The sequence below is a fragment of the Poeciliopsis prolifica genome, unplaced genomic scaffold (genome assembly GCF_027474105.1).
Source record: "Poeciliopsis prolifica strain line A6 unplaced genomic scaffold, Auburn_PproV2 SCAFFOLD031, whole genome shotgun sequence".
In the NCBI taxonomy this organism is placed as follows: domain Eukaryota; kingdom Metazoa; phylum Chordata; class Actinopteri; order Cyprinodontiformes; family Poeciliidae; genus Poeciliopsis; species Poeciliopsis prolifica.
The window spans coordinates 382,606-453,611 of record NW_026562406.1 but is presented as its reverse complement, the minus strand read 5'-3'; the positions used below and the strand labels follow the sequence as shown (position 1 = coordinate 453,611).

General features: G+C 41.3%; 3 protein-coding genes across 6 annotated transcripts in view; 1 reads left to right on the top strand and 2 right to left on the bottom strand.

Moving 5' to 3' along the window:
* Positions 1-10,273, top strand: part of bicdl1 (BICD family like cargo adaptor 1) — a 22,392-nt gene extending 12,119 nt beyond the window's left edge. The window contains exons 3-12 of one of the 3 annotated variants that reach the window (XR_008607311.1): positions 1,729-1,845; positions 2,794-2,805; positions 3,813-3,959; positions 4,782-4,961; positions 5,043-5,261; positions 5,525-5,668; positions 6,485-6,615; positions 7,376-7,496; positions 8,059-8,178; positions 9,871-9,959. Coding sequence is in view for 2 of the 3 variants with exons in the window: in XM_055050764.1 (XP_054906739.1) it covers positions 1,729-1,845; positions 2,794-2,805; positions 3,813-3,959; positions 4,782-4,961; positions 5,043-5,261; positions 5,525-5,668; positions 6,485-6,615; positions 7,376-7,496; positions 9,871-10,038 (1,239 nt within the window). In the remaining variant the exon portion in view is untranslated. Of the gene's footprint in view, positions 1-1,728; positions 1,846-2,793; positions 2,806-3,812; positions 3,960-4,781; positions 4,962-5,042; positions 5,262-5,524; positions 5,669-6,484; positions 6,616-7,375; positions 7,497-8,058; positions 8,179-9,870 lie in introns of all 3 variants that reach the window. The other 2 variants (XM_055050764.1, XM_055050765.1) reach the window with 2 other exon arrangements.
* Positions 10,274-15,158: 4,885 nt separating this feature from the next.
* Positions 15,159-28,491, bottom strand: rab35b (RAB35, member RAS oncogene family b). Of its 2 annotated transcripts, XM_055050807.1 has the most exons (6): positions 28,189-28,491; positions 25,863-25,913; positions 24,226-24,349; positions 18,440-18,564; positions 18,232-18,356; positions 15,159-17,254 (listed from the first exon to the last, which is right to left on the bottom strand). In XM_055050807.1, the coding sequence occupies exons 1-6, from the start codon at positions 28,238-28,240 to the stop codon at positions 17,126-17,128; spliced, it is 606 nt and encodes a 201-aa protein (XP_054906782.1). In that variant the 5' UTR covers positions 28,241-28,491; the 3' UTR covers positions 15,159-17,125. The 2 variants fall into 2 exon arrangements, with proteins under 2 accessions (XP_054906782.1, XP_054906783.1); XM_055050808.1 differs by lacking the exon at positions 18,232-18,356 and having other exon boundaries at positions 17,148-17,254.
* Positions 28,492-29,677: 1,186 nt separating this feature from the next.
* On the bottom strand, positions 29,678-64,537 carry gcn1 (GCN1 activator of EIF2AK4). Its single transcript, XM_055050679.1, has 57 exons — positions 64,463-64,537; positions 62,692-62,794; positions 62,534-62,597; positions 62,286-62,417; positions 60,958-61,066; positions 60,775-60,873; positions 59,269-59,403; positions 59,006-59,183; positions 57,520-57,594; positions 57,282-57,410; positions 57,143-57,193; positions 56,088-56,186; positions 55,281-55,454; positions 55,052-55,204; positions 54,885-54,977; positions 54,728-54,803; positions 54,329-54,488; positions 54,028-54,217; positions 53,301-53,425; positions 52,631-52,809; positions 51,694-51,787; positions 51,494-51,607; positions 50,635-50,833; positions 50,405-50,557; positions 49,707-49,882; positions 48,979-49,059; positions 48,077-48,220; positions 47,755-47,879; positions 47,323-47,512; positions 47,170-47,240; positions 46,845-47,010; positions 46,572-46,766; positions 45,616-45,862; positions 44,731-44,852; positions 44,404-44,518; positions 43,646-43,825; positions 43,063-43,283; positions 41,980-42,048; positions 41,751-41,889; positions 41,464-41,660; positions 40,770-40,912; positions 39,886-40,003; positions 39,558-39,773; positions 39,302-39,466; positions 39,074-39,235; positions 38,899-38,991; positions 38,674-38,817; positions 37,717-37,986; positions 37,520-37,633; positions 36,041-36,271; positions 35,759-35,952; positions 34,407-34,521; positions 34,014-34,110; positions 33,153-33,301; positions 32,086-32,196; positions 31,362-31,583; positions 29,678-30,327 (listed from the first exon to the last, which is right to left on the bottom strand). Exons 1-57 carry the CDS (start codon positions 64,478-64,480, stop codon positions 30,202-30,204), a joined length of 8,010 nt encoding a protein of 2,669 aa, XP_054906654.1. The 5' UTR covers positions 64,481-64,537; the 3' UTR covers positions 29,678-30,201.
* Positions 64,538-71,006: the final 6,469 nt, after the last annotated feature.

Genomic DNA, 71,006 nt, shown 5'->3' with positions numbered 1-71,006 from the left:
AGAGGAGCCATGTTGTTGTGATGACGTCCTCAAGGTGAAGTTTCTGAAAGAGCAGGAGTTTTTAAAGAGAAAGAGCCCAATTTCAAGGCGATGAATTATGAAGTCAAATTTGTTTTCAGTCATATTTATTGGATGTTTTAATAACAACTGACGGTAACAGTTACTTGATTGTGCTACAAAATGACACACTGGGCTCTGTCATGTGAAACACTCACACGCAATATTTATGAAGACAAACAGGGAAAAATTAGAGAAAGTAATGAGCCAAAGTATTTGATTGGTGAGATTAGTTACTGAACCACACATCCAGTGAATTGACTGACGCTGTAGTAAACATGATGGGAAGACATCGGGAATGAAGCTAATCAAAAAGAGCAATGAAAACTCAAAGAACAAAAACTACAAACCATTAGTCAAAATAAATTTACTAATCATGTAAGTCAAGGAAAAAGCAGGCATAAAAGCAGAAAATGTTTTTCTTTGTTACATCTTTTATTGGTTCATTTGCGTCCATGTGGTGACAGGCAGACTGACTGTTCTTTCTGCAGTGACTTCTAAGGGATCAAAGATCACAGCTTGACCTTTTGGTCCTGCCCTTTACACTCGAAACCTATTCCAGGTTCCTTGAATAATTTAGGATTTATTTACACAACACAGTGAACTAACCCTTTTTAATTTAAAAATGCTAGTATTCATCAGTGCATTTTTTCCTGCTATCAATGTACATGACCAATGAAAACAAGGCTGGGTGGTGAAGTTTGAATTTGTGCTGCAGGATTTTACAAAATGGAAACCTTTAAAAAGCACACAATAAAAAGATGGCTAATTCTGCTATGTATGTTTGTGGATTGATGACATCACAAAAGGGAGAAAAATTTAGCCTACATTAGGTAACAATGACCCAGACATATTCAGCGCAGTCAGAAATTTAACTGGTTTGAATAGGTTTCTATTATAATTGAAATGTTCCATTTGATTTGTTTTAGTTCGCTTTGTGTGCAGTGTGCATAAAGTCTGAAGCTCCTGTAGTTTCAAAGCTTTTTGACCTTCAGAGCAGCCTTCCCCACTCAGCTCCTTCAGACTAGCCAGCAGAAATTAGCAATCCATCACTTAGCATTGGCTAAGCTCATTATGGGAGCTACTTCTCAGTGAGATGCTGGTAAAAACATTCTTAACAGGTTAATGGAGATGCCATGTTGTGATGACTTCCTGAAGGCAGACTGTCAGAAAGAATAAGAGTTTTTAAAGAGACAAATGCCCAATTTTAAAGTGCTAAATTAGATAGTAAAATTTCCTTTATGTCATATTTGATATGCAAAGCATTTTCATAACAACTGAAGGTATTATGGTTGCTAGATTTTGCTATAAAATACTACTATGTGCCTGGAAAATACATAATGTTTCCCCTTTAAATTGGTGTCTATTTAGGAAATACAGTTGCCATGGCAATTATAACAATGCTAGCAGTCACTTCCTTCTTTCCTAAGTGGCCTCGATCCCACCTGGTCAGTAAGCTGTGATGACACAGGGATTTAGCAGTGAACGCTTTTCTGTTAGATGCTTTAATAAAGACTGTGACACACGGTGCTGTTAGGTGGTCCAGCTATCAAACGCACCACCTTCTGGAACAAACTGTGAAAACCACAGGAACAAATCTACATAACATAAGCGTGTTATTTAGCAGTGAAGTGAGTATCTGCCATGTCTCGTCTTTCTGTCCTCATGCAGGCTGCAGACGTGGAGAGGCAGCTGTCCACTCAGGTCCATTCGTTACGGGACGACTTCAGGGAGAAGAGTCTGTCTACAAGACAGCACATGACACGCCTGGAGACGCTGCAGGCTGAGGTGAGCCGCACTCTGCAGCTTTTACTCGCACGTTTCACTCACAAATGTTAATGATCTAAAACTTGATTCTACAAGCATGTGATGCTTGAAGACGTTCTTGTGCATCAATGCAGAGATCGTAGAGATTTTCTGGATGATTTCCGGTCACAGATTTTTAACTGATTTCTCTTCAATAATAATATTTTTTGTGCTTTTTTCATTAAAATTGTAACTGCCTTATTTGTGGTGAAATGAAACAATGATTCCTGTAAAAGAGACCAATCTGACAACTGTCCAGAATTCTGCAATTTATGACATGCTGGGATTTATTTGCTCACGTTCACGTTTCTGTTTCTAATGACAGCAGTGTCTAACTTTATATTGGAATGAAGCCGACTCCAGGCGAGGCGGCGGGTGGATAGACTGATGGATAAATAGATGAAAAAAGCCAGCAGCTGGTGTCTGACTCCCAGTCGTGACAACCTGAATCAAAACAGACATGATTCTGTTGGATACATCATCTTGGGCTTCATCTGACTTCATTTTTAAACACCTCTGTGATTCACCTAGCAGCCTTCTTCACTCAGTACCAGCTTCAACATGAAGAGTGTTGTTTCACTATTGGCCAGTTAGAGATTAAGTTTCCTGCTCTTACTAATTGGAAAACTCAGAGTTTATGCTGCAAAACTTTGAGATTCTGCATTTCTGAAGAGAGCTGCTGATTTAAACTCCTTTGTAAAACATGATTCAAATAAGTCATTATTTCTAGCACACCGTTTTCTAAAGGAACAAAAAAGAGCAGAGAAGAAAGTTCGGACTGTCGCTGAGGTTTGCTTTAAAGTTTCCAGTCATGATTTAACTCAGAGGACGGAGGACCAGGATGGGATTATTACTGAAGTGTAATCTCTCCTTCTTTTATCTCAACATTTCTGCCTCTCTCCATCGCTACGTCCCTCTCGGCTGGAGCAGCAAGGGCTAGAAGTGAGTGGTTCCGTCAGACTGCATGCTGCATGTGACGTCTGCGTCCCTCTCTAACAAGTACCCTCTTTTCAGGGAACATCCTTGATGTTTTTGTCAGGCAGATGGTCGGATGTCACGATAACATACTCAATTCCATTCTCCCTGGTGACGTTTTTTTTTTTTTTTTTTTTTTGGTGGGGGGGGTTATCAATCATGGCAAATGTGTCAAAAAGAAGCCAGAGGTGTGGTCATGGTATGTGTTGATGAGGAGCTCTGCGAGTTCAGCTGTTCTGTTGCAGTGAGAAAACACCCGGACTGCGGAGCCTTGCGCTATAATTGGGCGAAGAGGCTACTGCTCTATATTTAGCCGAGATGCTGCAACGTCTGGGTGCTCCCGCTCTCCCTGCGAGTTGCCTTCGTATGACATGTGCCGATGACTAACGGCTTTCCAGTCTGTTTCGCTTGAAAACACATATTTTAAAAGAGGTAAAAACCCAGGACGTGACAGCGTAGAACCTCTGACGGCGGAGAAGCACAACAGATCCGCCTTCGAGCGGCCGCGTTGTGAAGTAGGTTACCAGATGTAGGTCAGGGGATGAAAAGGAACAAGATGTGATTTTTGTTTCAAAGGGAAGGGAGGCGGGGGAGCTGCTCAGGCAGATTCAGGGGGGGAAAAGGTTGTTATTGTGCAAGGCTTGGTTGAACTGGCAGGGTAATGAACAGGCTCATACCAAGCTTTGTGTAGATGCTTAAGGATACCAGAGCATTCCTGAGGACGAGGGTGGCAACCAACACCCACGCTCGTGCTAGGCAACACACATTCTTCAGACCAGTGGGAGTACTTTTTAATCTTGTGCAAGAGCCCAGCTTGCTCCAGAGGTAGAAAAAAACACACACACAAATAAAAACAGTCAAATGTAGCCTTTAATCAGCTCCGTGACTTGATTTTCTGAGAGCAACAGAGTTTCTCCTCTCAGCTCACGGTATTCGGCTGCGTAGCGTCTAACCACCTCCATATGACACGTTAGATTAAGATGCTGTCGGAGAGGAAGATGGAGCTGGAGCGCCGGGTGACCGCCACCATCGAGGAGAACGAGCTGCTGCAGAACACCGTGGACGACCTCCGGGAGCGGACGCTGGTGCTCGAGAAACAGTGCCACGAAAAGGACCTTCAGGTGAATCCAGGCCAAAGGGGTCTTTATAGCTACTTAGTTTCATTCAATAGTTGGGACCAAACATTTTGAATGCGACAAGATTTTGTTTGCTTTTTACACAAACTTTTCTGCTCCTGCCACATTGGATGTTTGTGCTGGCTGCGTTTCTGGTCTAGTGAAGTTTGATCGTAACCGTTTCAGTACTTTTTACCGGGAAATAGATCAAGTTCTTGCAAAGAGGAAGTCAGTTTTCAGTGTGATTGAGTTTTTTGAATCCACAATTTCAACATTTTAGCCTTGTTGATTTCTTTCTGACTTAAGGCATTGCCACACACCAAAGGTCTCAGAGTGCCACACTAATAACGTGAGACAGTCCGGTGGCCGACTGTTATCTGGAAAGTTTCTTTTCCAGATGTTAACCAAGCTGTGCAAAATAAGAAACTAACTTTAGTTATAGTTTTCGTGGAGGGAAAGGACCTTTGTGCTGTCTGTTCTAATACAAGGTGTGGAGTAAGGGGAAAAATGAGTTCAAGACTTATGGATAAAACAGGAAAAGTTGTATCACCACAGATATTTAAAACAAACCAAAAAAAAAAATCAATTATCAATTGACTGATATGAAAAGCTTATCTTGTGAAATGTTTTTGGCCGTATCACCTGATCTCTAGTCACCGTAATATAGACTCAGGCAGAAGGACACCATTAAGACTTGTAAAGTTTGGGAGACGCTTACATCAATGACATGGTTGTATAAATCCATTATCATGCATGTCACTGACAGTTTTCTTTTTCAGATGGATAAGAGCAAAGAATTCAAAGTCTTGCCTGTTCTATTATCCCTAGTTGCGACAAAGCCAGCTGGAGCTTCAGGAAGTCCAGGTGTCCCACAGACAGCTGACGGCTAAGTTGGCCGAGTTAACGGAGGAGCACAGTCTTCAAACTCTCAGCCCCCACCCGTCCAACCTGCTGTGTGAGATCGAGCAGAGCATGGAGCAGGAGGAGCAAGAGCAGGAGAGGGAACAGGTAGCTCTGACTCGTCCGCTCTCTGTGTAGCATTGCTCGCCGAAAGCGCCCAAATTAACATCTAAATGCTCCCCATTACAGCTGCGTCTACAACTTTGGGAGGCCTATTGTGAAGTTCGCTCGCTCTGTTCCCATCTCAGAGGAAACGATGTCACAGACTCAGCACTCTCCACCGACTCGTCCATGGACGAGTCCTCGGAGACGTCCTCGGTCAAGGACGTGCCTACAGGGAGCCTCCACACCAGCCTATTAGAGCTACGGAGGTTAACACAGAATCTGCTGGATGGGAATGAGTCTACGGTAAAGAAGCAGAGCTGACTTTCTGGCTCAAATTCTAAATTCGTTTAAAAACAATAATTACATTTTGAGTTGAGCGAGGTTCTTTTAAGAGGCAGGGGGGAGTAAATATTGACATATAGTGAATACTGACAGCAATTTGCAATATTTTTCTTGAACTCCTTTAAAAGAATAAGAAAGAAAAGGAGCACTATTGACATCTGAGCTGTGACTGTACACCTCCCCGGGGTGTGTGTTGTGAATGGGTTTTTGTTTCCGTCTGGAAGGGTTCACGGCGCAGTGATGAGGAGGCTCTAGAGGAGCAGGTGAGGAAGATGGGAGAAGAACTGCAGGAGGTCAGAGAGCTTTATGAAGCGGAGCAGCACAAAACACGCGGCAACGAAGAGGAGCTGCTGCAGATGCACAATCAGGTATTCTGATGCTCAACTTAAAGGGGCGGTGTCAGGCAAAATCTATGTTTTTGAGGTTTGCATCATGTTGTGTTACTCCCTCATCAAAAACATTCCTGTAGTGTCAGGTTGAGTCTTTTGTGCACGTTTGAGAAATCCTTTGATCTCTGTAGCAACCACTCAGCTTGGGTGGATCTAACTCCGCCTTCCAGACGCAGCTCCTCCTCCGAGCTGTGTGACTCCCCGACTCAGCTCCTTTAGACTAGCCAGCAGCAATTAGCAAACACCTGATAGAACTTTGCATATGACTGAGCTCATTATGAGCTAGTTCTCAGTTAAACTCAGGTTAAAAAAAAAAATCCTTATTTCATATTGAATTTTCACAACAACTGAAGTCAACATAGTTACTCGATTGTGCTATAAAATAGCACTATGTGGCTGGAAAATACACAGTACTCCCCCTTTAACACTTCCACTCACTCTGTTGGACTTTATTCAGAGTTTTGCATACGAGGTAGCTCATATGCAGACGTTTCTTCTAAAGTAATGCCCGTCTAAGGTCCAAGAATAGCAGAGTTGGTGGGGAAACTCATGAAGGGTTGTGATGTAGGACATGACTCCAACCTGCCTTCACTCCTCCAGAGCAACAGACATTCTTCTCTTTGCTCGAAAACAAGTCCTCCAAACATCCGTCTGACGTCAGCTGCACTTTAACTGGGTCAAATCATTATTTCACACATGAGCAGCACTCTGACTAAACCGTGCCAACGGAGCTGTTTGGAATGCACAAAGCATTTATCTCTCAACTCTCCTCCATTCCTCCTGCGCGACCTCCAGATGGCGCTGCTCTCCATCGAGATCTGCTCTCTGAGGGAAGAGAACGAGCGAATGAGGGCGATGGCGGACGTCCGAGAACCCAGTGAGCAGCTCCAGAGCGCCATCAGAGACCGAGACGACGCCATCGCCAAGTAGGGTCAATCACCAAACACACGGACACAAACCATACAGAAGCAACTAAATGGACTTTAAGAGCTTTATGTTGACACGTTATAAATGGGGCGACCATTGTAAAATTAGGCAGCAAAAAAAAAAAAGCAAACAATATTTAGGTTTATTTAACCTGTCAGAGAAAGAAATGTGGGTGTTAATTTTTCACAGTCTTATTTTCACCATGTTATTGATACATTATGACTATTATGTTTAATTATGACTTAATGTTTAATTCTATTAAATATTTAGTTTTATTTAGCTCTAAATTAACTAACATGTAGCTGCAAACTGATTATTTTTATTGCTGATGCTGAGCTGGAAGGTTCTCCTGTAGCAGTCTGCATTACAGCTGCTTTAAGAAGCCTCTGACTGAAAGCCCTCTGCTGTTGAGTTGCAGTCCCATGAAGATGCTCACGGTTATTCATAATGTTCTCTAGTTAAACTTCGCACTACTTTGTGTTGGTCGATCACATGTTGACTTGTGAAATTGTGAAATTAGATTTTTAATCTTTGCTCTCATATTTTATCGACATTTAGTAGATCTTGCCAGCAATTTCAAACAAAGCTTATGCTTTTGTTTCTGCAAATGTAAAAATTCTGAAGCCTGTCTTCATCCTCAACATGTTTGTATTTTGGTGTGTGTGTGTGTGTGTGTGTGTGTGTGTGTGTGTGTGTGTGTGTGTGTGTGTGTGTGTGTGTGTGTGTGTGTGTGTGTGTGTGTGTGTGTGCGCGTTGCAGGAAGAAAGCTGTGGAAATGGAGCTGGCTAAATGTAAAATAGACATCATGTCTCTGAACAGCCAGCTTCTGGACGCCATCCAGCAGAAACTCAACCTGTCACAGCAGCTGGAGGCTTGGCAGGTGGGTCAGAGAGGACAGGAAGGAAACAAAGGAGCAGCTTTTTTTCAAAATAAAAACTTTGTATGTGTAGTGCAACTCAACCTGTTCAGGCACTTATCCACCATTTGAGTGAGATTAACCTTCCTCATCACAATTACATTGCTCTAAGTATTTGTTGCTAAAAGCTGCAGTATGTAACTTTAATTTTTTTAAAAAAAAAGTTGTTTTTTCTCACATATTTGTTAAGATCATCATTATGTGAGGACAGTAAAGTATAAGTCAAATAATCCAAATGGGATGTCTTCCAAAATAAACAGCTTTGGAAATCCACTGCAGTAAAATCATTTGTCGCTTGATGCTTGATGTTTCGTCACACCCTTGTGGCGGTTTTAACAAATATGTGAGAAACCTCTCTTTGCAAAACAGTTACATAGTGCAGCTTTAAGTCCGCTAACAGAATCTCTGCCCTAATACTTGCCTGCTGTGAGCGACGGCGCCCAGCAGGGAGTCACGTTGCCGTCTCCCTCCCCGCCCTCTCTCCTCTGTAACCAGCAGCTCTTTCCTCTCTTCTCCTCGCCCACAGTTCGCCTCCTCAGGGCTCTTTACTGTTTGGCTCTTGTGGTTTCTGATCTAGTGGCCTTTCTCAACTTCAGTACCACCCTCTCTCTCCCCCTGTGGTACCTCCCCCCCTCCTGCCTTAGAGGTGAGCCCTGAGCCGCTGTCTCACCGCTCTAACCTGACCATGGCACGCCGAGTCATTTCACGCTGAAGATCTGCTCATTCAGGCTACCAGAACCATCCAAGTCTTCATCATTCCTGCTCCACCTCCTCTCTCTCTGTCTCTCTCTCTCCCTACTGCAACACTTTAAGTTTTGTTTGGAGACTGGGCTGGGGTCATCTTAACTAATCCATCGACAAGCACAATTTAGTGGCCGATGGTTTTATATCGGTGCCGCTTAACATACTCGCTGGCACCGAATGTTTCTGTTCTGTTGGGTTTTTATGTGCCCAGTGTTTCTTTTTAATGGTCTCCCAGCCGTCAGAGCCCTCTGGTGGCTGCAAGCCAAACACAGAGAGGAGACTGTAGTTCACAATGACTGGACTTATTTCTAAGCATGCACATGTAAAGCAAGAAAGTCTATAAATATAAGTAGTAGTGCTGCAACTGAAAATCTATCTATTAGTTATAGATTATTCTGATTAATCGGATAAAAAAAGCAAACAAAGAAGTTGCATCCTGCATTACGGTGATTTTATTCCGACATTACAGCGACATTAAGAGATGAAAATAAATCAATAATTGAAATAGAAAAATAAACATTTCATTAATATGCAGTAACATAACATTCCTTTTGTAAATGTTTGATCATCTGTAGCAAACGGTGCAAATACCGGAGGATCCAACGTCAACATGTGAAAAGCTCAGGCATTCATGCTCAACTTGTCCATGCAGTGAGGAGCTGATTTGTTGATTATTGTTTTAGATTAACCCACCAATAATTGGATAGCAAAAGATGCTGGACGGGAGATTTGTTTTCTGCAGGGTGAAGCTGAAACTGAACCACTTGAGGAGTTTTGGGTACTTAAAGTCTGTCTTTGATGCAAAATGTTCTTACTTTTTGTACAGTGTTGAATCAATCGCTCTGAATCTGTTGTGTCAGCACATCGCCTTTATTTGAGTCTGTACTCCAGTTAACGATTGATCACTAAATTAGTTGAAAATTATTTCAATAATCAAGTCTAATAAATAGTCAAATTTTGAAGTATATATTAAGAATTTGTGGAAAGTATGCTTGTGCACACTTCTCAGTGAGCAGCAGGTGAAAATGAACTCCTCTGACACTCAGATGTTGAAAAGGATCATGTTTTGTTACAAGACGTCTAAACAGGGATTCCCAGACGCCTCGTCTAAATTTGGTAGCTTTGTGGTCCAAAGTGACTTGTGTTTATTGCAACACACAAATCATAACCAGATATGATTGTCTTCTTTGTGCAAACCACAAAGAAGACAACAGGAAGTGGTGGGAGGGCGACGGGATTTTTAATGGACTTCTTGCGTGAACATGCGTATTCATGTGCATTTTTTTATACAGTGGAAAAACGGATAAATTCATAGAACAGAACAGCTTTCAGTAATTGCTGTTAAACGGTATTTGTTTTTGCTTTGATTATATTCTTTTTATCTTGACCTAGAAGTTACATCAGACCTCAACGCTGCATTTTGACGCAGTGTTTGAGAACTTCTTGATTACACCAGCAGTTAACTTGACAGAGTCCAGTCTTGTCTCCAACATTTCCCATCTCATCCCACCCCACCCTCAGGCTGGCACCATCTCTGTTTATGTTTCTCTGCGGCTCCCTTCTCTCTCGTTCACTTTGCCGTCTCTGGCCGTAGGACGACATGCACAGAGTGATTGACCAGCAGCTGATGGACAAGCACCAGGACGAGTGGCGCTCGGTCCACGCCGCGCTGTCCGGATCGTCGAGGAGTCAGTCCCCGAGGCGAGCTCGCCGCGTCTCTGAGCGGGACAAGAGACTTTTCTCTTTTTTCAAAAAGAACTGATCCCTGTTGGAACTGGCCCTTAAAGCACAGCGGAGACACGCAGGGACAGACGGAGGTGAGGGAGTGTCGGGGTAAACAGCTCAGCCAAAGACAGGCGCTGGTAGACAGGGGCTGATGTTGGGGGGGAGGTTCAGATCATTTTGCACTTTATCTGTCCCATTGCTCTGCTCCTTACTGAAAGGAAATGAAAATGAAGGTAAAAAATAATAATAAATAAAATCAACACTTCCCCAGAGGCTTTGGCTCAGCAATCCACCCTAAAGAGCAATTTGCTTTCTGGTCTTACAGAACAGGACAGGGTCACAAAGTTTACCTCCATAGAGGACGGTTTCCTTGTAGTGCCTACAAAACCCACTGCCAACTCTGTAGAGGTGGAAAACAATGTCAAAGCGTCGCAGCATGTACAGTATGCATCTCAGTTATCAGGCCGAGGAGGCTGGGGAAAGACAGAAGTTTGAAGTATCAAAGCAGAGCTCAGAGTATGAAGACAGTGACAGAGTTCACAACGATGCGGAGTCTCTCAGGTTTATTCATCTGTCAGGGGGGAAAAAACGGGAGAGTGATGTGTTCAACACAACTGGGAAAGATCAGCTCCCAAATGGAAGAATAGAAATAGAGGGGATGGTGACCTGTTCATGGTGACCCCGTCTCTGACCTATTGACCACAGGCACCAGCAACTCGCCTGACCCCATTAGGGACAAGGGTGTATGTGGACAGATGGATGGATGGATGGATGGATGGATGGACGGACGGACGGACGGACGGACGGACGGACGGACGGACGGACGGATGGATGGATGGATGATGGATGGATGGTGGAGCTATTGTAGCTCGTTGCTTTGATTGTTATAGATCTCAGACTGAGTTTCTAAGTGCAAAACAACATTTTTTATTATTGTTATTATTTTGAACAAACCAGCCGGCCTGATTAAAACCAGCTTCTTCTCCTACATTATTTGCTAAGTTCAGAGGGTCAATTGAGAAACGCTTCCTGGACTGTGTTGAGGTTTTATACTTTGCAATTATTGGTTTACAATTGGTTTTTACAATTATTGTTTTACTTCTAAGGTCACTTTCTTATGTCAGATAATCTAAATCAATGTTGGGGAATAATTAAAACGTAAGATTTACAACATCTTGATTGGCCTTCGTAGCCGGGGGCTAAACCCAGGCGTTACACCAACAACTAAAATTCTGGCATTTTGGTGGTGGACATACAGCGTAGTAGTAATATTCTATTCACAAAATATAAAGAATAATAAAAGTCAGCCTTTTGGAGAGACTGTCTGGCACCAACTTTGATAAAAGCTTCACAAATTGCAATACATTATTTTTAATTTGTGTTTTAACAGTTTTATCGTAAACACCAGGAAAAGTAAGTTAAAAAAAAAAGAAAAAAGAAGAACTATTCAGTTTGTGGGATGTTGTCATGACCTCCAGAAACTCTCCATCCTCGTCCCTGACAGATGATTAAACCTGGTAAAACTCCAGTCTGTCCTGCTGGCATCATTTTCCTACTGCTCACCTCACGGACATCATTTGAAGAAAAAGCACTGCTCTGTTTTGTCTCTTGTGATGTCAGCCATTTTCCCAGTTGACCAAATTTCTTGTTTACATCGGCGCAAGAGGCGGTTAGGATTCATCACATGATCAATAACTGAAAAGCATGTCAGGTGCACCACAGCTGTCACCACAGCTCAACGTGAGCGTTTGCATTCACTCCTCATGGAGATGGTCTACCTCCATTCTTCTCGCTTCGATACATCACAGGCACTTTGATTTCTCAGCTTGCGGGCTTCCAGATTTGGGGGACGTTTCCGACTCCGGCGGTGAAACGCAGCCGAAGCCAGCTCAGATCTTTTCTCTGCGTGGCACATTAACGTCTCGTGTCTGTGTGCGTTTGAGCTCGTGTTTGATGAAGCTGTGCAAACCTATGCAGGTGTCTCCACGTCATCTCAACTGGTTGTTGGGAAGGATCAACCCAAAGAGTGATTTAAAAAAAAAAAAAAAAATAACTAAAAATGACAAAAAGGTTTGGATGATATATTTATAAGAAAAAGCATACTTTTTTGACAGAATATCTTTTTGTAGAAAGACATAACTGTACGATGTTTTTGTCGACTGTTTCTATGTGACTTGCGAACAGAAGCTCCTTTGACAGAAACGGGCAACTTTTGGCTCATTTTTCCTTTCCTCTTTTGTCGTTTGGCGTCACACAACGAGAAAAAAGTCCATAAATGATTTATTCAAATTCTTTTATCTATATGACGCAATTTGCTGGACCTAAACGCGAAACTCTATCATGTCTTCACATTGAAATGATCTTTAAGAAACAGATTTATATATTGTTCTATTTTTTTTAGATGCTTCTGTGTGTAAACAGCTGTTTAGCGAGATTTATTTTAGCTTATTTTGTCTTATTTTAGCAAATACTGGAATTTAGAAGGTTTATCATTTAGCGCCACTGTGAATGTTGCCACCGACATGACAATGACTAACAGGCTCAACTGATCAAATTCGCATCAACCTCAATGGTGTTTTTGAAGTTGAATTACTTTTAAGATGTCAGAATTTCACTTTGACCTCGGCTCTTCTTGGCTCCCTCTAATAATCTGGATGTTTTAGTAAATGAAGACACAGAAAGACTTACGTACTGCACGTAAGAATTAAGGTAAGACATTAACAACTTAAAAACATAACAACTTCAACGATGGACAGGCCCTGGAAGAGCCATTTCAAAAGACAACAGTTTTGAAAATTAACCAGCAGATTATCTCCAGTCAGATCACTTTTAGTTCATGCATTTACTTATATATAAGGCAGACTTGATTAAGAGTTATATTTTTTATCAATATTGTCCTGATAGTTTATTCCATAAATTATATAGCGAAGTGAGACGCTTTAACTATTTAAGGTAAAGCAAAACGGCACACTTAGCCCAGACTTAGCCCAGATTATAAAAAAATAGTTATATATTTTACCTCAAACATCAATTTATAACATAATAATATTGTCCAGCAGAGATGATTACAATCATATTCACTGTCAGTGTTTTTATGTTACCAATAATTACATGAGCCAACATGTTGGAGTCAGAACTGGGACAAGAACTAAACGTCAGTTTCTTTGTTTTGTGTTTTTTATGTCACAATCTTGCAGGAAAAAAAAGAAGAAAAATGTTACGTTTGATTCTGTCGACTTCATTTTGTTGTAAAGGCTGTTTTGTTTTTTTTTCTGGTTGAATTTGTCTCTTACTCAGCAGACTGAATGAATTCTCCATGTCCAGTGTCTGTGTGACTGGCTGGGCATCCAGATGCCATAGACTGAAGTGTGTGTTGCAGTGGGAAACACAGAGATCCCATTGAGTGTGTGTGTGTGTGTGTGTGTGTGTTACTCGTCTCTCCCTCGGCCGTTTTCCAATCTAGTGCTTTCGGTGGGCTCATTGTACTCCATGCGAGTGCTTCCATTCACCACTGACTGACGGCACTGTTTTAGTTACAAAACACTTCAAACTATTCAAAATATTTATCATGCAATTTTCTTAGCATCCTTGTTTTTGTACGAATAAACTCTTTACAAATCCTCGTGTCTCGGTCTCATTGAGTTGTTTGTGGTTCCCACAGTTGGACGAATGGAGCCGCTGATCCGTTTAATCCTTCTGCTCAATTACCAAAACAGTGCATCAGATAAACCCGCAGCAGTTTGACTTTACTGTACAAATTGTTGCCGATTAAAAATGAGCAAAAAAGAAAAAAAACATGCTCGTCTCTGGAAGGACAAAAAACTATTTGTAGTTTTGAGTAAATATTTCATGTAAGGGTTCAGATTCAGTGGACATTTTCATCCAATGTTGTTAACTGCCATCATTTCCAAAACTTTACTAAATGTTGTCATATTACAAAAAGCACAAACTTTACTGTATTTTATTAGGATTTTATGCGATAGTGGGAAATAATCTGACTTAATTAGCGCGATGCACAGGAGGAACGCTGCATATGATGGCCGGACAGAGGGGAGGCGGAGGACTTGGGGTGTTGTCCAGTCAGAGTCAGTTCCAGAAGACTCCCCACAATCGGAAAAGTGCACGTGGAATCAGTGCAGCGCCATAAAAAATATAGGGTCCAAATGAACCCATCTCTTAAAATTGGGGGAGGGTTAAAAATATTTGCAAATCTAAAAATATAATATAGCAAAACATCGTCTTTATCAGATGCATCACAAAGTTCAAGTTTCAAGCCTTCATTTTGCGTCACTTTAAGGAATAGAACTTAGAGAAAATGAAATCCTTAAATCTAATGCTTCTGAAAATGTGAATATTACATGAGATCAACATAAAAATTATTGGAAAAAAAAATGCTAATTTTATTTTCATCTGAAAAGAGGACTGTGGACCACTGAGCAAGAGTGGAGGTTTTTCTCTGCTGAGCCCGGGTTCCACACCTCTGAGTGGCTTCACATAAAGAACATGACTCATGATGAACCTTCATTCGCCCCTTGAACGGACTTCACTTGACAAGGTTTCCATGATCCCTGGTGAACCTTTTCCTTTCACCCAGGTGAAACCAAAATATCACTTATTGCAAAAATGCCTTTGGTGTTTCAATATATGAAGAAAAAAAGACAGATGAAAAAGTGTCACACTCCAAAATGGATCTGAAAGAAAATTTAGTCGGGAACCAAATTTACAAAAACATTCAAAAAACAAATAAAGTCGCCTAAAAAAAAAACCTCTAGGTGAGTGAAGCACTTACTGACTGCTATAGTTCTTGATTTTTAAAATTGCTGTTTTTTTTCTTTTTACAGAAAAACGAGATATACTGTGACCTTCCTTAAAAAAATGTCCCAAGTTTTGTTTTGTGCCAAAAGTGATTAATATTTTGTCAATAGTCTTTTGGAGAAAAGAAAAAAAAAACCATGCCATTATTTTTGGAAGGTGACATGATCAAAGTTAGTCATATCAGTAATAAACTATTTATTAAGCTGTAATCATTTTTGCTTCCTTATTGCTTTTGCCAGGCTTCAAAATCAACCTAAAAATCAGTTCAAACTTTACACCATCTTCAGAAAAACAAACAAAAAAACAAGATTGCTAAAATGAACTCGGGACCAAAATCAATCATTATGTGTCAAATATTTATTTCTTTAAAACGTTTATTACTGATTTAATTCATGTAGGGAAAACTGAATAGTACATCTTTATTTCTCCAGTGTACAGCGAACCACAGCTGACGAGTGTGTTGTTGTTTCATGACCCCAGCACACCAGGCATGTGCAGCACATGCACGATTCGGTGCGCCAGTCATGTGTGCATCTTCTATATTGAATATAAACACACATTTGTATATATACACTATACACCGCGTGCGCACTACATACACACACGGTAGAGAGAAATCAAAGTGTGGGCTTTCTGATACCTGTTGGCGTGAGCCCACCAGAACCCACTCAGAGTATTTCCTCCTCCTCCTCCGTCTGCAGTAAAGCTCTCCCAATTTTTTCAAAAAACAACCAACAACAACAAAAAAAATAACAATAAATGTCAGTAATAGATGCTGATGGGAAAACGTGACTCCAGTGCTGCCGCTCGTTCTGCCACATTGTCGCCACGGACACCGAAAACTGACAGCTAACACTCCAACAGGTTGAGGAGGAGGGAGATGAAAACACGACATCAGTCACTGTTAATGGAGAGAACACAGTCAGTTCTCGTTAGCTTTTACAAAAAAAGAATCATAAAAAATCCTCAAAACGAAGAGTTGCATGCCAAAACAAACAAACAAACAAAAAACAGAAAATAAAATGAAAACAGAAGAAAAAGAAAGCAAGAAGAACCCCAGTGGAGGAGAGGTCACAGCGATGGCGGGTTTCTCCTTGCAGATGGCGAGTCGGTCGCTGTGAGGTGCTGATATGTGGGCGATGAGGGAACACAAGGCTGGCGGCAGCAACACAGAAGAAGAAGAGGAGGAGGATGAGGAGGAGGGGAGGGAGGGAGCATTTCCTGAGGACTCAACAGGGTCCAATCAGACGCTGATTCACCCTGTATCCTGACCAGCCGACGGCCGCTATGGCAACAGTCCAATGAGAGGCTCTGCCGAGTTCATATATTGATATAGATTTTCTTTGTTTTATAGTATTGGCAGTTATCTTTGTTTTTTGTTCTATTTTTTTTATTTTTTATTTTTAAAAAGGGGATTTAAAGGAAAACGGAAGAGGAAGTAAGACTGCAGTGAACAGTGCAATGGGAGCTCTGGGAGTGGTTCACCTGCTCTGCTGCATGGAGAAAACATGAGATCAGTTAACATTGGCTCAGCACTACTGGAAGTTAGGAGGTTAAGGAAGGGGAAGCTTGGCAAAATACAGAGGAAAAAAAACAACAACAACAAAACAAACACCAGTTCAGTCCTTTAGGTTAACTGCTAAACGTGCTAATCGACTTCATCATTGGGCCCGTTTCCCCCGACAACGAAACCGAGAAGTTCATGATCTGTTGGCCATGCGGGCGGATGAAATGTACGCACTTTTAAACACGAGAGGAGTTCTTGCTTTCTTTCGCGGCCATGCGCAAAGTCCTGGCTCCGCCCACCGGAAAAAACAAAAACAAAAGAAAAACTAATTAAATGGAAAAGTGTAGAGGAAACGAGTCCTCCCCCCCCTCAGGTGCGGAGCCGGGCGGGGCCCGCAGCGTCCTGTGTGCGGCGGAACGGGAAGGAGAGATGAGATACTGACAGGAAGGGAAGACGGGGGCGGAAATCTGAGCTGTGAGTCCATCAGACGGCGGCTTCAGATTCTTCACCGAAAAAGAGGAGCTCAGGTCAAACAGTGCTTATCTGATGCGTTCCAAATAAAACCTGATCTGACGTTTCATAAAAATCTGTACAAATTCTTTTTTTTTTTTAAAGTCTTCATGATTAGTTTGTCCAAAGGGGACAATATTTCCATTTATTTTTTTTATTTTTATTTCTTTTTTTTTCTCTGTATATTCATTAAATCTTTATCTGCTCTTTAATTTAGATGCTCTGAGTCCCATGGTGTGGTGTGTGAGTGTGTGGAGAGGAGATGCCTCCGGCCGTTCACCGCTCGCTTTCGCTAGCAGCACTTTTTCTTCCGTTTACTGTTCCGGGTGAGTTTGACCACGTCGTTCTGTTGCTGCTGCTGCTGCTTGGCTAGAACCTCCTTCTTGGCTTTTAGCACCAGCTCTGTGATGCAGTTGAACATCTGCAAAGCAACGACATGACAATTACACTGGGTTTGGAGGACTGTCTTTTAAAAAAAAAAGTTTTTATTCTTTTTATTTCCATTTTGGAAAGAGGCTGATAACAGATGCCTGGATTTTTTCCCCCTCTCGTGCATAGTTGTGAGTTTCTTGGAAATGTTTGGCAAAAAGGGTCAAAATTCCTTGCATATATTTCTAATTAAGCAGCATGGAAGTCAGTGAGTTTGATGATAAAAAAAAATGTAAATCACAACAACAATCATGGAAGCCTGGAAGGCCTGATTAATACAACACAAAAAGATGAAATAATGTTCAAACAGCAAGTCAACAGTCATCACCAATAACTGAAGAATGTGAGTTAATAAGAGTTACAACATTTAATTCCCCTCTGGGTTCAATAAAATATTTCTGCATTGAATTGTGAAAGTGAAAATCGTGCAGTTATACATATTTAACATATAAAGGGTGGCAGCAATTTGCATTCAATCCCTTTACTCTGATACCCCGAAATACAAGGCGATTCAAGCTTCAGTAATAATCTAAGTAGTGAACAGAGCAGAGCTGCTCATCATCAGAAAAACACTCAATGTGCTTGGTGAATATAAAACATACATAGGTGTACGGTGTTGATGCTGGTCTGCTTTGACAGATCACACATGGTGAGAAACATGGCCTTTATATTGTAAACTAAAATATTAAAGCTCGAGTCGAACTGTGCCGTTTTTAAAAAAAAAAGATTGATCACTGATATTTTAAAAGTCTGACAGTCAGAATATAAGAAGAATGGAGAAAAATGTAAAAAGCTGGTAGAAACTCTAAGGTGAAACTGAATGATGCCACACCTCTTGGATTTTCACTTGTAAAAGATGTTGGAAATCAAAACACAGTTGTGAAGCCCAGTAAAATGCAGCGTTTCTGTAATAAGTGGGAGTACTCTGCACATCCAGAGTACGAGAGGAGTATAGAGAAGCTGCCTCACCTCTTCAACGTTGATATTTTCTTTTGCGCTCGTCTCGAACAGGCTGATTCCCATCTGCTCCGCAAACTTCTGCGCGTCGGTCGTCTCGACCACCTTCGAGCTGGGGTCGTCGTTCTTGTTTCCCACTGAAACACATCGCAGGTTCTGCATTCAGACCGGCACCGACCAACAGCTGGGCCTCCGTCGGCGGCGCGAGAACGAAACCCACCTAATATTCGGCAGACGTCGTCACAGTTCTGGTTGATTTCATGCAACCATCGTTTGACATTGACGAAGGACTCGGCGCTCGTGACGTCGTAGACCACTATGACCCCGTGCGTTCCTCTGTAATATCTGGAGATGGGAAAAAGCAAGACTTGTGTTGGACACATCAACATGAGAGACAATTGGTGATTCAGCAAATATAATCAATACATAAAGACAAAACACAAATTAGAAAGCCAGTTATTGGTTCCCTGATTGCAGTTTTCTAGCTGATCTGTAGGAAGCTTGACGTGCCGGTTCTGATTTTAGCCAATACCAATTTTTTTTGTCTAAAAAGTAGCTAAGTATAGCGACAACGGAGCTAAGTTGTCAATAAAGGAGTACATTATAGAACATTTCATCATGAAGGCAGTTTAATGTGCTTTACACAATCAAAAACATAATAAAATGATAATTGAAACAAGCAAAAAAGACATGACATCAGAAGACCCACGAGGTCTGAAAGGTTGATACAGCAACAAAAACAGATCTCTAAAGTATTGTGATGCTGGGCGGTTCAACGATTTATAAACTAAAGGAAGTATTCTAGTCTAATAGGGAGCCACTGGGAGGAAGAAAAAAAATAAACCTTTCAGCAACCAGACCTAAATATTACAGAAAAATTTAATTGAGCAGATTTTATACGGTTTTCCGGTGGTGCCGGAAGACAAAGCTGGCATAGTCTTTTTTTAAATTTTTATTCCTTCAAGAAGAGTTGACTTCCTGTTCGTCCTCGCTGCAGTGGTCCATCTACGTCTTCCTAGCTGCTTTAAGCTAACTGCAGCGTACTAAACTCACAAAGGGACAAGAAATCAGCTTTGGTTCAAGCTTGCAGTATAAATCTGGTGGCTCTGTTGGATCACATTCACATCATAAGTGATCGGCTCTAGAGTTGGAACTGTACCAAGACTAGCGCTGGCCGATGTATTGAGTATACTCCATGTGTCGCGATATTTTCAATTTACAATTGTTAAAATAGCCGCATCGAAGCTATGGATGTGATAAACACCTTATTCCACAGCACATCTATTCAAGTTTGTCAAAATCAAGCTTAATTGACCTACTTCTCTCTCCCTCGCTATTTTTTTCTTAGTTAAAACTTATTTCTCACCTTGTTAGTTCATAGCAAAACACTGCATCCCGTTTTATATGAGCTTACATTTAAGTCTAGCAGGGAATTGGGGGTGGGAAGTGCGTGGGTGACATCATGCTGTAAAGGGTCTATAACATTGGAGCTCATTGAAGAATATCGTAATATATATTGTGTATTGTAGAAGAGCAAAAATATATCAGGATGTTAGATTTTTTTCCCCCAGCCCTAACTCAGACCACCTCCTTCTTGGTACAGTTATTTTGGTCTGTGTGATTCAATCACACAGCACAAGCATGATTGACAGCACCAACACCCGCTTCTGTAGCTTTAAGGGTGAAAACGCCTTCGGAATTGAGATTTCAGGTTAAATTACTCCACTTTAAAATGACTAGAAAACAACAAGAAATCTCATATCAGTGCAAATCTTTGCTTTAGCAAAAATATATTATGCCACTATAAAAACTCGTACAAATTCAGCAATAGCAGCAAGAGGTGTGGAGAGTGAAACAGAGGAAGCTGAAACCAAGAAAAACACGGCGAGACATTCTCTAACCATGCCAACATGAACGTGACAGGGCAGAAGTATAAAAGTTGTGATCCATGAAGATAAAATCTGACACAGCCTGTTTTGCCTTCTGTGCAGTAAATGGACTGAACCTGCACTCTGCTTCACTAAATATATGCACATAGACTCGTCTGCAGTCCTGATGTGCATACATTAATACCCTGACACAGATTTTAGGCAACTTGAAGCACTTCAACACGCATCGCTGGAAACCTACAAGAATACGAAAATGACCCGCTGAGTCACAGTGTGCATATGCCCATTTGGTAGCGAGTCTTCAGCTGAAAGGTTTGCAGCCCGCTGAGACCTGATGAGTCCTGTATACTAATGGGCTGAATTCAAACCAAAATAGCCCCCATAAAATGCACTTCCTAGCATTACTTCCTCTGCAGCCAGGTCTTGTGTAGAGGTCTTGATTCTGTATCCTTACAGCAACATGAAGAACTTCAGATTTTAAACACTCATCTTTTTACAGGTCACTTAACAAGGAGGTGTTCCACAACATCTTAACGCGCATTATTATGTAAAAATTAACGCTTTTCAGCATTATATTGTGTTATGTCATCACTAGACAAAAACATATCTAGAATGTTGCCTGCATTCTTTCATGCATGTTTGAGAAATCTTTTAATCTCTCATGGCAGCCATTCGGCTGTGCAGTCTAGCTCCGCCTTTAAGGCGCCGCTCCTTCTTAGAGCTGCAGCTTTCAAGCTACTGAGCTTCCGCCTCCAAGAGCATCCCTCTAATGTAACTCACCCACTCAGCTCCTTCAGACTAGCCAGCAGCAATTAGCAAACATCTGGTGGAACTGCACATCAGCTGAGCTCATTATAGGAGCTAGTTCTCAGTGCAACGCTGGTAAAAAAGTTGCTAAAAAGTTAATAGAGGATCAATGTGATGGCTTCCTGGGGGCAGAGTTTCAGAAAGAGCAGAAGCTTCTTAAAGAGACAGACCCAATTTTAAGGCGTTAAATTATAAAGTCAAATATGATGGACAGTATTTTTATAACCGAAGTTAACAGTTACTTGACTGTGCTATAAAATGCTACTACATGCATGAGGTGCCCCTTTAATATAATACAAATCCATTATAATCTTTATGGTCTTAAATTGACATGTAATATGTAGTGAATCAACATTACAAGCCTTTGTAGATGTATATAATAATACCATTAATTAAATATTTTCATGCAAGTCTGAACAGTGTTACATAAATATTGCCCAACCCTAATGTCCATCCATCCATCCATCACATCCATCCATCTTCTTCTGCTTATCAAGGGTCAGGTTGCTGGGGTAGCAGCCTAAGAACAGAGGCTCAGACTTCCCTCTCTCCAGCCACTTGTTACAACTCCTCTTGGGGAATCCCAAGGCGGTCCCAGGCCAGCTGAGAAACATCGTCCCTCCAGCGTGTCCTGGGTCTTCCCCGGGGCCTCCTCCCGGTGGAACGTGTCCAGAACACCTCACCAGGGAGGCGTCCAACAAGCATCCTGACCAGATGCCTGAGCCACCTCAACTAGCCCTTCTCGATGTAAAGGATCAGCAGCTCTACTCCGAGTCCCTACTCTGAGCTCTAGTCTGACCGAGCTTCTCACCCTATCACTAAGGGAGAGCCCAGCCACCCTACGGAGAAAACCCATTTCAGCCGCTTGTATCCGTGATCTCGTTCTTTCGGTCACGACTCAAAGCTCATGACCACAGATGATGATCAACCGGTTGATATCAAAGGCTTCGCTTTTTGACTCAGCTCCCTCTTCACCATGACAGACCGGTACAGCGCCCGCTTCACGGCAGACGCTGTGCCAATCCGCCTGTCGATCTCCCGCTCCCTTCTTCCCTCATCGGTGAACAAGATCCCGAGATACTTCCACTCCTCTACTTGGGGCAGGACATCCCTCCCCGACCCGGAGAAGGCACTACCGCTTTCCGGCTCAAGACCAAGGCCTCGGATTTGGAGACACTGATCCTCATTCCAGCTGCTTCACACTTGTCTGTGAACCACTCCAGCGAGAGCTGCAGATCATGATCTGATGAAGCCAATAGGACCACTTCATCCACAAAAAGAGATGCGATCCTAAGGCCACCAAAACGGGTTCCCTCAACACCTTGGCTGTACCCAGGTGCCCTCAGTGTTGAGGGCGTGTTCATGTTGTCACTGATGAACAGAATCGGTGACAAAGGGAAGCCCTGGCGGAGTCCAACTCTCACCAGAAACAAGTCCGATGTCAACTTGTTTAAATTACAAAGTTCATAGTTTCAGTTTTATAGGAGACTCTGGCAATAAATGTTGAGCACAGTCTCTCTGACAAGAGATATTTGGGTAGGCAACAGAACACTAAGCACATTGTACAACGAGGAAAAGACGTCTACCACTGACATCATTACCAAGGGAATGTTAATCACTTGAAATGTTTTGGATGCTTTGCCTTCCTGAGCTCATTCTGCCGATCGAACTGATGCAGCCCTGGAACAGTGTAGTCACTAGGGTTCAGTTTGCTGCTGGATTAGACAAATTAATGGGGAATTAAATCGCTCCCACTTAACAGTGCAGCTCAATGACGTGCTGATGATTCATCTGGGGTGGATATTAGGGTTCTGGACTATTGAGCACATTTGAATACAAGTCACACTCACCAAATATAAAAATGAAATGGACTTAAACAGGGTGTCTATACACCATAGTTGCCTGCGCTGCGTGTGTCTTAAGGTTTTAAAAGAAGAGAATACATGAGTCAGGCTTCCTGTGGGCCACAACAGTCATGGATCAGTGCTGTTGTGGAAACCTTCACACACCAGATAGAATAGAATAGAAAAACTTTATTAATCCCATAGGGAAATTGAGGTAGATATTGTTGCTAGACCTGTCACAATAACAAATTTTGCTGGATAATAAATTGTCCCAGAATTTACTGCAATAAAAGTTAATAACATTGTTGTTTCGAGACCATTTTCAAATAACTTAATGATAATGGCATGATAATGGACAAACATATTCTCCAATATCAATAAACTTTACATTCTAGTGACCATTTAAACACAGGAACTGGAAGACATTTTAAATATCTAACATAAATCAAAACAGAAGCAATACATAAAATTAATTATAAAGTCTCCATAAAGAAAATTGTTCTTCAAAAAAACCCACAAAGAACAAGAGAGAAGAGAGAAATGCTAAATCATGCAAAGGGAAATTATTGAGCTAGTTTTAATATATTGATGAATTGATTTACTGCATATTGGACAGGCCTAATTGACACTCAATTCTGATGTTTTGAATTGAGTATTGCCGTAATGATTTCAAAAAATCCATGTTATTTTTCTGTGTGGTAATTCATATTACAAATTAAATGTGAGTGCAATGAGACTTGTGCGTGAAGTCACGATCCCAAAGTGACTCACATGCGTCACACAGCAGCGCTCCATTAGACGGAGCCGTTTCTGAAACAACTTTCCATTAATAGGAACAGACAATATTGTCACAAAAATCATAACACGGAGGAAGATAATAAAACGAAAGCACAGCTAACGGCAGCAGAATTTTGTGGAGCACTGACTGCAACTTCTGTAGAGAAGTCTGCCCAGATAACCAAATAAATAAAAAGAATACCCCGGTGTTTTATCGAATCTTACATCTGATTCTCATTTACAACATGTTGCAACATGTTTTAGTTGGGACAAATGATGCAACATAGATTAAAGGTAAATATCCATGAATAAACTCTTGTTCTATATAACGTAGTTGCTGCTCACTGATCTAAACGCTGTTAGGTGAGCAGTGTTGTTTCACAGCGGCTAAATGGAAAATAAAACAAAACCAGTCGAGTTTTAAAGTGTCCGAGCGTTTAGAAATCAGAGCGAGCCCCGAGGCGTACGGACGAAAAAGTGTAAGTGCAGCTGTTGCCGTTGCACAGCTAGGAGCCTCCCTCTTCTGTCTGTAATTAGGATCTGTGGGGGAATCCCACCCAGTTTCACGGCGAAGCATAAACTCAGTGTCGTTGCCTCCTTGCTGTTCCCCTCATATAATATCTCATTTGATGACCACAGAGCGCTTCCCGAGGCTTCGATCGGCAGTGTGGAGCGGCGGCTCTACTCACGTGGAGGTGATGGTGCGAAAGCGTTCCTGGCCCGCCGTGTCCCAGATCTGCAGCTTCACCTTCTCGCCGTTGATCTCCACCGTCCGGATCTTGAAGTCCACGCCTATCGTGGTGATGTAGCTACCTGTGAGCAGCGGACGGAGACGGATGTAGAGAGCGGCGCATGCAGACGTGGAGGAATGTTGCTGAAGTACTCAAGACGTCTGACGTTTAACATTTTGTCACATTGCAGCCGCAAGCGTCACTGTTTTTATGGTGACGGACCAACAGTAAAAAGGAGGATTCAGGGTTTGAAGTTTTTTCACAAGTAGATATGATATGTAAAACTGTGATGTGCATTTCTACTAAACCTTCCTAGATCAGTTATCTATGACAATGTACCCCATCCATAAGGGCAGATCTATCCAGTCTAATTCTATGTTTTATGCTCTGAGTGACGGCATGTTTTATTATTTATTTTATATTACATTTAGAATTCCTAATTGTACTTTCAAGTTATTTGAAATAACATTTGTTGAGGTTTTTTTTTTTTTTTTACACTTTTGACCACAGTAGTCATCCTGTTTTTGTCAGTTTCTTTTATTTATTTTACTTTGGCTGCTGTTCTCCTAATTCCACTGACTGAACAAATGAAAGTTGTTTTTACACATTTGACCAAGCTTGTGATGCTATTGGTATAGTTAAATGTTTTGTATTGGTGCAAAGTTAACAAATATATTTATAAATCAGTACATTTATGTCTGTATAAAACAACAAAAAAAAGAAATAAGTTCAGCATTGTTAGTCTCCAGGGGATGGTTACTGGCCATCAGATGTCAGAATCGGTATTGGACATGAAAAAGTTAATCTGTGTATCCTCAGTATTTACTATGACTTTTGTACATCAGGAGATGTACAATTTTTCTCCCTTCGTCTTCATGAAGCAGCTCAATCTTAGCCAGATTAGACGGAAAGCATTTTTAGGTTCTGGCCTGAACTTTAACTGGGCCGTTCTAACGCATGAATACGGTTTGATCTAAACCATTCAACTGCAGCGCTGGCTGTATGTTTAAGATCCACGTGCAACAGAAAGACAAACATCTGCCTCCATCATCCCATCAAATCTACCCAGCTTCCCCAAAGCATGACTCTGCCTCCACCGTGTTTGTGGGGAAGGCATGTTCAAGGTCAGCTGTGTTCAACTCATTTTCAAGGTTGAGAATGAGTTGTGGCGAAATGTATTGATAAAACTACTCAAACTGCTAAAATATGAACAAATAGCTGATTCTATATTATACACTGAACAGCTTTTCACCTTCATACTATGTCAGAATATAGATAAAACTGCTGTGATTTGATTGATTAAAAATAATATTCCTTTGAAAGGTTTTTTTTCTACTCTCGAGAGGGCCGCATAAACTGTGAGGTTTTTTTATTTTTACATATGACAAATTCATTTAAAATCACTCATCAACGATCACGTCCTTTTCTCAAATATTTATAGCTATAAACGAGTGTCACTTAACTGGACAGAGGACCAGTTGTGGTCTACCGTACAAAATACCCCTAAAGATCCTCTGCAGTCTGTGGCTGTGATGTGACAATTTCTTAAGGCGAGGTGTGAGTACTTTTGTGTCGGCAGAGCTGAAGCCACAAACCTGAAAATGTGTTGTCTGCGAAGCGCAAAAGGAGACTGCTCTTTCCCACTCCTGAAAAGGAAACAAAACACAGGAAAAGGTTTAGAGTGCAGCGGGTTCCTAAAACCTTCCGTCCTCGTCTCGTACGGTTTTGAACAGTTTTGTCCTTCTTGTTAACTCAGAGTTTAACGTGAGCTTGTACCGCAGACGCCATGTGATGACGACAGCAGCGGTTGGCGTGACCTTTGTATACCGACTTTACAGTCACCTTATACAAACACCTTATGAGCTCCATTAGATTAGCTTAGGTGTAACAAACTAAAGCATCTAAGAGGAGCATAGAAACTATGTTTGTCACAAGTTAAAGAAAACAAAAAGGAGGACTGCGATGTTTAGAGTGAGATCGCTGCTTTGTCCTCAACAGATCACCTTTCTGCTTCAGGCTCTCCTGTCCTGCCCGTTCCTTTGTGTCACTGCTGGCGTCTAATATTTGATTGGTCACAGGCTCTTGTGATCTCTACAGTGCACAGTTTTGTTCAGGCTAACAATAGATAAAGCTTCAAAGGAGAGTTTTCATAAAACATCATGGCTTTCAGCTGCCTGACAAAAAAAAAAAAACAAAAGAAAAAAAACGAGGAATAAATCACTTTCTCTGACTGGAATAAGCTCCATCGTCAGGAGTTTAATGAGCCTTTATTTACAATAAATAATGCAGGTAAATGAATAAATATATAACACGATTTACAACATTTAGCTACCCTTTGGGAAAATAAAGCATTTTTGGATTGCACTGAGTTCGGTAACCTAGATTTCACTACCACGGCAATTATGAACTGTAGGTTCCAAACTGTGTGACTTTAATGACAGTGTCAAGTGGTAAACATTTTGTTTTCACACCACGAATGTTACTTTATTTTTGTGATCAGAAAGATTTTCAAACAGGCTTTTCTCTTCTGCAAGTATGAGGGAAATATAGGAAACGTCATTAATCCAGCTGACCGGTCACGTCGAGGAATGGCACCGCTGGGTTACTCTGGTCACTATAACCTTAAGTTTAATTAAAATTACTGTATTAAGCCATAGAAAATTATATGGTCAGACTTGGAGGTCGGTGGAGATCCACTAATCAGGACTTTGATGGCAAATTCTGATCTACAGTTCTGCTTAAAATCTGATCAGAAAGAGATTGCTTAGAGCCTCATTAACACCAGTAACCCGCACAAGCTTGATTAGCCAAAATATAACGGCTTGAAATGTTGATCGCTTGACGCAAAACTGCATTTTCCTGCCGCTCAACCATTTTTCCACAATAAGCCGTGCTAAACAGCAGACAGTTGCAGCACAGCAGAAGGGACACTGGAGCCTGTGTGAGAGATGTGCCTTGTTCTGTGGCCGGCCAGCTGATGGGTTAGTGGTACCAGGATTTGGAACCATCTGTGAAAGCAAAGATTATTGACCCCTCCCAACCTCAAACAAAATCAGAACCCCAGCAGGATGAGACGCTGCTAATCAAGAGGGTGGAGTTGAATTACTAAAGTACCAGAGGAGCAGCTCCAACCACCCCTACAGCGTTCAGCTGTGACTGGGGATGTCTCTTGCCTGGGTTAGGAGTACATCTGCAGCACGCGGCTGTCTGCTCTTAACTGGTGACACTTGGTGTTCATACTGCCCACTTTGTTATTCTCACTTCAGTTTGGGAAGCTGCAGCAATGAACTCTTCCACAACCAGGGAGCTCAGACTTTCATGCTAACCAGTTACCTAAACTGAATCACTGCAACAGCTTCCCGCCACTTATAATAAATATAAATAACCCATTGAGTCAAGAAGCCACCACCAAACAAACAAACAAAAATGTCTAGATTATTTACATTTCCTAGCATGAAACAGAGATGCTAGCTTAGCGTCAGCTAACAGACACAACCAAGAGGCCAAATGAGACTGACATTAGACAGCCCCGGTGAAGCTATTTAGGTCAAAGAGAGGCAATTGCTACCGAGACACAATAAATGCCCCACTAATTACCGAACAACTCCCGAAACGTTCGTGAGACAACCCCAGAAGATGTGGAGGCGGTATCCGGCCTGACATGCCCAGTCCGGACACGCAACCTCCGCCCTGTCACTGGCACAGAAACATGGCGGATGTGTACATTTCCCTCATTATTTTCGTTTTAAAGTTATACAATTACACACGGTAAACGAGTTCAGAAAGTGTGCTATGGCACAACGCTGCATTTCTCCCTCTCTTCTGGTTAAAAAAAATACATAAAAAAAAAAAATATATATATATATATATAAAAATTCATCGAGGCCCACTTCCCGTCCCGCATCCCCGGCTTCTGCTTACCGCTGTCACCGATGATGAGCAGCTTGAAGAGGTAATCGTAGTCCCTGGCCATGCCGGTAGCTGGTAGCTAACCTCCGCCTTGTGCAGCGTCTTCGTTTGGCTTGTTGCTCAGGTCCCGTAGAAAATTTATCTGCCCCCAGATCCCCTGATAAGAAAAGAAAAGAGTCACAACCGAAGCTTGAAACTACTAGCCCCCCGAGCCGGTGGCGTTTTTCCTCGGGGTTTCGCGGCGTCAGCAATCCTCCTGCTCCGCTGCAAACAGCCGGAAACTCTGCTTCCTTCTCTAGCGGAGCTGCACCCAAGTGTGACCCGGCCCTCACTGCGCAGACTCCAGCTACAGCGTGCAGAGGACTGAACAAGATGTGGAGCATCCGAATCAGAGAACAAAATTATTTGGGAATGTTTTTAGTATAAAATAAACACACAGAAAATCAACAAAATTTTGTGAGAACTTAATGCTACATTAATCCAGTCATAACAATATAATTAAATAATTAACTTGCTCTTTTGTCACTTTTCATTTGTGACAAAACAAAAACCAAACAAAATACAACGCCCACTTCTGTTGTGAAAATCTTGTGAGATGTTATTTTGGTAAGCTTGATATCAGAGTGGCACTTATTCAAAAGTCTGACAACCACTGATATTGCTGTTTGTATCACCAGTTTGATTATTTCAGTATCCTCATCTGCAACATGTCCTTCAGTTTTATCAGGAATACATCAAGTGCAGTGTTTGATAGTTCTGCAATAGATTGCAAGTTTAGACTGGGACATGAGCAAAAGTTTTCATTTTTTCCATTTCATTTCAGCTAATGCGGTAACACTGTATCAGGAAGTACGGTGTCCTATTTCAGAAAACACTTGTTTAATGAGAAAATTTGAATGTTTTGTTTTTGCTTGTAATTACTGGGTTATTATTATCTAAAATTTGTATCATGTTATTTTTTTAGCTTTATATCACATTGTTATTCCCTCATCAAACACAGTTGGAGTGTTGCTTTGATTCTTTCTTGCATATTTGAGAAGGGAGTCAGTCTTGGTGCCCAAATGCTCAGCTCCTTCAGACTAGTGGCAGCAGCAATTAGCAAACGCCTGGTGGAACTGCACATCTGCCGAACTCATCATATTAGCTACTTCTCGGTGGAACACCTCCAGGAACAGTTGTAAATGAGGAAAATTTGTTGTGATGACTTCCTGAATGCGTAGTTTCAGAAAAAGCAGAAACTTCTTAAAAAGACAGGGGTCCAATTTTAAGGCGTAAAATTGCAAAGTCAAATTTCTTTTAAGTCATGTTTGAAAAATATGGCATTTTATAACAATTGTATGTGTGTTTTGGGCACATTGTAGTTGGGCACCAGAAAATCTGTAACCTTGCAGTATAAACTAATGTAGTCAGTTGTATGTAGTGAATACATTGCTCACACATATAGACAGAAATACAAGTTCTAAATGACCCCAGAGCCCAGACAGAAATGAGCATCTTGATATCACATTATGAAATCAGTTTTTATTCTGTTTTGCCTTTTTACAACAGTATCACTGATAAGAATGATTTGTCTCATAAGTGATTGTTTCCCCCCAAACATCTCTCACATGCCAAGTCCAAATAAAATTAACGACAAGGTTGGCTTTCTTCACAATCGCATCCGAAATGCTTCAAATTAGTTTGGTAAAAGTACTAGCAGAACAGTGGAATATCAAAACAGATTTGGCATTGCGTTTTCCCAACGTGTTTTGGTACATAATAATCTGTTTGGTACAAGATAAAAGAAACAGGTAAGAAATCGGGCTGAAAAGCCGCTAAAAGAACGGGGTGAAGTGAGAGAAAACAAAAAAATTATTTGGGGGTGGTGGGGTTTAAGAAAGTCGAGAGATCGGTCACAACTCCATCCGCCTCCTTTTCCTCCCACGCTGGTTCAATCTGAGCATGTGTGTTGAGTGTCTGGGGTTATCATACACTCAGGATCTGTTCATTGTGTCATTCAGACATTTATCATTAAGTCCCGCTCCATCATGTTAGGATAGTGTCGTCGATCTCCTCGTTGGAGTCTGGCAGGCTGGCGATTTTCTTCAGTGAGCGGCGGTGACACTCTGACAGCAGTTCGTTACTTGCAGAGTCCAGAATGGCAGTAATACTCTGAAAAGAAAAAGGAAAAGAAAAGACGAAAAGGGTTACAGTTAATCTGAGGCCATAGTTTCTTTTCCATTATCAGTATGCACAAAAAAACAGTCAAAATTCAGTTGAGAAAATATAATTTTTCAACTGTATGAAGTGCAAATAAAACCACGCACAAATTAGGTTTTTCATGTGATAAGTCATTAGAAAACATGAAGCAACATCAACCTACTGCAACTTCTTGTCATCTTCTTCATCTTTATCACCATTAGTAATACAGAAAGGGATATTGTACAGCTCAAGCTAATGAGCCAATTCTCATTTATAGTCACTTGACATGTTACAAGAGTGAACCATACAGTTGTTGATCATGTCACACGTGATCAACAACTGTATTTCTATTGCACTTTTACAAAATACATAAATTTTGTGTATTTTTGTGTACAAAAAACAAAATCCACGCAAAAAACCTACTGAAAAACAGAAGCTTTTTCAAACTGGAATGTCTATTAAAGCTGCAGTATTTAACTTTAATAAAAAAATATGTTTACATATTTGTTGAGACTGTTATTAAGTAGAGACAACATGACATGAGAGATAATCTGTGAGAAAAAAAGTTTGAGTTCCTCTGCCTACTCCCAGCGCCAACTAGTAACAACCAATCAGAGCCAGGAGGCGGGTCTTAACGCTGACAATAATCTCTCTGTGCGGCACTTGCTCTCTGGTACACTGCAGCCAGCATAGTCTGTGATGAATGGTCAGACTAGCTAGCACAGCCACTGACGACAGCAGATAAACAGTTTTCCTGTAACTGTAAATCGTTTCTCCATCATTAGCACATTTAGTAGCGAGAACACGAGATTGATCGACAGCGACCCCTGGCTCTAATTGGTTGTTTTTGGCTGGGAGCAGTGCAGCTCAGCGAGGAGATTGTCACTTAAACTCTTTTACAGTATTTTCATAATCCCAGTATGAGTGCCTATATGGTCAATGGAAATGCAGCTACTGGCTTTGTCATATGTGTGTGATTAGCAGCAGTAAATTGCGAGACTCACCTGCATGGTTTCCTCTCCTTGACGAAGCCGCAGCAGGTTGACGATGGTGTGTTCGCTCTGGGCTCGGACCGTGGTGTTCTTGTCCTTGGTGTTGTCCAGCAGACTCTTCAGCAGGGGCTTCATCAGGCTGGGCTCCATGGCGGGAGTGGCTGGCTCTCTGAACACCCACCACAGCACTCGCTCCGACACCAGCCTGATGTCACTGGACTGGTTCTGAAGACACTGTGGGGGTAACACGGTCAAAATGCATCACAAAAAAATATCCACTACAAAACTCATACATGATCTGATGCCCAAACTGACTGCATTAGAAAAAGTTACAGCTGAGATCAGTGTATGAGACGCTCTGATGGAAACTGAAATTGTTACCAATCTGGTGAACGAGGTCCAGTTAAATCCCAGCAATAAATCCTGTGATTTATCCATTCAGATCCATTCAGTTCAACTAAATAAAGTTGTACATTGAACAGGCAACTGTTTATTTAACATTTGCTGATTCATGATTAAAAGCAAATTCGTTTAAACTAACTGTAACATCACAAATCAACTGTTTCCCCACAGACAGCCTCTGCTGAATCATTTCTCAGGGTTGATTTACAGTCACAAAGCACACAGGCCAGATCATTTCTGTTCGCCTACTTCTCCGTTTTTTCTCATCTGCAGGAATAAAAACAGGAAGTGAATCTGACTACCAAGTGGACGTGAAAAGTTCCCTTTGTCTCACCTTAACCAACAGTGTAATGATGCGCTGTGAAACGCCACTGCCTCCCTCCGTCCTGAGATGATGCCTCATCAGGAAGCCCAAGGCTCTGATCCCACTGGTCGCGATGGGGATCTGCAGGAGGAATCACATCAGTAACGGAAACCCATAAAGGTCAATATTAGAATTTACTAAAATGCTTAAATTTTTCTAGGATAATATGTAGATGCGTTGCTGTGTGATCTCACATGTACAAATCCCTCAGGGTGTCACATTTCACAAGGCAGAAAAAAGTTTTCATTAATAAAAAAAAAAGGGGGGTGGAGAAGGAAGTAGGTCCGCTATGCTAGCTTGGCTATGACAACCTTAACATGTAGATGTGTTGTGGAATTCAGTGTTTCAGTTCAGTTTTTTTTTCTCTAGTGTCCCTTAAATGAAAGTAGGCTGACGGGAAAGGGGCAAAGAGATGGGAAGACATGTGGCAAATATCGTCGGGTCCGGGAATCGAAACTCCAAACGTGGGTTGCACTATTCCCTATGACGCCCCAGTACGCCCAGCACTCCCAGTTCAGTTAAAAAGAAAAAGGCAACCCACACATCAACTCTCTGACAGACTATCAGTAGAGCAGGTACATACATTAGCTAATAAACCACTGCTGTGTTCAGCCGATCACCTCTTAATGGTCTCAATGTCAACATGAAGCATGAAAACATGATGATGTGATGGACTGAATGTTCAGTTCTCTGTGTGGGAAATGAATGTGTGTTTTTGGTGTTGAATCCTTGATTGTCAGTCAGTTACTATGGCAACGGGTCTGTGTGACACAGACAAGAAAAATGAAGAGTACAAGTGGGCTGAGTTGTTCTTAAACATTTTTCCCCCCCTTTTATTTTCCTTTGCAGTGGTGCACTGCACAAAATTAATATCTAGATCTCCTGTTAAACGGATTTGTTGTACCGCAGCAATGATGGAATTGAAAAGAGTAGTCTTTGTGCCCTCCTGCATGCGCCACAATTTCCGGATCTATACAAAAACATGCGACGGATCTACGTTGAAGCTGCGCGTCGGCTTCGGATCTGTTTGTGCTCACCCTGTCGGCGGTGGCATTTGCCAAAACCATCTCGGTTACGGTATCACAGTAATCCTTTCCACACAGCTTCTCAGGAGCCGACTTCACCGCTATGGCCAGGGCCAGGCTGCGGCCGTGACGCACCATCCAGTCCACACCGGACATGTCCGCTGCAGGGAGGCAGGAAAACGTTAGCTCTTAGCTCTGTTCAGTTCACTCACACACACACACACACACCCACACACAAATATATACACAGAAGCCAAGCTGCTTTGGGCAACCTAGGTACCATAGAAACATGATACAATATGATGTAATTGCACTTAAAAAAAGGAACTAAATGGCTTTTCTTTTTTTTTTTTGCTTATGGTAATATATGAAAACTTTCTAAATATAATATTTTCCAAAGAAATCTGTGAATTAGCCATTGGTGCTGGTGGCAGCATGAGAGCTGATGGGGAGAGGGGGTGGAGCTAAGTACAGGCCAAACATGAAAGAAAACTGCAGGACAGCAATCCTAAATATACAGTCAGATCGTCAATACGAGGCATTGATCAAAGCATTTTCATATATTAGAATGTCCCAGTTAAAGTCAGGAAATCAATTCCCCTGAAAATGTGTGATAGGCCATACAAACTGATGTAAACATGTGCTTCCTATGCAATCCCACTGAGTGAAAAAACATTTTTGATGTGCAAAACATTCCCAAAGCAGATTGTGAAAAAAATTAAACGCACACCACACTTTCCAGATTCTTATTTGTAAAAAGTTTTAGAACTCATCTTCACGTTCACCATTACGCACGACTGTGTCACATGAGACGCTTGTGTATATGACAAAACGAGGAAGAAAAAAAGCTTTTATTACTTAAAAAGAACAAACCTAAGACGTGTTGAAGCAACACACTCTTCAGCTCCTCTTCTGACAGGAAGGCGCACAGCTCACCAATGCAGCCTGCAGAGGCCATTCGAGTGGCATCCTACACACACACCCACACAGAGCAGACAGCCAGACAGAAAGGTTCTGTGTTACAAAGAGACATGAAGAGTCTAAACCACCTATTGAGAAAACCACATCCTCTCTTCGACTTCCGTTTTTTATCCGCCTGTGATCAGAGTGAAAATGACTCCACAGAGCATTCTTCTGCAGAGGCTCCAAATAAAGCATTTCTCGGCGTGTACAGTAGCTGCTGCAATATCTGCATCAAACAAGCCACAGATTTAAGAAGTCCGGCTCGGCTTGAGTTCGCAAGCAATCTGCCCGTTGCCATCGTACCTCGTCGTGTCCCAGCATGCCCAGCAGCGTGCTGGTGATGTTCTTGCGAATGGCTGGGTCCACTTTTGATCCGGCCCCCTGGATGACAAACCTCAGCGCTTGGAGCATGGTTTCCCTGCAGACACAAATAGCCGCAGCCCTCAAATAAACGCATGAGGCCAAAAATACTGAAAGCTTCATTAGCTTTAATGTTAGGAAGAAAATGCAAGTGAACTCTGAAGATGTCATGGCTTTCTGCTGGAGGCTTGACGTTAGGACAACCCATATATCTGATTCCTGAGGCAAAACTGACACATCAGTTGACACATACAAATATAACTATGATGTAAAGGATATTTAAGACTCGAGCTGAAGACATTTAGGGAAAGGTGTCAAATGCAGAGGCGTTATTAACAACCTCTTTTTATGTTTTGCTTGTAACACAAAAACAAAGGTTTGACACTCAACTCAAAATAACACTGATTAGATTTGACCGATGCACTTAAACCTTTACATTTCAAGAATGGATTGCAGAAGTGATCTTTATAATGAAATATCAAAAAGATGACAGAAGTTTCAATGTGTATTAAAACAATTATGCCGAGTTAAATCTCTCCTTTTTTTTTTAGCATGACTTTCCCTGCCTGTGGGAAAACGTTAGTCTAGAAGTTGCTTTCAAACCACATGTGAACCGCCCATGTTAAATCTCATTTAATCTTGATTGCTGTTTATCTTCAGAACTCATAACACCACCAACCTAAGAAGAGACATGAACTAAAATCCAACGGATGAGTAAAGAGGTGCAGAATGATGTGCTTCTGGGTACAAAATAGAAGCAGGAAGAGACGAAATGGTAACATATGGGCATAAAATAGGAGCATACATTCATTAGGGTGAACTGAACTGCAGCTGCCAACTCTGCTTTTCATTTATTATTACCTGGTTTTGCATCTAAATGCCACCATTAAAGTAGCTGCTAAGATGTGCTAAGTAATGATACTATTATCAGTGTTGATCAGAAATGTCTTCACTTCTCAACCTTTAAATGTCTGTGTATGATTCCCTGATGGCTTCACTTTTCCTAAAACTCCTGAACGCAACACTCACTTGCTCACGTCTTCACCTCTATCAACAAGAAATGATGATGGACTTTGACATGAAGGGTTCTTCTGATAAATAAGGAGCATTCTCATCTATATTTTCATGTCTTGGCCTTTTTAGCTCAGAGTGTCAATAGATAAATAAATAGAGTGTCCAGATAAATATTGATCTGGTTATTACAGTGTATTTATGTTAAACCTAAAATGGAGTCTGTCGAAAGCTTTTTGTTGTGCTATCGGCTTATAAAGGAACTTGTTGGCCGGAGTGCACACCTGACTCCAGAGTCCTCTGCGTTGCGGATAGCCGAGAGCTGCTCGGTGAAGAGCGGGTCCACCTTGGTGTGGATGGAGACCAGCTGACCCAGAGCCTCGGCGGCCCTCAGCCTCACTGCGCGGCTGGAGTCCTGCAGCGCCTTCAGGAAGGTGGTCTGCAGCTGCGGTAGGAAGGGCTTCAGAGCGATGCCCACCTGTTGACGGAGCATTGCAGATTAGACCCCACAGACCTGGAGGGATTTCGATGGCAGATTTCTTTCAGCAGCTGAGAAGAAGAAGAACCTTTGCTAGCAGCAGGGTGAGCGTCTCCAGCAGAGCGCTCTTCACCGTCCAGGCAAAGCGATCTCCCAGGATGCGAATGAGAGGTCCTGTGATGTTCACTACGGACGGGCGCAGCGCTTCGGGAGAAGTCAGCTTGATAACTCCACCCAAAGCTTTAGCTGCCTCTTCTTTCTGCTCGGGGCTGCCGGTGAGGACGCCTTCCCTCAGGACTGACAGGATACACGTCACACCCTGCCGTCAACAGGAGGAAAACACTCAGACGTTTCAAAGCAGAAAACTTACTCTCTGCTGACAATTTGTACAGTAATTTAGGCTTTTAATCAAGTCTATATCATTAAATTCCATCAAGTGTGTTTCAAAAGTAATTAATGAAAAAGGACAACAGAGGACATTAATGTGAGAAAATACAACATTTTGCTTCGTGTAAATGAATGAAAATGAATAAAAGTGCAGAAGTTGACTAACAGAACTCAAAGTTTAGAGTTATAACTCTGCAGGTTTGTGTCTGAACATATCAAACGGATTCACCACAGAATCAGATGGGTTGAGATACGAACTTTGACCACTTTCTTGCACCATTTAAATCATTTCCTTTCTCGGAAATGTAATAAAAGCTGAGCAACTGAAATGTTTCCTGCTTTAAAAAAACAAAGCTCTAATAATCACACGTCCAACTCTGTGCTTGATTGGTTGTTCAGCCTGAAACAATAAATTTAGCAATAGAAGAAATTAATGGGACCATTTTCAAGTAATGTTATGATAATAATATAAAAATGAAAACTGGCAGCTTCAGAAGTCAAAAAAGTTTTTTTTTTCTAAAAACACTGAAACTGCAAGATATTTTAAATATTCAAAAAGAAAAAAAAGACGGAAATAAAAACCACACACAACTGAAACCATAATAAATAGATTATAAAGTCTCTGCAAACAAAATTGACTTTGAAAAAATATTTATGATTAGAACGTTAAGGATTAATTGATCTATTGCTTATAGTGACTACACGGCACTGATGTTGGTTTTCAATGAATGTTGCATTATTTTGCATTCTGATTCAGCATCTCTATTTTGGCCTCATCTAACTGAACATGGTATGTTTATGCTCTTGTGAGGAAATTTGACCTGTAGAAGCTATTTTTAAAATCAAACATAGAAGTGTAGGAAAATGACAAAAAAAAAAAAAAGCTAAGATTTTTTTTGTATTTAATTTCTTTTTCTTTTGAGAGCAGGGATGTTCTAACATTTTGTCAATTTATCCTAATTCATTTAATTCATTCTTGATTTGTTGTTAGTGGGCAGCACAAAATCAGTCCAGGGGCCACAAACGGCTCCCAAACTCCTCTTTAAAACACTCTGTAGGAGAATAACCTCCATGTTGCATTTGATTGGCCTGTCAGGCTGCCATTCATCCTCTTCTTTCTAATGGAAGCAGCACACAGAGCTTTTTCAGGTGTTTTCTGTGCTGGGAGTTTTCTCCTCACCTTCTTGGGAAGGCAGAAGCCGGGCAGGTGTTGACCTTTCACATCAGCAGCGACTGCTTTGATGTCACGATGCAGGTCGTCGATCAGCGCCAGCTGACTGCTAGCGTCCAGTTTCTGCACCACAAACGATACATAGTTACTTCTGAGTCCACAGAGTCAACGTTCTTAGCAGAGAAGCCTTTTAAACTTTCTGTAACCTTGGTGATGGAGTTGATGGTGTCCCAGCTCTGTGACAGGACCTCTGGATTGGAGTCGTTCAGAAGGCGGATGAGGCCCGACAGCAGCGTGCGGATGTGAGCGCTGTAGTCCAGGCGGGTGCGAGCGAAGTAAGCGTTGAGGATGGTGATGGCGGCCTGGCGCAGGCCGGGGTCGGCGCCCCGCGTGGCCTCCAGCAGGTCTTCGATGATGATCCGCTGACCCGCCTCGTCCTCCACAGACAGGATCACGCTCTGACAGCTGCACAGCTCCTGAACAACACAATCAGGTTGGGATTTTTTTCCCATCTTTTCAATCCTTCTGACATGCAGAAAGTGTTGACAAAAGAGGTTGAGTTGATTTATTTAATGTTGGTAGAAGAAGCACAATCAGAGTCAGAATGTTTATTAATTTAAAACAATACATTAAAAAAATCTAATCTGCAAAGACAAAGAGTTCTCAGGAGAGAATAATAAACTAGCAGAAAACCAGGGCAAAGAAAATGAAGAGCAGCCAACTGGGAACGCAAGAAAACCCAAAATGTTATTTTATTACCAGCTTTGTTGTCTTTGGTCCAATCAGATAAAATATATTTTAGGTCAAATATAAGTTGTAAAACTGGGGATCCCATGCATTTTATACAAAAAAAAAATGTGTATTTTGACATCATTGCTAAACAGTCTTCATGAACTTTAAGTCTCAATTATCAAAAATGACAGGAATAAGAAGCTGAAACAGGCCTGTGCATAATGTTTGATGATTGAAATGCATTAAGTTTTAAATTATATTCCTACTTACTGAAATCTGCCTGTAAATTATCAATTAATTTATTATTTATGCTAGTAAAGCAGATGAACATAAAGAAAGAACAAACAGCTCCATGACTGTGTACAGTTCAATAAAGGCAACAAGTGCCAAGATAAATCTTAAAAGAATGTATGAACAGATGCTGGATGTACCTGCGCTTCTTCCTCCGTTCCAAGCTTCCCTTTAAGCGAAGACAGGAGGGCGGGCAGAATGACGCCCAGGTGACGCGTCAGAGCGTCTCCTGCCACAGCGGAGAGGAAGGCCAACACCCGGGTGTTCACAGGAGGAGCGGTCAGCTGCAGGACACAGAGGAGGAAACTCATCACAGACACAAACTCCAGAAAGGACTGAAAGAGAAAAACGGACCGACAGCTTACCTTTGGAACCAAATATGGCAGCACGGAGCGGCTCTTCACTGCCATGACTTGCTTCAGTCCATCCAAAGCAAACTCAGCTGTTTCTTCATCATCCTGGGAATAAAATAAAAATAATAATTACAAGAGATGTTAAGCATATTGAAACCATGACTTTTGGACTGATTGTGTTGCTCACCAGCTGTTTCAGCAGCGTCGGCAGGATGTCGTCCAGCGCCTGGTGGCCGATGGTCGCGTGGAGCTGCTCGAAGGTTTTGGCTGCAGCCTCTCTGACCTCCTCTAGGGGGTCGCAGAGAGCCTTCCTCACAGTGGGGACCAGCGACTCGGAGAAGACGAGCACCTGGTGAATCAATCAGTTGAGTTTTCGCTTTTATCCCAACGCTTCCGCCCATTTCCTTGAACGTACCGCGTCCTTGCTGGTGGACTTCATGATCTCGCTGAGCCCGATGCAGACGCCCTGCCTCTCATCACTCTTGTCTGAACGCAGCCCGTCCTCCAGGATGGGAATGATCTCTGGGAGAATTTTCTCCCCCAGCTTCCTCACGAGGTCCCCAAGCGTCCGAGCGGCGATCTGAAACCACAGCAGTAGCGGAGAACGCCACGCTTTGAGGGCTGATTCAACCAGCAGGCGTCACAAAAAAACCCAAAACAGCAGGTTTTACCGTTCTCTTGTCAGGGCAGGTGGAAGCCAGGAAGCCCAGCAGGAGGGAGAACAGGGTTGGGAGGATCTCCCTCAGGGTCCTGGGGGTGTTGGAGACGACAATCTTCCACACGTGGAGAGAAGCCTGTCGGACGACCAGCTGGGTGTCGGAGCGGCCCATGTACAGGCCTGACAGCACGCGGTTCCGTCGATCAGCTCCCAAAGCAGAAATGATAGCCTGAGAGGAGGAAAGGCAAAGCTGAGACCTTTAGAATCCAAATATTGACCCCAACATTCAGGGGGATTGATCTGCTCTGCGGTGGATTCATGAGGGGAAACGGTCTGCTGACTTTGTTGGATGCGGCCGTGCCAAAGTTGTCGTCCTCTGAGGCAGTCTCTGTGGTCATCTTTCCCGTCACTCCTGAAATGTGGAACAGCAGATCGCCCAGCAGCTGGACTGAACTGAACCTGAAAACCCACAGAAGAACTTTCAGTCATCAAGATGGAAGAGGAGGACGATTTATCCTGCAGCCACTCGTCGGGCTGCAACAATTATTTTAGCGATCGATTAATCCATAGATTATTTTGACAATGAATTGGATGAAAAAAATTTCTGCACATTTTTCAGTTCACCACATAAAGCTTTTTTAAACAAAAAAATAGAAATGCATTCAAAAGTGCAAATAAACAAGCAATACCTTTTTTAAATAAGAAATTTATTTCTTATTTTAAAAGGTAGTAAGAAATGTTTTCTTCTTGTAACGTTTTATGTTGCTTTTTGCTATATAAAAAATAACATAGCATTCCTTAAGTGTACATTTGTAGCAGCCTGCATACAAAAAGAAAACTCTTTTTTCAGCCTTCTCTTTTAACGTTTCACTGTAGTTGTAGGAATAAACTGTCAATTAGTTTTGCATTAACTGATTAATAATTGGATAGCAAAGGCAGCTTAATAGGGGACTTTTTTTCTGCTTTACATAATTTGAGCCACGTGAAACTAAAACTGACACTTGAAGAGTTTGAGGTAGAACATACTTGCAGGCAACGAAGTTTTGGTTTTTTTTATCTTAAATGCAAAATATATCTTTTGTACAGTTTTGACCTAATTACTGCTACTAGTGTGAGGTTCTCTCAGCTAACAGCTGTTGATTACTGAGTTAGTTGACAATTCAATAACTGATTAATTCGATTAATCGGTTCAGCCTCACTATTCATCCTGCGGTTATGCTCTGACCTGATCCTCCACAGATCGTCGAACAGGCCTTGTTCCAGCTCAGGAAGCAGCAGGGCGATGGCGGTCTCGGCGTACATGCTGATGATTCGCTGGCCGGCTCGCAGCGCCGTGTCCCTCACGTACTCGTTCTCATCAGCCAGAGCCTGCCAGGCGGAGTCAGAGGATACAGACGCTAAAACCAGGGGTGATTTCATACAGCGTTTTCATTTCAGAGAAGATTTCAATATTGCAGTTTTGAGTATTGACAGATGCCGATGTTGGCAGGAATTGGACACAGTCTTATTACTTATGTTGCAGCATGGAATGTCAGAAAAGCCTTTATTAAGTGGTATTAATCAAACAGAGAACTATAGGTATGAGAACAACTGATCCATTGATTACGCTGCTCAACAGCCAAACAAATTGTCTGGGGTTGTTCAACTGTTTTAGGGTTATTTTGATGAGCTGAATCCAAAAATCACTTTAGTTTTACTCAATGACATCAACTTTCTGAACTATGGAGCAACATGAGCATCAAAACCCGTCACTTGTCCTCACATCTGGATTCTTAAATCAAAGGTCACCAAAAATCATTCTAAGAGCTGAAATGACCACAGTTCTGATGTCTTTGATTTAGATGCGAGCCAATATAATCCAACGCTTGTTTTTTGGCTAATTAAAATTCAAAAGCAAAAACTTTACGATCAGGCAGCACCTTGAGAATGCAGGGGATGATGGGTCCCACATAGGGAGTGAACTTGTCTCCAAAGGTGAGGGGTAGGTAGATGAACATCATGATGTAACCGTCTCTGACGTGAGAAGCGATGTCCACCTTGCTGGCAGTCTGGACCACATCTGGCATCAGCTTGTCCAGTTTCTCTACCCCGAGTCCAGCCATCACTTCGGCCAGACCTGAGAGGACCATCGAAACGTTTCATCACCACACCGACACAGGGGAGCCTCAAGATTACACTCCGATGGATAAAGAGGAGGACTACTGACCTTGTGCAGCTCCAGAGCGATCGACAGAGCTCTGTTCGGACGCCAGCGTCTCCATGAGCCAAGGCAGCAGGTCGTCGAAGCAGGACTCTCCCATCCCCTTCACCATGGCGCCCAGAGCCTTGGCCGAGACGGTACGCACCTGGATCGGGGAGGACATGTTTAAATTTCATACATGGGAGACGCATGTCAATATTAGCACTCTGATCATGTTTGTGTTCACTAGGCACACCTCAGGTACTGGGTCCAGCAGAGACGCCTTCAGTCCAGGAATAACACTTGGCAGGTAGGGCGACAGATCCTGTAGGCGGTACAGCATAACGTAAAATATCACATTTTTACAAGAAATCATCTTGAAACACCTACTTCCTTTAAAGCTCAACTAAAAACCCACCTGTTTAGAGTTGTATTTGAAACATAATCAACTACGAATTTAAGCATGGCACTTGACTTAATATCATGTTTTGATTGTCGATTCCATGTTGCATCACTTTGTGTTTTTGAGTTTGTTATGATGTAAAGCACTTTGAAATGTCTTGCTGCTGAAATGTGCTTTACAAATAAAATTTGATTGATTGATTGAAGGTGAACTTAAGGTTTTTCACATCTGATAGTCCGTAGAGAACAGCCACGAATGAATGAGTCCATTATAATTATTAACATTAAGAGAAGTGTCACAAATCTGTGCAGCCAGGAGTTGTGGAACCGCAGGAGGAGCTCTGTGCGGTGACAGCAAACCCAGGGCCGTAACACACAACCTGGAGGCTGGGGTGAAGGGGAGTGGGAGGGGGGGCTTAAAATCCTATTTATAGTTTTCCAGACAATAGATCACACAAAAACACACACAAATTACTAAAGTTTTTTTGCACTGTTGTAATCATTAAACAATCTTCCCTTCAGTTCAACCTTATCAGTGGAGATGTATTGTTGATGTTACTATTATAAAATAACTTGCAATTAAGTTTTGGCAAAGATCAATGTGATTTTCACTGGTGGCGGAGCGTTGTTGTTAGCAGCTGCTGAAAGTAACTAAAAAAGTTACTTTTAATGTAACTTAGTTACTTTTCAAATCAAGTAATCAGTAAACTAAGTTACTTTTTCAAGGAGTAATCAGTAATCTGATTAAAGTTACTTTTTCAAAGTAACTATGCCATCACTGCTTGCACTATGGTCCACTGAACCGAGACCAAAGCTTTCAGGCGGACCTGATTTTGCTTTTTCGATCTGCATCAGAGTTTGATTCACTCCTAGACAAACAAACTGGAGTTCCATGAAAGTGGACCAAACTTAGGTGGTGCGACTTAAAGCTACAAACCTTCTGGTCAGTGAGCGAGTACATGTTGCCGATGATCTGGGCGGCCATCTTGCGAGTGTCGGTGGAGCGATCCTGAAAGGCTCTCTGGACGATGGGCATGATGAGAGCCAAGGAGGGGGCGTCGATGAAGTGCACAAACTTGGTGTCCAGCAACGTCTGCAGGCACATCTGGGTTTTCCTGGATGGGTCGGTGAGGGCATCCAACAGGATGGGAGTAATAGCTGGATGAAGAGAAAGTTCAATAATTGGTAGAGATGATAGCCAATTTATTTTGTAACGCTCTTGATTACTAAATTACCTGACAATTATTTTAATAATCAAGCAATCATGATCAATTTGATTAATTGTTTCAGCCCTAGTATGATGCATTCACTGATCAGAACAAAAGATCAGATTTTTACTGTCTGATTATGAAGTTAAGCAAAAAGCAGTCCGAATCAAGTCTCCAAATGATAACCTGATGCGTCTCCCTTTAGTTTTATGTTATTTTAAATGGACAGTATTATGTGTTTTCTAGGCACATAGTGCCACTTAACAGTACAATCAACAAGATCTCTATAGTGATAAAATGTGAATCACCTACCCAAGATTTCTGGGTTGCGAATGACCGAGCCGATCTGTCGGAGGGCCTGCTGGCCCGCCTTCTGCACCTTGACATGGGAGTCAGTCAGCACCTCCGTCAGCTTAGGCACGATGCTGGGCAGGCAGGAGGAGAGCTGCTTGGGCGCACAGTAAGCCATGGCACCCAACAACTCCACCGAGCCTGGAAGCAGCAGAGACGTAATTGACTACAAACTTCATCACAGATCACATAATGAACATTTTTTCTTAGTTTCTGTACACTTGAAAGAAGATAAACAAGGAAAACGTGTATAAAACGTGGGACAATGAAGGATATTTCTATTCTGCAAACATTCAGTTTTCTGTTGTAGTTTCCTTAAAACCACCAGTAGTTCATCACAAACAGGGATGCACCAATTTTGGTACCAATGCCGGGAAGTCCGATTTTAATATTGCCATAATGGCTGATAACAGAAATTGTGTATTTTTATATATACACATTTATATATTTCACAACACTTTCAAGACCTTGAATAAAAGCACCATCGCTGACTTCCCCACTGTCTCTCTGCTTCAATTCAACTTCCCACAATCCCACGCTGCATCACTGTTACATGACCAAATATCACATGACCAGCCTCCTCCAATGCCCTTTCATTAGCCCATGTTTTGTTTATTGGACTGATATGTTTTAAAACTGACTAATATCAGTCGGTAGTTCTGACATATCATGCATCCCTTTACATAATAATCAGGATTTAAACCTCCTGTGCATCTGACCTGCTTTCGTCCTCCATGACTCTTCCTCCAAGGCCACCAGCAGAGAGGGGAGGACCAGCTTCACACCATGGGCGCTCAGGTTCCTCATCACAGCCTTGGCGCAGTCGTCTGCAGCCTGGAATAAGCAACAATCAGAGGGCAGAAGTAAAAAATGAAAGAAAACATTCAGCAAGAAATCGAAAACAACAGAATCTTTAAGGATCACATGCAGTAGAAAAGGAGATGGTTTTTAACCGAGTCACAACAAAGTAATAGTGTCAAATTCTGCATTCTACAACCTTTCCACGCTTATGGTGGTTAAGCGCCAACTAGATTGCAGGCTCTTACCTCCCTAACATACTGGTTTCCATCTCCAAAGCAGAGCAGGAGGTGCGGCAGCACATGGACCACGTACGGCTCAAACAGCTTCCCCAGCATGTTGCACAACATCTCAAAGGCAAACAGGGCTCCTGCAATGACCGAGTTCCACATGCAGATCATCTCCGTTGTGTTTTTTGAAAATCTTAGGGTTTTTTTAAGATAACATCTATTTAGCTCCCATGAGACATCCAGACACTTGAACAGCTCAGCTGGAAGAAGAGACTGACTGTCAACCTGAAGAACCGCAGTGTCTTCAATCACAGAACATCTTCAATAACAATCTGTTGTTCACTTCCATTACCTCCAAAATATGCTAGGAGTGCACCGACTGCAGTTTTTTGGCCGATGAGCGATTTTCAAAAAGCATGAACTGCCGGTTCTGACAGATACCGTTTTTTTTTGTTCTTATTGATCCCTAAAATAAATATTTATCACATCTCAGTTCTCAGATCTTAACTCTTTAGAAAGCCAGTGTGATGAGGATCAAACTATATTTTATGTATCATGAAATTGTACCAGCTTAAGTTGAATTAAAAAAGGTTATTTTATTAAATATTGTATTATTTCCCCACAGAATAAATGCACTCAAAGGTTTTTATTTAATTGTGTTTATATATTAACTTAATGGTTATTTTAAGGCCGTTAACACATTTTAACCACCGGTGCTGATTATTACTGCCTTTTAAAACAGCAACTTCATATCTTATCAGCAACACATTCAATCTCTGTGTCTGTGAGTTGGTTGCATCCTGCAGACCTTAAATCCAGCTTATTTATAAAAATACTTTATATTTAATGTAATTCCTTGAGCAGTCACATTCATCTCTAAAACCAGTCAAAAAACTGACTGACCTTCCCTCCGTCTGAAGTTCTTTTTGTCCTGGATGGCGTCGGTGAGCGTGGTCATGATCTCCTGCTGTTTGAGCGCCAGGATGCCCAGACCTTTGACCAGTCCAGCCAGTCCGTATGCTGCTCCTTTCCTCTCTGCGTATTTGTCGCTCTCCAGCAGCAGCTGCAACAGGTTTCGTACGATTCCTGCTGCGTCGTCTTTGATCGCAGGAACTAGAGGAGGCAAGCAGCCGGCCACAGACTCCTGGACCTAGTGTTGGAAGGGGTTTGACATTAACTGATAGTCACATCTGATAATTTTGCATTATTATACATAAAAAGGTATTTGAAAACAAAGATATGACTGATGCCGTTCAACTTGACTTAATTCACAATCTGGTTTTAGAAACAAAGCACAACAAAGTTATCGCCACTTTAAAGGTTTCAAATAATCCTATTTAGGCTCCTAGTATGTTGCAGAAAACATTGCGTTGAGTTGTTTATTGATCTGGCAAAGACATTTGGAACTACTGATCATTTGCTAAAATAAAATTTTGCACCAGATTGATATGAGTGGCTGACTTTTAGTCGAACAGAAATGTGTTCCTCTCGTTTTCTCTCTACTCTTTCTCCTTCTTGAAATGACAAAAGGAGTTTTTGTGCATTCTTGAGGCCCATCAGATTTCTCCTCCAAAAGTAAACAAATTGAGCTCATTTTTAATTGTGAATATTTCAAGTTTGTACTGGATAAGGAGCTCGCTTTTAAAATGCCCACTGAAAATTTGCCACAATTCTCTTTTTTGGCACAAAAAGAGACTTGGGTTTTATTACTGCAGTGGATCTTGTTTCTCTCTCAAAGCTGGAAGAAAATTGGTATAATCTAATTCTGGCTACTCTCATTGATCCAACAACCTTTTCTTTTCAGCTCGTTCCACAAGTTGCAAACAGAAACTTGTGGAAAAGAAGCATTCTTTATTTACCTGCTGTGACGGCGTGGACAGAGCAGTTATAAGCTTGGCCACAATGGGTTTGACCTTGGGGTCGTTTTTGTCCAGATGTTTGGCCAGAGATCCCATGAGGATGACGACGCTCTGCCGGACAGAGTCATAGCTGGCGTCCTGCGGGGCATTCTTCAGAAACTCCTCGAACACTGGCAGCAGAGAGCTCACGTTATCCTGACACAGGAGACGGGAGTGTTAGGGGTTTTGGTCATTCGTGAGGCGGGCCGAACCGAAAAAGCGACGCGCCGGTACCTTTCCGTGTGTGTTCAGCGCTGAGAGTGCAGCATCCAGCATGCAGCGCCGCACCTCGGTGTGGCGGTCATTCAGGGCGTCGGGGACAAAGAAAAGGAAGAGGGGCGTGACCTGAGATTCGTCCAGATACTGGGACAGCTTGTTCAGAGTCAGAGCAATGCCGCATCTGTTGAAAAGGAGCAGGAGCAATTCGCTCATTATCAACAGAGCTCTGTGCAAAGGACTAAGTGAAGCTGGGCAATAACTCAATTTTATCGATTGATCAAATATTTTGGTGGGGGACAATAACACTTTTCCCAAGCTCTGTACAGACAAATTGTCCTACCTGGCCTCCCATTGGTCAGGTGGAGATTCAGAGATCACTCTCCCCAGAGCATCCAGGACTGGAGGCGGCCTCTAAAGACAGAAAAAGAACTTCACTTCCATTCAGTTTCGCAATTTCAACCAGTTATAAAAACTTATTTGAAAGAAACCTCACGTAAAGTTTCTGATGGTAGAGCTCTGTGAGCTGGCCGAGCACAGTGGCAGACTGGTCTCTGTACTGGGACACGGCACTGGACAGAGCCTCGGCTGCTGCGGTACGGATGGCCTCCTCGTGGTGGGTGATGTCTCCGATCAGCAGGGAGCAGAGCTCCGGGACCAGCTCCAACCCAAGAGACTCCCAAAGCCTAAAGGGAACAAGCCAACCTTTACCTCAAAATGCAAAAAAAACACCAAAACAACTGCATTTTATGTCAAAACGTTGCTCATTTGTTTCTATATATGTAGAAAAAAGGAGGAAACCTAAATCTGGTTTAGACAGCAAATGGAATCTGATTGAAGTCATCTGTTTTTGTTTTTACTTCACTTGAGTAAAGAATGACCACCAACAGAGACTACAAAAATATCAAAACGTTCTCCTTTTACATACTTTTCAGCCAAGGCTTGTCCTTCCTCTTCAATGTCAAACCTGGCAACCCAAAGCCTGCGCAGCAAACTCAAACCGCTGCTCTCTGTGCTGTCTGTTGGCAGTGCAAACTCCATCTCTAACAACCCCTTCACATAAGATGCATTACATGTGGAAACAGAAAGAGTAACCAAGCTTTTATATGTGACTGCTCTCTCAATATGTCACAGATTTACATTCTTGTACTGCAAAGACTTCAAAGCATGTTCACAATTTTACAATAATACTGTTTTGTTGAGTGACACTTAAACATATATTGTCAGTATTTTTGGGTTCCAAAGCTCACCCTGAGAGCAGCATCTCGAACAGAGAAGCAGGATGAAAGCAGTGCGTTCAGCAGGACGTCGATCTCTGGTTGCTCAGCAACCGTGCAGCCGTCCCCTCCTCCTGAACTCGCACACAGCGCCGTGAGGCACTGAGACGCCAACACCTGAAACCGAAAGAGAGGACACAGAGGAAATCTCTGTATGTTTGTTTATCATTTAGAAGAAAGAGTTCGACCAACAGGTTGTTAAGAGGCCTGCTGCTGGGGCTGTGGAATATGGCTTACAAGTAACATCTGATGATTTTTTTCTATACCAGATCTGGTTTACAATTTTCATCAATTTCTTTTTCTCGCCTTTTCTTCTTTTTCTAAACATTACAAGTGACGGAAAATATTTTCAAAAAATGGGTTTTATTTTAACCATCCCTTCCGGGAGCTTTAGGAAAGAGAATTAGGAACAGGCTACGTAAAGTTTTGTTTTAATTACGAGAATAAAGTCATGGTACTAGCAGAATAAATATGTAATATTAACACCCTAAAATTATGAGGGGAGAAAAAAATTGTTATAAAGAGGAAAAGAGTTGACCAACTCAGCCATTGTGGTCCTTTCTTTTAAGTAAACTCTTGTTTGCTCCTAATGTTATGTTGTAAAGTTGACGTGAACTCATACAGGCTGTAAAACACGATTGTCAAACAAGATGGCGGCCCTGCGCCAGCTGACAACACTGTGAGACCCAAGGAGTGAACAAGCATGCTTACTTTCCAAAAATTCAATAAAAAAAAAAAAGATGAATCAATAAAACTGATCAATCATAAAGCCCTACATACTGCACTCATTTACTTTCAGAACAGATGGGTCAGTGACAAAATAAACAAATAAACAAACAAACAAAAAAAAAACAATTGTCCATTAACTCATTTACCTGGAGTCTTGGGGTAGCTGTGGAAATGACCCTGGTCAGCAGCAGCAGCATGTTCACACGTGGAAGGAGTTCCGGACCGTTCTACAAGAAAACAAGGAGCACAGCAGGGCTTTCATCAGCCTTTAAACACAGAAATAGCACCATTTAATATCCACTCACACTCCTAACATAATGCATGGTAATATGACAAAAAGGTCAATAAACTGTGAAAACAGAAAGGGATTTAATACAGGACTGAAAAAGGGATTTCTAAAATGCAACCAAACAGAATTCACACAGCAACTACCGACACCGTCATAGAACTAAAAGCAGATTAATAGTTGGGGGGGATGAACTCAACTAGGACTGAAACGATGCTGTGTTGTAGCGTTTTAGGAAACACAATGTCTCATTTTGACTAAAAAAGGAGCTGAATTGTTCATTTGTATTTTTCACAGTATTTTTAATGTGATATAAAAAGGCTTATCTATCTATCTATCTATCTATCTATCTATCTATCTATCTATCTATCTATCTATCTATCTATCTATCTATCTATCTATCTATCTATCTATCTATCTATCTATCTATCTATCTATCTAACAGAATAGTTTCTGCCCTAAACGTATGTAATAAGTGTGTTATGTTGTTATGATATACACTTATCACATTTCTTTGCAAACTATGACCATGATTAATGCCGTGAACAAACTTTTTGTCAACAGACTGGAAAGGAAGGGCGTCTCTACCTCGTCTATTGTGATGTCATCGCTGTCCGTGGCGGCCCGGAGCTGGGCGTGGACGTTGATGACCTGCAGCGCTCTGGTCATCATGGCCTCTGTCTCCTCTGTGCTGCCAGAAGACTCCCTGAGCATGGCGTTGAGCAGGGGGAAGCAGAAGGAGAAGGCAGGCGCAGCCAGGGGAGCTGCATGTGATGGAGGAAACAAAAAGTAACAGCACATCTTTTTTTTTTCTCACTAAAGTAATGGGTAGAGTGACGCATGAAGTCCACTTAAATAATTTTTTTTTTAAATCCAAATCTAAAATTAACTTTAACAATTGCATTAATCCTTAGTTGTTATGATGGAAGAACTACTATAAAAAGTCAGATTGTCTTCTGGTCATGTGTTTTTAACGGTTTTTGTGCACTTCCACCAGTCTCCCAGTAGGTGTCAGTGTAAGGTGGGAAACAGTTGAACGCTGATTTGCAAATATTCCACCAATATCCAGCTGTCAGAAAACAGCTGTTCAACATAGTGAACTACATGAATGAAAATGTTGAAACAGATATAAAATTAACTTCAAGTTTAGAAAGTTAAGAAATCAAAGAGGTTTTCATCAAAGCAAAAAACAGAAAAGCCCCAAAATTAACGCTAAATAATAAAATAAAAAGTAATTTCTTTGCTCTCTTTTTAATTTTATCGTTTACAAAGCAGCCCAGCTCTACCTGCAGCCTTGCCTTCTCTCTGTGGGACGGTGTGGTCATACAACAGCAGTACAGTGCGCTGGGCCGCTGTGTCCAGGTCCTCCTCGTCCCACGCCTGGTCCAGATCGCATTCTGGCTTCAGCAGCCGTAGAGTCACATGACCCACAAGCACAGCTGCAAGGGGAGAAAAAAAAAAGACATTAACATAGAAAGAAAGCAAGAGGAAGGAAGTCCCGAAGGCTGCCTCCTACCCAGGTGGTGGAGGTGTTTGGGCATGAGGCTGACGCCGATGTCCAGGAAGACCTGCTGGATGCGTGGGGCAGCGAGCGGGGACTGGAGGAGGGGCATTAGGACCGGAAGGACAGCAGGGAGCTCCCTGGTGATCTGAGGCGGTCCGGCCCTCAGAGTGGCCTCAAGCAGGCCCACCACACTCTGCAGCTCCACGTCCATCTGGAGGGAACCACACGGTCAGGTCAGAACCATACAGAAATTAATTGTACCAAGCTGAACATTTTATAGCAATCCATATCAATATCACAATATGAAACAAATCAATGTTTTTAAAAATCTTTATTGTTCCCTGGTAATATTAAGGATAGAACATGGTTATTTTTTAATTTAAAGATTTATTTTTAAAAGCTGAACATGTCGTCCACATAGAAGAGGATTAGAGCCACTGTGAAAAAAAAAAAAAAGAATTCTGACTTTTGATCTCAGAAGATTAAAGTCATAATTCTGAGATTAGCCATTAGCACGTCTGGATGCTGTCATGCCGTTTGCATCAACATAACTGTGCTATTCCAGCCCTGTAATTGGTCCAGCATGAATCAACTCTTATCATGATTGGCTAATTATCATTTCTGTATAATGCAGCTCTAAATCCAGTTATACCCTTCCGAGTGTGAATATAATCATGCTTCTACCCAGCTCCACCTGCAGTCTTAACTTCTCTCTGAAGGATGGTTTTTCCTCGATATGTTTATCGAGAAAAAAAAATTCTGCAAATATATTGCTATTGTTTTATTGCCAGCTCTACACAAAAATTGAAGTTAAAAAATGAGGGATTCTCTTAAATATTATTTGTTAGATTGAGTGAATTGTGAACCATACTCCTTTAAGCTTTTTGCGAACAGCTGACTCCTTCTCCAGCTGGACCTGAATCATTTCCTTCTGCTTGCTGGTCAGCTGAACTTCATCTTTGATGCCTTTTTTCTTCTTCATTTCCTGCAGAATTAAACAGAAGGAGGTAAAGCAAAAAAAAAAAAAAAAAAGCACTCTTTCTGAAACAAACTAACTGCAGCTCACTCTACCTCCTGTAACTCCAGCTCGATGATCTGTTCCTTGTATGAGTATGCTTTGTTTTCTCTCTTTATGTTCACCTTCTTGGTGTTTTCCTTCTGGGCGCTGTGAAACATAAACATTGATTTTATTGATTGATCAAACTTTCGTAGATTTAATATTTGGAAAACTGGGATTGTTTGTTTTTTTTCTCCACCAATGCACGCTTTGTGTTTCCATAATTCATAGTGATGTCAGAGTGTCGAGGTCCATCTTGTTAATTAGCCTGTTTTACTGCTTCTATTAGGACTTTGATCAACTCTACTACAGTATGTTAAGGCCAGCCTAAGAAGTTTGTTTTAGGGTTTTTTTTTCTCTTAATTACAACAAAAAAGTTGAAATCATACAAGAATAAAGTAAATATTACCAGGATAAGTTAGTGATATAACAGAAAAGAATACATTAAAAATATTGAGCATCTTGTGAAGTTAGACTTTAGCATTGGCTTTACAGATCAGGAAATATTTAATCTTTTAACATATCTGGTTAAAATTTTTTTTATCAGTTTCAGGATTTTGCAAGTATTGAATAAAAATAACAATAAAAAAAAAAAAAACAAGTACCGAACTGCTCACGCCTGTAAGGCTGTCAAATTACTTTTTTTAAATTAAATTTTCAGATGTTCAAGTAAAATTGTGTGTTTATTCTGCTAATATTACGGCATAATCAAGCAATTTAAAAAAAAATCTTGGAAGCCCGGAGCTAATATTCCATCATACATCTCACAGAAGGGATTACTGAACTAAAAGTCACTTTTTGAAAATATATTTTTTTCATTTGTAATTACTATTTTCAGAAAAAGTGAGTAAAAAGACAACAAAATTTTAATTTCAATTTCAAGCCATAAAAGCAGAATGCACTTTGGAGTCCACCTAACATACCGGATGTGTGTTTGTATGTGTGTGCTACCTCTGAATGATGCTATTGTCATACAGCTCTCCCTCAGGGGTGTGCATGATGGCGTACTCCTCCCTGGTGACGTGCAGAAGACTGGGCTGGGCGAGACCTTCCACAATGTGACTCATCACCCGCGGCAACAGCTTGTTTGGAGAGAGGATGCTCAGGGCACCGACTGCATTTTTCACCGCCTTGCAAAATAAACAACGTGACCAAATATTCACTCTGTGTGACACTGTTCAACTCTAAAGAACATTTATAGTTAGATCCATCTAACAATTATTTTAGTGACCGAGTAATCAAATACAAAATTTGACCACATAAAATATTGGCATAACAGTAGTATTAATATTGGCTGTAGCTATTAGCCCAAATTTGTTGATTCCTCATAATTCCTCTTCTGTAGCTTAGAAAATTAACCTGTAACAATAACTACTCATATTTTGAGTCAACCCGAACAAAAGCTACAGAGGAATCTGAAATTATATTCAACATAATAATAAAAATAAAAAGCAGCAAGCTCACAGACACTTTTTTTCCCCTCATTTTTAGATCCGCACAATCCAGTTTTTAATTCTCACTTTAAGATATTTTAAAAATGGAGGGACGCATAGCTCCAATCTCATGTGAAAATGCTGCAGGTCTGATCCAGAAATGAGGAGGAAGAGTTTGATCTCCTCACCTGGCTGTCAGCATTGACCTGCAGCAGCTGTGGCAGGATGGCCTCCAGGTTCTTTTCAATCAGCTCTTCGGCTTTTATCTTCATGGAGGAGAGCAGAACGGGCCACAACCCGGGCCGGGCGCTGACTGAAAGGGAGGCATGGGAACAGGGTCAACTCCATGTTCCTACTAATCTGCAGGGTTGACAATACGCTGAAAGGCTGAAACGATTAATCTTGATGAAAAGACAACCGAAATAACCGTCGTCTAATTTAATAATAAACTGATAACTAACTGGAGCATAAAGTTTTGCTCCACCTGGTTTAAATTCTGTTAAAAAGAAAAATCTATTAAGCACCTTTTGCCTTTTAATCAGCTCATCCAAAAAAGAATCAACAGATAAGCTCTACACTTTACTGATGTTAAGTTAAGCAGACAGATCAAACTTTTTTTTGACATGCTGATGTTTGGATTTTTAAGCAGCAGATGCTACAAATGATCAATAGTTCACTAATTATTACATTTCAGGGAATAAAATGTTTATTTTTTTTTAACTAAAAAGGAATTCAATGACTTTTCATTTGTATTTTCCTTTGTATAAACTAACCTTAGGTGGCTAAAGACAAAATCTGTATAATGTGCTGATTTTTTTTATCCAATCATTGTCAGAAAACTTGATCGCTACTGCTAGCTGCAACACTACAGCTAGCAGTAACTAGAAATCCCTTCAGAGGGATTTCTTGCCATACCTATGGAAGGATGATGAGTAACGATGAGGGTTTCCATGGCCATGTTCTCGGCTTCAGTCGGGTCTCCCCATTGGCTGGCGGCGGAGCAAACCACATACAAAGCATCCAGCAGGACTCGCGGGGGGATGTAGCTGCGGCCCAGCTCCGTCGGCTCTCCTGACTCTGACACCAGAACGTCCTGGGGCAGAATCTGAACCGGAAATGACCCAGATGAGTGTCAAAAAGCACAAAATACTAAGGCATGGATGTCATCTGTTTTATACTTTCTCTTAGTGGGTGCAGAGGAAAATGAGCTTCTTACTCTGTGCTTGTTGATGACGACCCGCAGTTCTCCCAGAATGCCGTGAGCCAGACTGGACCCACCCAGGGAGGACAGCAGCTTCCTGACGGTCTGCTGAGCCCTCTTCCTCACACGCCAGCTCCGAGATAGCAGCACCGCAACTGTGGCGTGATGATACATCCTGCAGAGCAGAGACACGTCAACTGGTCACGCAACCAGAATCAAACTTCTAGAAGCAGCATCTATTTATAATGCTTCTCTCTAATCTGGAACAATGCAAAACATTTTTTGATATTCTACAGAATTCAAAATAGAATTCAGTTTCTCACTTTTTTTAGTGGAAACTTTATTTTTTATCCAGGCAGTGTAGCATGACAAAGCCTATACTGACTATAAGTGTGTGCAGACGGACAGACTCACTGTGATTTGCTGGTGTTGAGCCGGTGGGCGTGGTCCAGAAACAGCCTCTCACAGAGCTGCAGCACTGTGAGCAGAGCTAGAGACACAGAGGAAAATCAAGCGAGTCATTTTTGTCAGTCCAGATTATTTCAAATGCTGCACACTTCATCATTCTTACTGTCTTCGCTGCTCTGAGAGAGAAACTTCTCTGTGGTGAATAACGGTTTCTTCTCATCTAAGACCAGGCTCCAGAAGCTGCTGAATTTGGCCTCTGTGAACAGAAGAAGCCTCCGTCAGTTTGAACCCCGTAGGTATCGAAGCGCTGCGACGGAAACCGCGTCTCACCTGCTTGAATATCGAGCAGAGCGAGTCGACTCAACAGAACCGAAGCCGCCACGCCCTCCGCGAGCAGGGCATGCTGGGAGTTCTGCGCCGCGGCTTTCTCCACCGCTTGGAGGAGGAGGGGGGAGAGGTCTGAGGACTGGGCCAAAGTGTCACCTGAGAGCCGGGGTGACAAAACGCCATGAGAAAACACCAGGGAACGGCGAACGCATCCGACTCGAGCGGGATGTACCTTTAAAGGCCCAAAGCATGGTCTGGAGGTAGGCGTGGCGAACGGCAGAGGTGGAGGTCTTCAGGGTGAACGCTTTCTTAAACCAGTCCAGCAGAGCAGAGGGAACCTCCACGGTGAGGCGGCTGCTCCACTGAGACAGCACAGAGACGGCGTGCACCAGGGTGCCTTCGTGAACTGAACGACACACACAGGGACACCCGCTTCCAGAATCCATCAACAAAACACACCACTGACCTGACACACACCAGTGAAGTTGACCCCCACAAAAAAAAAAGTTTGTGCGGCAAAGATTTTTTGAGAGATTACAAAATGTTTCCATTGGTCATAAAAAGTTAACCCCCCATCCCACACACACTTCCTTCAAATCAGACAAAATTGGTGTCAATCAACTCGACTGCGTTTGTGCAGCAATGCTTTTGTTTGTGCTGCTTTGTTTTTGACGATATTAATGAAAGTTTAAATGCCATTTTGATTTAGTAAAAGTGGGGGCGCTGGTTCACCTATCATGACCTTAACTTTCATTAATATCTTCAAAGCCAAAATAGCATAACCAAAAAATGTTGCTGCTCAAACATAGTGGAGTCGATTGACACCGATTTTGTCTGATTTGCAGAAGGTGGAGGTGGAAGTGTGGGGGGCTGGTTGACCTTTCATGACCACTGGAAACATTTCTTAATATTTTTAAAATGGCACAAATGAACATTTTTGCTGCACAAACGATTGACACCAATTTTGTCTGACTTGAAGAAGGTGGGGGGCCAACTTCACTCAGGTACCTGACCCAGAGGAAACCAAGAGCAGCCAGACCTTCCTGTTGTAGATACGGGATGAACATCACAGTGACAGCGGAGCTCAGAGTCTGGCTGGAGGTTCCTGACACGGCATGGTGGCTGCAGCTGGAGATCCCTTAGGAGACAACAACAAAGTCTGCTCTCATTTACAATAATCCAAAATAAACCCAGCATGAGCCTTTAACTGGAGTAAATTAAGTTAGTCAGTAGGAATGTAATCTAAAATTGGGGAATGTTTTTAACAGAATCACCACTTGCAGCCAAGACCTCGAACAAAACCTTTAAAGTAAATTATTATTATCTGAAGTAGATTAGATGTTAAAATCTGAGTTTTTCATAGCAGTTTTAAATGTAATCGATTTCCTATTTCTCTCACTTTCTTCTCTGAAAAAGAAATTACAAATGACATAAAATATTTTTTGAAAACTGGCTCTTATTTTAGTCAGCCCTTCTGCAAGTCTGATGGCAGAGTACTAAGGCCGGGCTGCAAGAATGTTTGACGCAATTTCACCAGAAGAAGGTCCTAAATTTACAAGAAAAAAACTGTTTTATTGAGAAAAACGCTTCAATTAAATTAGCAAAATCTGACACTAACAACTCAATTTATCTGGTGCTTTCATCTAAATAAATTCAGTCATGTGCTCTATTGTTCTAAAGTCTCCCTATTGGCAATAATTTGATGCTTTGTACAATTTTATCCCCATTTGTCATCCGAAATTTGAGATAACTTTTAAAATGCTGCAAAAATAACAGGAAAAGTGAATTAGGCAGGTTTCGATTTACTGGTTTGGAGCGCATCAACCAGGTAACTCAAAAAGTGTGACTTCGTCATATGCTGGCGTTACGTGTTGTAATAAAGAAGATGTAGAGGTTGAAACCTGGCATCCTCCTCTGGAGGTTTGAACTTTGACATTTTCAGAGTGCGTAAAACATTCGTCATTCTGAATTTTGCCGTTTCAATCAACCTTTTCTAATGCCACATGTGAAAACGCTCAATAAAAAAAAAACACTGTCAGAAACACAAATATTGTTGCATCTTGTTGTGAACAAATGCCCATTAAAATGTCTCACCTGACAACACGCTCATTTTCTGGGCCACGACAGTGAGCTTTCCTTCAGACCCTGCAGCCACAAAATGAACATGTTATCCCCAAAAAATCCAAACAAGTTCGTAAATTATCCCAAACTGAGCCGGAAATAAAATGCTGACCTCCAAGGATCTTGAAAAGATGAGTGACGATGTCCTGCACTGCGGTGGCGTCGCTGCACTGCTGTGCCAAGTTCTGCATGGCCTTCACAGCTTCCTCCATCAGCTGGGCATTGTTCGCCTTCAGCTGGCCTAAAACACGAGACGAGACATTAAATCAACCCTGATCAACAGGTTTAACTCACCAGATGCTTTATTTTTATTCTCCATGTGGTAAAATTGTTTCACACTAGAGTCTTACTTGCTATGGCCTTTCCAATATCCATGGCATACTGACTCAGATCTAGAGTAACAGCAGACAGCAGGCAGGAAACGGCTAAGAAGACACAAACAGCTCGTTAGTGACCGTAGGGGTTTTCCACAGTATGACTGAAGCACTGTAAAGATGCTAAATCTGAAGTATTGTTGGTCTAGTTTCTAGTGTGAATATCTTGGTGCTCTGGAAATAAGACAAAACTAACTTACAAATAACTTTCAAGCAAGATATAGGAGGTTGTTTTAAGTCAATAATTTCTTAAAGGGGCGGTATTATATGTTTTCCAGGCATACAGTGACAATCAAGTGTTATCTTTTTATAACATTCAGTTGTTATAAAAATGCTCCATTTCAGGGGTGCCCAAAGTCAGTCCTGGAGGGCCGGCATCCTGCACGTTTTAATTCTCTGCCTGGCACCAACAATCTTCTCAGTAAGTCAATGTTCTTCTTAGGCCATCTAACAAGCCATCATTTGATCCAGGTACGTTAAATCAGGGAGAGAACTAAAACATGCAGGCTACCGGCCCTCCAGGACCCACGTTGGGCACCCCTGCTCCGTATCACAGAAATGTGACTTCATAATTTCATGCCTTAAAATTGGGCCTCTGTCTCTTTAAAAACTCCTGCTCTTTCTGAAACTCCGCCTTCAGAAAGTCGTCACATCACGCCTCTATTAACCCTTAAATGTTTTTACCAGCGTTACACTGAGAAGTAAATCCTATACCGAGTTCAGCGGACGCACAGTTACACCAGATGTTTGCTAATTGCTGCTGGCTAGTCTGAAGGAATTGAGTGGGGGAGTCACTAAACTCAGTCCACCCACGTGTCTTTCACACCTGAATGGATGCCACTGGAGATTAAAGCATTTCTCAAACATGAATAATAGAATCAAAGCAACACTCCAGCCATGTTTTCAATGAGAGAATAACGATATTGTATGATGTTAAACTCAAAAAAGTGGATTTTACATAAACTATCCCTTTAATATTGATAAAAAGGTATTAGTTCCGCTGGCAGATTATTTTGCTTATAACATTGGAGAAATATCTTAAGAGTTAGAATTTATTGTTTGTCGCTGTTCACATGTACAATGATATTAAAGCTAGCTCCAAAACATTGCAAACAATATATACATGGTGATATTTACAATTATATACATATTTATATGTGCCTTGCTCAGGGGCGCATCAACATGTGGCAGGAGGAAGCTGGAATCAAACTCACAACCTTCAGATAACAAGATGACTACTCTACCCAAAGAGCCAATCGCCCCGAATGGAATAAACCGCAAGAGGAACTAGTACTTCTTCATGAGTATTACGAAATCATTAACTTAAAACAAGCTTCTATTTCTTGTTGAAAAGTTAGCAGTAAGTTAGTTTTCAAGTGCACTGAGATGTTTTTACTAGAAACGAGAGCATAAATCCTTTAGATTTCTGATCTCATTCTGTGTTTTTGCAGTCAGGCCTCACTCTGCATGGCGTTCTCTGGACTGCGCAGCATTGTCTTCTGAAGGGCGGGCAGCAGCAGCTCCTTGAAGTCGGAATGGGTGACGTGGCGCAACAAGGAGCCGCTCTTGTCCAGAATGTGTTGCTGCGGTTTGGTTTTGCTCATCAGGACCAATTTTACATAGAGGTCCAGCAGCGTGCTCTGTAGAACATGGGTTGTTCATTGTTGTTCATTTTAAAGACTGGAATCACGTGAGAAGTTACAGGTCGCTGCTAAACAATCTCACCTTGTATTTCTCTATTGTAGCTTTGTCCTTCTGAGTGGTGCAGAAGTCCAGGCACACGCCCAGCAGGGGCAGCACTGTGGGGCTCTGCTCCAGGGTCAGCAGGGTGCTGATGTAGTGCTCAACCAGTCCAGGTTTCTGGTGGAGACAAAACAATCCTCTGCTTGGTACGCTGGTTGTGGGATCACAGATGGAGATCAGTGAGCACAACTTATTATTTCTTACACAACAGCTGCTGCTGTAAGTCTTTCAGCCACTGGTAAATTCCACCAGTGGGTTCTAAAATAATCAGGCAGGCTGCGGACAGCCACATCTTAAGAGTGAATCCCTATCACTGCAACTATAATTACAGAAACATAGAGTTTACTACTGATGTTAACACAACGCTTGTCTTGTATTGCCTCAATACCAAAAACAAAAGAGCGACTAGGCCAGGGGTGTTCCACACACACACACACACACACACACACACAGATATATATATATATATATATATATATATATATATATATATATATATATATATATATATATATATATATATATATTTTTTTTTTTTTGTTTGTTTGTTTGTTTTTTTTGCTTAGTTACAAAAATAAGGTCATGATATTGGTAAAAATAAAGATAAAATTTTGACAGAATGTCTTACAATTATGGTTCTCTCCTAAATAAACTGAGTTGATGTTCAATAGTTTCAATGTTTTGCTGCTGATAATAGTTTGCTGCTGATGTGTTCAAAGATGAAGCATTTCCTTATCTGTAAAAACAATCCTAAAGTATAACCTCACAAGATGATCATTTTACCTCATATAATTTTTTTTCTACTTTTTGTGTAGGAGTCATAAAATCATTACTTCATTCTCCTAATATTTCACCTTTACTCTGGTAATATTAATGTATTATTTTGCCTTTATAGTCTTATCTTTATTCTTGTATTACTACGACTGTATTAAAAATTCTAAATCTTAGCCTGGACCTAATATTCTGTTGTAAAGTCGACATGAACTCATAGAAGCTGTTAAACACGCTTCTCAAATAAGATGGCCGCCCTGGCCGTGCTGACGTCACTCAACTATGGAAGAAACCTTAGAAGGTCATTGATGAAAACGTATCCAAATTTTCCAAAAATAAACCTTCAAAATTGAAAATTTGGATAATTGAAATAGAAAGAATAAATTGCTTTTTCTTTCACAGCTTATTTACTGTAAATTTAAGTTTGAATACAAAACATAATAGTCTGAAATTATTATGTTAGAAAATGCAGGACTTATAGCATGAGTTTTGTTCACTAAGTGTTTCGAACTGAAAAACATTATTTTATTCCTCATTTTGTCGATTTCTAACATGCTGTGTTTATTTTAATGTTTATTCAAAGACATAACTTTGTTTTATTGGGTGTGGGGTTTAAAAAGTACCAAAAATGTCTCAATCAGATCTCTCACATTGTGACCTTTGCCTTTCACAACTTCAGCCAAACGGAGATGTATGAAGAAAAGAAAGCTCACTCACTTCTCCCCAGAGGTGGTAAAGACTCTTGAGGCTCGATTTCTTGGCTGTGGTTTTGGCTCCACCGACCACCTCGGCCACCAGCAGGCTCTGAACCTCCACCTTTAGCAAATGACAGCAGGTTTCCTGGTTCAGGTACAACATCATTTAGCACATTCACTTGGACTCACAAAAAAGACCTCTGACCATTTTCTTCCAGACGGGTCCTTCTCTTTTCTCAGGAGCTGAAAACACTTTAGGGATTAGCAGGCAGGTCCAGGACAGGCCGATGAAGGCAGCAGAGCCGCTGCTTTTACTGCAAACACAACCAGGCCTGGACTGAGAACGACTGGCAAGAAATTTGATATAGGCATGTGTTCATTGTTCAGTTTAACTTTATCTCAACTTAGCAAAAAAAAAAAAAATTATGTTCTGTTAATTATTTAATTGTTGGAACCGGACTTCTTGGACATAAAATCTGTTTCTTTGACTTTAAAACAGATTCAGGTGGATGAAGCATGATGATGTGGGGCAAACTCTCCTTCAATGGAAAAACGAAGCAGGTCGCAACAGAAGTGAGTCAGTGGCGAAAACATACATTTTTTATTCCCCTTTACAACCGAAAGCTAGCAGAAAAGCAAGTTAAGGACTCGACTCGAATCGCATAACGGAGTGAAGATGTCTGCACAGTACTTTTGTCTGACAGAAAACTACATATACGAGATTAAATAATTCTGCCACAACAATATTTAAGGTTTGTGATTCATGTATTTAAGGCCAAATTACATTTTTTAAAACAATTTTAAGACTTTTTACACTGGTGGGATCAGAGGGGGGAGATATGGACTCAATTTATTGTGATAAATATGACAAATAAGAAAGTATTTATAACTTCTTTTCCACATTTTCTAGGTAAAAGTATGGCTACTAATGCAGTCAAAGCTTCAAAAACACACATACTGATCTTAAAAAGACACGTAGACCCATTTTGAAAAGGAATTACTTAGGAGAATACATAGAAAAGTTAAGAGTTTATTTTATCACTAATCTGAATGCAGTAACAATGTGAAGTCAAATTATGGAATTTGATAATAGTAGGAATGAAAAATGTTAAGGTCAATACTCATCCCTACTGGAGGAGAAAATTTAATAATTGTGATGACTATAAAAATAATGATTAAATTGGGCTTTTTCAGGACACCGTTGGCAAAGTGATGGGATTTTTTAATCACTATGCTCCACACAGTATCGACATTTTATTATATTTATGACTATTAATAATGATTTAACTGAACAAACTGGAGAAAATAATTAATGAAAAGTTAATTAAATAAATGTATTGTTGTGAGGATAAATCAAAACTGTCATCATAGAAAGATTTTTTTTATGGGTGCGACCTGCATTACTTATTTATATCTGCTGCTCAACTCAAAAATACATTTCTGGCACAAAGGTGGCAGAATTTAAGGAGAAATAAACAGGCCCTGCGACAGTAAGAGATGAGCTATAAAGAGAAACTAGTTTGAGGCTCCAACCTTGGCTCCCCATTTTTGCTGATGACTCCGCAGTTGAGGATGCCCTGGAGGAGCCCAGCCACCAGGACGTCAGGCTGACTCTCGGCCAGCTGGCCGATGACAGACAGCAGCTCTCTGCGCGACGCAGCATCTCTGAACCACACAGGAGGAAATAAGACACAAAGACTAAATGGTAAACGGCATCACAAAAAAGGAATATAAAAATAAAATTAATAAAAGTTAGGGTTTGGGCGACAACACAAGCCTACCGATATCTATGTGGTGTGAGGCAGAAGAGCTTGCAGAGTCCTTTGACAGCAGGCTCTGGTAACTCTACAATAGAACGTATAAACACAAGGTTTACTTTCCTGACTTTTCTGAACCAGCTGAAACAAAACGGAAAATGAAACAACACAAACGCCCTCACCTTTACCCTTCAGGCACTGTTTCAGATCGCCATATATCTGCTTGCGCTCCTTAACGCTGGCTGTAGTCACTTTTACAGCAAATTTTTTAAGGGTATCTGAAACCTGGAGGGAGAATCACGTCGAGAATTTAGACTGTTGAACAGGAGACGTACCAACAACTGAGAGATCAAAAAATATTCAGTTCAGTAGTGCATTCGCAAGGTTGACTGACATTGCTGCAGTAAGCAATGTTTATAATGAACTTTTATTTTTACGTATCACCATGTCATGACAGTACAATATGAGACAGGTAATCTGTGCAAAGATCAAACTCCTCCACATTCTCTCAGTGCTATTGCCATCTGAAGAAATGCACCAGTCAAAAACAACCAATCAGAGCCCGGAGAATGGTCTTAGCGCTGTGAGTCATCCTTGTGAATGCACTACTAAATGGGTTAATGGCAGAGAAACAACACACTGCTACAGGAAAGCCGATTATCTACCGCCATTGTTGGCCATGATAGGTATTGTAGCAGAGATCTTTGTTTTTCACAGATTGTGTGTATCATACCACACTGTCAGATATATTGAAAGTTTTAAGAAAATGTGTAAAAAAAGAAAAGTTTTATAAAAGTTACATACTGCAGCTTTAAGCAGGATACATAACACATTTTACAGTTTGCAATGTATCCTTGGCAATAATTTATTATGGTGATAATGTACCTATGAATAAAGTTCAGTGTGATTTGGCGTAACAATCCACTGAAATGCTTCAGTGGAGGCAGAAAAATCTTTCTTTTTTTTTTTTAAATCAGGCTTATATTGAGGTCTGGTTTTCTTATGTCAATTCTGAGTTTAACCAATTAATTTGGTAACTCGTGAAAGACAAGCAACAAGCACAGCAAGTTTACTGATGAGGGATATTTACTTTCAATGCAAAAAGAGTGAATGGATTAAACAACAATTGGGACATCAAATAATCAACCGTTAACTGATGAAGTGCAAGATGTGGCTTAATGTTTACATAACACATGCTGGGAGCTTAGACCAGAATATGCTTTGTCCTGTTTTTCTAATATTCCAATCTCTGACTGACTGCATATTTAATCATTGGGAACAAAATCTAATCAATAAAATCCGGAATGAAGTCACAATGATCGAAATAGTTTTTGTCGTTTCTAAGTTCTTGTATTTTGACGGATCGACAGTGAATTCGGGGACATTTTTTGAATCAAAGTACAAACACCGTAGCAACACTTTTGTAATCTTAAACATTTAGCTCGATCAGAAACAAGATTCTTCTTCCGAGTTCAATATTTCCAGATGTTTCGTTCAGGGAAAAAAAAAAGTCAGAGGTTTGATTCCCATGTTGCCTCTGTTTGTGTCTCACTTCGCCGAAAGCTTTTGCTGAACTTGTTAAAATGCCCGTTGGTAGTTCCGATGGGGGGGCGTCACTGACTGGAGGCATTCCTTTTTTTTTACTGTCCACTTTTAGCAGTTTTAGCTCCAGTCAGGTAGTTTAGAAACGCCGGCTTGTTAGCGGGCCACCGCTGTGTTCAGACAGCATCATGCTGGCAGCAGCAGTCACATTACTGAAGCCACACGTAGCGCTCAGCTAACAGCCTGCTAGTTAGCCGCTGCTAACTTCTTCCAGCGGTGCGTCATAAACGGTTGAACGGGCCGAAGCGCTCAGTCAAAACCAACTCGGTCCGTTCAAATCTCGCTTTCCCTTGAATTTAGCGAGCGGCCACAAAGCTTTCAGGCTGCATTTAAATGTTCAACCGCACAAACCTGCGTGTCCGCTGCCATAACGCCGGTCTTGTTGCAGGAAGGACTTGTTGATATCGCTTCCGGGTCAAAACTGCCAACCACCCCCCCTTTTCCGCTAGGAGACTTTCTTTCTGTTTTTGGTGGGGAGGGTCATGTTGCAGCTGGAGCCCCTCTCCTTCCCACCAAAAGTTTTTGATGGGACAGAAATATGATATGCAAATGCTGAAGTTTCAGATTTAGTCAGTTTTAGTCTGCATGACATCTCAAGTCACTGAATCATGGATAATGATAATCCACAGTGAGTTAGTTGTGATCAGATCCATATTAGTTAACTGCATAAGGTTTGGCAGCTCTCCCTGGTCTGGAATGAATGAGATTCAAACCTTATTTCTGTTTCTCAGTCCAGCTCTCTGCCCACACAAATTACACTCTAAATAAGAAAAGTGACTGCACTCAAAACATTATTATATTCTACAATGTTGTTTATGATTGTGTAACCTGATCACCGCCGATGCGGTGAGTTAGTGGCACCGCATCAGTGGTTTGGCTGGCAGAGAGGGATGCTCAGTCTGGATGATGAATCTCTAGAAACTGCCTCGGAGCACAACAAGCATGGTGGCTTGGACTTGATAATAGATAATCAAACTTCCTTTCTCTATTCTGATGATCCTTTCTACTTTGGACCTCTGACGTTTTGTCAGAGGCCCGAAGTCATTTTTACACCAAGTCAGTTAGACTTGACCAGTCTTGATCGGTGCATGCATCAGCGACATCCCAACTCTCTATGCTAACTGAACCCAAAAGCATTTCTCTCTCTCAGAAGTTAGTACAGTTGTATGAAAAAAAAAAATTCTATTTTCACTGTTTGTTTGACAGGACAGGCTGGTCTTGCTCCATTCCAGTGTTCATCATCAGAACAGCTGGAGCTGGTAAATAGTGTGTCTGAAATCAATTGGCATGTGTTGAGGAGTGAGTCCTATCAACAACTTCTTCTCCTCCTTAGACCAGAAAAAAAGGTCAAAGGACAGTAAACGGAGTCCTGTCTCATCTTGATACAAGTGAACAATGAGTTTGCCACACAGTATAGAGAGAAGACTTTAGTGGGTGTACTGAAGTTACTTTTAAGACAAAACACTAATATCTAGAACATATGTGTAGACTGGACAGCAGAAGACTGGTGAAAACCCTGTTATACTTAATAATCCACCTATTAATGTTTTTGTTAATCAGAAATAGCATAGTGCTACTATTAAATATTTCTTTGAGTATTACACCCATTTCTGTTTAGAACAAATTGAAAAAGCTATTCAAAGAGAAGTATCTGCTCATCAAGTAAATTAAAACTCAGAGATTTTGTCTTTTGACTCGTTTACATACCATGTTTAGCTGCATGATATCTCAAGACACTGAATCATGGATAATGGTACTGCAAGTAGCACAGAACTGGCATGATAGCAAGTGTGAGTTGTCAGAAACAGAACTTTATTGAATTAAAGTTAGAAAACATGGCTACCCTTGTCAACCATGACATTGTTTCTCAACAATAATAATAATTTAAAAAAAGCTTCATCGTTTGCTGTTAGCTCCACGACAAATGAAGGTCATAAATTCACAGGCACAACATTATAAAAATATTTCATCTCCAGGACAGTCACTTAAACTCTCTCTGCAGCACCATCTCTCTGGCACAACTTGTAATTTCCTGCTTGGCTGAAATCTCCCAACTTACAGATTTGAACTTTTCATTGCATTTTGATGGAAAATATTTCTTCATTAGGCTAACACTGCGTACAGAGATTAGTACAATGTTTGCCTGACGAAAAAAAAGTTATGATCATGACTTTTTCAAACAGCTAATTCAGAGCTGCACAAACGTCGAAGAAAATTTCATGCGTCATCGGCCCCTTGCAATAAATATATTGACCACTAGGGGCTGCTCTTCGTCCACGTTTTTAAGTCGATGTATTTTGCAATACATGGCTTTTTTTCTTGCATGCAAATGTGGCCCAATTGTAAAGACTTTGCTTTTAGTTTTACGATTGAAAATATAATACCATAAGACCAAAGAAGAAATAAAATAAAATAACTAAACATGCGCAAATTATGGCATGTTCTGTCTTCTGGCATCCTTCTTAAAATGATTTCAACAACAGATGCAACCTTAACAGATCATTATGAAAGTGAGATTTTATAGAAGAGTTTTATTTGAAATGGAAATATAAGAGAACAATAAATTGTACCATAACAATAGAAGATGTGATAGAGGGAAGACTGGGGAGCATATTTCCATAAATATTTTTTTAGCATAATAACATTACGTCTTGTAGCAAAGTCTCAGACATACAGCTCCTGGGTCTTTGCTAACCAGGATCAACTGTCCGTCAGCTCATTTATTTTCCTCTCTCATCTGCCAGGAAGCTTTTGCTTTTTAGGCTATCCTACAATGGCAAAGATTATAAGTCCCAAGATCACAAGTCCTGCCGCCACACCGATGCCGATGAAGATGATTTTCATCTTCTTGTTGGACATTTTTTTCTGCTGCTTCACCTTGTTGGCTTTTTTTTCAAAAACTTTACCCTGGAAAAAAAAAAACACAAGCAGAAAAACACATGGTTAAATAGGTTTCATTACTTGGTGCTCATCAATATCTGTTACAGGGATGCAAGTCATCGAATGTTGATTCATCTTATTTATGAACTAACAATTACTTGATAAACAGGAATGCATTTTCTTAAAAATCAAGAGTTTTCTGAGGCCCTCTGTTCTTCCATAACATAAAGGGGAAAATTTATGATGAACAAAACACAAACACTCATTACATTTGAACATTTTGTGTCAGCTGTTTTTAGGACTGACTGAATAAACAGAAAAATATTTCCTCACATGACAAAAACTTAGGTTTCTGTTTTGTTAAATTCAAAAAGAACACATCTCTTAAGTTGCTGAATAAAAAAATAAAAGGATAAGACACGTGAACAGATGCTTGTACAGAAGTACGGTCTGTTTCTCTTTCTCGTCCCGCCATCTTTGTTTCTGTATCAACTAGTTGATACAGAAACAAAGGATCTCCAGCAGTACCCTCTGCTGGGTGGCAACCAAACTACATTATTTAATGGATTTGAAATAATTTCAATTTAATAAACCATTAATTCATCTATTCATTGTTTGCATCCCTAATCTGCTTCCAAGATCATAAGTGAGTGTGCTGGTCTTCATTTTCACTGCCTTACAGCCCTGACTGGGATTGAAGCATGGCTATTAGTCTGAAAGAAGAAGAAAAAACTCCATGAGGAAAAACGTTTTTCAGGCATTTTGTGCCTTCAGTATCCAATAAACGTCTCACTACTGCAGGCTCTCAGCACTGAGGTCAATAACACTGACACGATGTTCCCACAATGCACTGCTGCTCTGTGTACACAGTTGAGCATTTTTCCAGCGGGATGAAAAAGCAGATGTGATCACCGTGGGGATTTATTTATATTCGAGAGGCACACTGTCACATCACGCGGGTCAGGAACGGCCAAACAAGGACAGGAAAGTTCTCCAGCATAAAATCGGCCTCGTCTGACACTTTGGAGAAACAGCTGCTGGATAACCGATCTCCTTTGAGGCCTTTGCTTCCGACATCAGGAGCTCTATCTTTGTGCTGATTTTATTCTCAACTTGTCCATACATGTCTGAGAGAGATCGAGAGAGCCTTTTATAAAGGACAATGTTTTGCGCTATGCTTGAGAGAGGACAGATAAAAGAGTTATGTAGAGAGTTGTGGAAAAACCATTTAGCCCCATAGAGATTTATGGTCTCTGTGGGGATAAAAGATCAGCTCCTATCATAAAAAGACAGTACGTATCTGCGGCATGTCTGAACATCAACAGAGAGTCAGATTGGACAGAACCACAGTGAAAACTAAAGTTTCTTAAAATTTGCTTCAGCAGTTCGCTGTAAATCAGATGTCACATCGCCTTGCAAAAGTATTCACACCCCAGAAACTTCCTGTTGCATTACTTTGATATTTAGTTGAGGTTTTAAGTGAGGGACCAAAACACTTGGTGTCTAAGACTATTAGATATAATTGAAAAGTAGAAGGAAAATGAATCACATTTTTCACAATTTACAGATAAAAATCAGGTAAGTTTAGCCTTCCTGAGTCTTTGTAGAACTGTCTTTGATCAGAAATGATTGGAACATGCATCTGCCAAATACCCCGACGGAGTACAGCTGTTCAAAAAGCTTGCTACAAAAGGATTTAGTTTTTCTTTGACTGGGCCAGTCTAACACATGAACATGTTTTGATCTGAACCATCACACCATAGCTCTCACAGTGCATTTAAGGTAATTGATCTGCTGGAAGGTGAATCTCCACCCCTGTCTAAAGTCCACTGCAGCCAATAAAAGGTTTAATTCCATGGTTGCCTGATATTTGACTCCATGTAAAGAAGAAAAAAAATATTTCCACAACACGATAATGAGACCACCTGTTTGATGGTGGCGCTGACTGCAGACTGAGGTTTAGGGCTGTTTGCAATGTTTCCAACTGTAAAAAGCACTTCAAGTTCTTTTTCAACAGCGACTTACTTCTTGAAACTCTTCCCTGAAAGGGAAGTGCCTCCCATGGCTGCAACCTCAGCCACCTGTCTACCCATGTCTTACGTTTGTTCTTTTTGGATTCCTTTGGACGGGCTGTACTGAAATATGAAATTCAGTACAGCCCGTACTGAATTTGGGGACAAAGAAAAGTATTATTCTTCTTCTATATATATGCGGGCATGAGCTGATGCATTAAATGTCCTAATGCAAATAATAACAGTAAGAATATTAGATATAAGATGTTTTTTCTAATGCGCACTATATTGTGAGATCTCAAAGGTCTACATGTTATTATGTTGAAGCTCCATATTGTTCCCTAAGAACTTTTATAGACTCCACTATCGTTTATATCCATAAAAGTCCCAAAATATTAACTCATTTGATATTGGGTTTTGAATTTTATATTAAATATAATGTATGCAAAACATGCTTAAATTATGTTACTCCCAGCACCTCCCCCCCCCAAAAAAATCCAAGGCCCCTGGGCTCCTGTCCTGTAAGGCCTTTCTAAAGTCTGGCATAGGGTAGCAGAGTAAAGGGGCTGAACAACAATAAAATCTTAACTTTCTTCAAGCTTTCTTGAGGCTCGTGCTCGTAACACGGCAAAATGTAAAAATACTGAAAGGGTGTGATCACCACAGTTGGGGACTTTTACAAGTCCCCAACTGTGTGAATCAGAATCGTAGGTGTGTTTTAAGCTTCAATTTCTGCCTTCTGCTTTCTTCCTGCCGTTTTGGTGTTCTGGGAGCTCAAACCCAGAGTGTCCAGTAACGCAGAAGCAGCGGGGCAATGTGGGAATGATGTGACCTGCCTGTCGACCCCCGGACGTAGGCTGGCCTCGTGGCACGTCCTGAAATCTCTGCGCCGTACCCAGGGAGACCAGCCTGCTTCATTCATCTTAGCAAACAATAGGAAATACCTTTCTAAACATAGCACCGTTTTTACACAGTCAGGATGTAAATTGTACATTTGTTTTCCAGCCCAGCTCCACCTATGACATATTTATAGACATCGATATTGCACATTAATTACTCCCATGAGCAATTTACTTCTGACAAAAAAAAAAAGAACTTTCACAAGCTGTGCAAACGACGGCGTGGCAGCCATGATGGGTTTTCCAGTTGGACGGCGCCTGCAGCAGCTACCTTCTCCAGCAGATCCTCAGCCTGCTGCTCCAAGTCGTTCAGTTTGCCGGATCGCTCGTCGGCTTTTTTCATGTTGTCCAGCATGATGTCCTTCACCTGCTCCACCTCCTCCTGCGTCTGCTGCAGGCGGCTCTTCCCGTCCTCCTGGAACGCAGAGACAAATGGGAATTTAACGTAATTTAGAACAGCTTTTAGGTTGGTGCGACAGTGATAATGGGTGTTTGTGGTAGGATTGGGATCACAAACAAGCCGTGACTCTCCTTATGTTTTGGGGTAAACAAAGGATTTGGCATTAAGCATTATGGCTTTAAGCCACTCAGATCTGCTGTGAAAGTCAGCTTCAGCGCCACCAGAAAGGACTCGCACCCTTTCCTATTCTCACGTTTATCTGTGTTGCATACGTTTCTGAAAACAGATTTGAATGTTTATGTCGTTCAAGATCGACCCAGAGTATCATATACAGCCATCAGTCCATCAATATTTAAACTGTTGGTTGATATTCAGGAACTGTTCACCACTGTCTGAGTTCCAGAGTAGGTGCATATATCAACTTGAAGTTTCTAAGTTCTTTACATACCTCTTGAAAACATTTTTCGTTAGAAATACTTTTTCCCCAACAGATATGGAAGCCTTAAGGAATTCAAACAAGAAGCTGTTAGATGTGAAGCTAAAATGAAGGCGGACTTCCAGGGTGATGACGAATGCATCCGATCAACAGAGCCATCCAGAAAAACAAGTCCAGGGCCGAGGCCGGATATTTCAACAAGAGGTTTCACCCCAGAGTTATTTGTTTCCTGCCTGCTTTCTCCTTCACATTTGCCCTCTGAGCCGTG

Excerpts from the sequence above, each read along its gene's own strand:
- rab35b (XM_055050807.1), bottom strand. The coding sequence starts at position 28,240 with ATGGCCAGGGACTACGATTACCTCTTCAAGCTGCTCATCATCGGTGAC. Across the intron at positions 25,914-28,188 it reads GCTCATCATCGGTGACAGCG|GAGTGGGAAAGAGCAGTCTC; the intron begins GTAAGCAGAAGC and ends TTTCCTTTTCAG. Across the intron at positions 17,255-18,231 it reads AAAATATCAACGTTGAAGAG|ATGTTCAACTGCATCACAGA; the intron begins GTGAGGCAGCTT and ends GTTGCTTTGCAG.
- gcn1 (XM_055050679.1), bottom strand. Across the intron at positions 57,411-57,519 it reads TATTGGAAAGGCCATAGCAA|GCCAGCTGAAGGCGAACAAT; the intron begins GTAAGACTCTAG and ends CTCGTGTTTTAG. Across the intron at positions 47,513-47,754 it reads GGACAAGCCTTGGCTGAAAA|GCTTTGGGAGTCTCTTGGGT; the intron begins GTATGTAAAAGG and ends TGTTCCCTTTAG.